We start from the raw sequence: 72,089 nt of genomic DNA, 5'->3' as shown, positions 1-72,089 counted from the left end.
CACACATGGCACATAACTCACTCAATATTGGATTATCAAGACACTCTAGTCAAAGCAGTTAAGCAAAGTTAAAATCATACTATTTAAGATACTTATGCAAGAGTCTAAAACTGAGCCAAAGCGTCACAACTAAAGTACTCACTATTCTCAAGTTATAATAGAGTTAAGAGAAATTGCCTCCCATTCAAACCATAGTACAAGGTTTCCTACTATTCTACAAAATAAAAACTAACTACACCCGGTTCAAACTAAACCCTTGGAAAAGAACCGTGGCACAAAAAAAACCAAGGGGGAATTATTACACTACCTACAAAAAAAAATCTTTTTGTCTTTTTCTTTCGACTTTAATCCCTCAAGAAACCTGTCGAATGATATCCATCATCGGAAAAAATCGGAAATTTTACAATTTTTTAAATTTTTTTATTTTATCTATCTCTAACTATTAAAAATCAAAAACAAACTAAAACTAATACACATACAACATACAAATATCCCCCACCCCACACTTTAAGTTGTGACATGTTCCATGACACACAATTAAAAAGCATAAGGTAAAGAAAACTTCCCTGAATGTCTAGTCGGGGTTTGAGTCAAAGTCGGGCTCCATTCTTCGTACCCGAACTAGTGCACACATTCACGCGGACAACTTCTTCTCAGCTTTCTTGGGGTATACCCCCACACTTGTCTTTCTCAATCATGGGGACCTTCTCTTTCGAGCTTTTCACTCCACTCTACACTTGCGACTGGCTTCTCCTTTCTCGCCCCCATCTCCACATTCATCTCGAAAGTCACTGTCTCCTCACCCACTCTAAGCATGAGTTTTCTATCATGTATATCTAAGATTCCTCTACCCGTTTCTAAGAATGGTCTTCCTAAAATAAGGGGGGCCTCTTTGTTCTCTTCCATCTTCACCACTATGAAATCTACAAGAAATACAAACTTATCTACCCGAACTAAGACATCTTCCACTATCCCCTCGGGTATGATAGTTATTTGGTTTGCCAGCTGCAAAGATATTGGTGCAGACCTTATCTCTCCAATCTCATTCTCCATCTTCCTGTAAATAGACAAAGGCATTAAATTAATTGAGGCACCCGAATCACATAAAGACTTATCAAAATTAATAGTGCCTAAAGAGCAAGGTATAGTAAAACTCCTTGGATCTACACACTTTTGTGGGAGTTTGTTTTGCAAGATTGCACTGCAATACTTTGTGAGCTTGACTACTGATATTTCTTCTATCTTTATCTTCTTTGTAAGGATTTTCTTCAAGAACTTGGCATAAGCTGGCATTTGAGAAAGCACCTCTGTGAATGGCAAATTCATATTAACTTGTTTCAGCATATCCAGAAATCTCTCAAATTACTTGTCCAGCTTCTCTCTATAAAGCTTTTGGGGAAAAGGTAAAGCAGGCATGTACTTGCTCTCTTTAGATTCATCCCTTTTTGAATTCTCTTCCTTCTTCTTTTTCTTAGTTCCTTTCTTGCCTTTCTTCTTCTTATCAAGTTCATTTTTCAGTTGCTCCCCACTTTCTTTTTGAGGTACCATATATTTTTGGATAGGGGTGGGCTCTTTCACTACTTGTCCACTTCTCAGAGTTACAACATTTACCGTCTCCTTGGGGTTTCTTTCAGTATTAGCTGTCAAAGTACCTGGGATCCTTTCAGACAATATGGTGGCAATTTGTCCCACTTGTTTCTCCAAGTTTCGCAGATCTGTGCCAACTTCTTTGATAGCTTCCCCATGAGCATCTACCCTATCATATGTCTTGACAATAACGGAATTCATCAAATCTTCTAGCCCAGGCTGGAATGTTGAGGTTGAAACTGCTGCCTTTGATGAATTTGGAAGCCTGGAGCTCCTTGTCCCTGGAATCTTGAGTTGTTTTGTTGCCATGCATTTGCAGTACCCCCAGGTGAACTCCATGAAAAACCAAGGTGATTCTGACCCATTGCATTGAAGTTATAATTTCCCACAATATTTACTTCCTCAGTTGAGGCCTGACACTCATTAGTAGGGTGTCATCTTCCACATATATCACAAGCTGCGTGATTATCACTTTGTATAGAATCTAAGGTCATCTTCCTTATCTCTTTCGCCATGGCATCAAACTGTACCTGCACAGATGTGTTAGCATCAACCTGGTGAACACCATTCGGCTGTCTTCTTTCAGTACTTTCAGAGGGCCACTGATTTGCATCTTCAGATAATTCATCGAGAATAGTGACTATATCCTCTGGTGTCTTTTTTATCAAAGGACCTCCAGCTGCATTACTCAATGTTCTATGTGAGGCCGGTGTCAAACCATCCCAAAAATCCTGGAGTTGTATCTAGAGTTCAATTCTGCTATGTTGACACTTTCGAATTAATTCCTTGAACCTCTACCACGCTTCAAACACAGTTTCAGTATCATTTTGGCAGAAGTTATGGATCTCTCTCCTAAACTTGCTTGTCTTAGCTGAGGAGAAATATTTATCATGAAATTTTCTGGTCATCTCCTCCCATGTTCTAATTGATCCCTGGGCAAGCTTCAAAGCCACTGCTTTGCATCGTCTTTGAGAGTGTAGGGTAATGCCCTTAAGTAAACTATATCTTGTGACAGACCATTGTATTGAAAGGTCTTCATAATCTCCTCGAAGTCCATCAGATAATTGTTTGGATCTTCGCTCATCTTTCCTCCGAAGACAAAATTGTTTTGAAGAGTTTAAAGCAACCCCTGCTTTAAATCAAAATTGTTAGCTGCAACTGGAGGTGGTCTCACACTCGATAAGCCTTGGTTGTAGACCGGTCTAGCATAATCGCCAAGTGGTCTCCCAGCACTGGGAGTTTTATTTCCGAATTGGTCTGCACCCAAAGTTGATTCTAAATAATTCTCTGAGCCCTCTCCTCTTCATAGACAATTTGTGCATTTTGAAGAGTTGTCTCCTCAGCATCTCGTGCAGCTAAATCTCTTTGCTGAGCTGCCTCTCTTGCAGCCAAATCAACATTATCCTCATCTCCCGTCATAACTTCCTTAGTTGAGGATTGCCCAACTTTCTCTATATTCTCAGGGAGATTTCTTTCCTTCCTCAACTGTCGCAGTTGTTTCTCGATTTCTGGTTGGTATGGGAGCACTTCCTTCCAGAGGATCGAGTCATGCACTAATCTAACCTGTAGCTTGCGCACAATCAAGTAACACACAACGTAAAAAGAGAAAAATAAAATAAAAAGAAAAAATTCCTGAATTAGCACCACAAACTATTTCAAACACTATTAATAAACAATCCCCGGCAACGGCACTAAAATTGATGAGCTTAAAACACACACTTAAATATGATCGCTAGTCGAATATAGTATATTATAATATCGTATCCACAGGGATTGGAGTTAAATAATATTATCATAGTTTGTAGCTAGATTGCTATCCAAGATAATCAATAGTTTAGAATTATGTGATTAAAAACTAAAATTAACTAAGAATCTAAAGTTACTTGACAAATGACAATCGAAACAAAAGTCGGCAAAGAAGATATCAATGGGAGAAAATAGGGATTGATTGGAGAGGTGCAAGATAAATGCATGTGATGTAACTCTAGTTAATTCACTTCTAATGTTCAAGTGAGTCTCTCAAATTCACTCAATTATTAGTTCAAACGTTTGGTAGAAACTCCTCTATCGATTAAGTCTCAACCTCACAATGTGAACCAATTTAAGCTCGGTGAAGATATGCAAGAATTCGTAATGGATTGATCTTTAGGAGAACCTCTTCCGATTATCCTCCTAAGCAGGTCTAAACAATAATTCAACTAGCCTATTTCGATTACTAAGAAGAATTAATGAATTCAACCAACTAGATAATGCAACGATATCACAAGTATGTCTCTCTCGATTAGATGAACACGTGAATATAGATGCAAAAATTAAAACAGCCAAAACGATTCAATGCATAAAACTAGAGTTAATATCCATAAACAAATATCAATACACTAAAACCATCAATCCCTAAAGAGAACTACTCCATAGATATGGAGTAATTCATCACAAATATAAAGAAAAATATAAAACGATCCAAACTCTTGTCTTGAGTGAGGATTGAAAGATGAATCCCATGTACTTTCGCTTCTCTACCTCCTTCTTAGCCTCCAGGTCTTAGATCTATCAAAGTCCTAAAAATAAAGTTTTTCCATGTATATATACCAAGTAGGGTCGGGCCCAAATGAAAACACTTTTTCCTACGCGAAATAGGACAACTACTCTGTAAAACTTTCACAGGCACGCCGCATGGGGCGACGCACTATGCGGGGCATTAGTGGGGAAATCCAAAGAGCTAGTTCTGACAGGCAGCGGGGATTTTATATAGGCGCGGCACGGCGCGGGTGTTTTGTTTTCTCAAAGTCCAGATATTTCTTGACTTTTTGATATCCAGATGTGATTTTCGACCCCCGAACACGATCCCGGCTTTATCCCTTGGGCTTTTACTCAGACTTCAAAGAGCTAAATCACTTGAATTAACTCTATAACATTTACATAGCTCGAAATTCTCCTACAAGACATAGAATACACAATTAGTGCAAAACAATAGCGCTTAAAGCTTAAACTCAATAAAAGTGCAGTAAATTAGAATGCAATAAGAGACTAAAATATGAGATTATAGCCTACTATCAAGCAACTTATCAGCGGCTCATAAACAAGATGTTTGAAAAATAGATAAGGAAAACCATGGAAGTTTATATAAATGATATGTTTATTAAGTCTTTGAACGCATGTGATCATCTTAAACACTTGCAAGAAACTTTTGACATCCTAAGGAAGCATAACATGAAGCTTAACCCCGAGAAGTGCGCGTTCGGGGTCAGCTCCGGCAAGTTCCTAGGATTTCTTGTGTTGCAAAGGGAGATTGATGTTAACCCTGATAAAATAAAAGTCATCGAAAACATCCCGTACTAGCTATCAAGCATAAAAGAGGCTCAAAGGATCATAGGGAGATTGGCCACTTTGAGCAGGTTCATTTCCCGGTCTTCTGAGAAATGCCACCATTTCTTTGCGCTGCTCAAAAAGAAGAACAACTTCGAATAGACCCTGGAGTGCCAGCATGAATTGAGGGATTTGAAAAGGTACTTATCAAGTCCTCCGCTACTATCGAAATCGGAGGAAGGCAAAAAATTATTGGTCTACCTAGCAGTTTCAGAGGTAGCGGTAAGCGTCGTTTTAGTCCGTGAGGACGCAGGTACGCAATCTCCCATTTATTATATTAGTAAAATTTTAACTGGAGAAGAAACTCGCTACCCGCATTTGGAAAAGCTGGCCTTGGCCCTTGGAAGCTAAGGCCTTATTTCCAATGTCACCCAATAGTTGTGGTGACTATCTTTCCCCTGCGGAATATCCTTCATAAACCCGAATTTTCGGGTAGGCTGGCCAAATGGGCCGTCGAAATGAGTGAATTTGACATAGAATATAAACCTAGGACTGAGATTAAGTCACAAGTTTTGACCGACTTTGTGGCCGATTTTAGTCCAGGATTGCTACCTCTGGCAACCAAAGAAGCAGTGATGGTGTCAGAATCAACATCAGAGTTTGGACCCTATTTACCGACGGAGCTTCTAACATAAAAGGGTCCGGGCTTGGCATAGTATTAACCACGCCTTCGGGAGAAACCCTAAAGCAGGCCAAAAGAACAGTTCCTTTGACTAACAATGAAGTGGAGTATGAAGCTTTGATTACAGGACTCGAATTGGACCAGGGACTAGATTTCGAGGTCATAGAAATCAAATGCGACTCCTAGATGGTGGTAAATAAGGTCTATGGGATCTTCGAAGCCAAAGAGGAACGCATGCAACAATACGTAATGAAGGTTCAGGCTCTGCTTGCTCAGGAGTGGTCAACTACGCATATCCCGAGAGAAGAAAACTCAGAAGCAGATGCATTAGCTAACATTGGCACATCAATAGAAATGAAAGGATCGAACTCTGGCACGGTCGTACAACTTATGAACTTGGTTTTAGATACAGATAGTTACTACGAAGTAAACGCGACTAATTTGGTTTGGGACTGGAGGAATGAGATCATTGATTATCTCGAGCATGGAAAGTTGCCTGAAGATCCTAAAGCATCCCGAGCGATGCGTGTTAAAGCAGCACGACATAGCTTCAAAGGAGGCCAATTGTACAGGAAATCTTTCCAAGGCCCGCTGGCTTGATGTTTGGGAACCTCTGAAGCCAATTATGTTATGCGAGAAGTCCACGAAGGGATCTGTTGAAATCATTCGGGCATAGATTTCTTGGTACTAAAGTTGGTAAGGGCAGGATACTACTGGCCCCGAATGGAACAAGAACCGAAGTTTTTGTATAAAAATGCGATAAGTGTCAACGCTACGCAGCGTTGGTACATAAACTAGCAGAACCATTGCACTCAATTTTGTCTCCATGGTCTTTCGTGAAGTGGAGAATGGATATCATTGGACCACTTCCGCCGGCCCTGGTAAGGTAAGGTTTCTTTTGATTTTAACTGACTATTTTTCTAAGTGGGTTGAAGCAGGTCCTTATCAGAAGATCGGCGAATGTGAAGTGGTGGATTTCTTATAGTAGAACATAATTTGTAGATTTGGGATACCAAAAGAGATAGCCTGCAACAACGGGCCACATTTTATAGGCGCAAAGGTCACAAAGTTCATTGAATACTTGAAGATCTAAAGGATCACATATTCTCCCTATCATCCGAACGCAAATGGTCAATCGGAATCAATGAACAAAGTGATTATACAAAATCTTAAAACGAGATTGGAAGCAGCTAAAGGAAAATGGCCCGAGGAGCTGCATGGGCATACCGAATAACGGCCAAATCGAGCATAGGAGAGGATCTTTTCTCCCTTGTGTACGGAGCAGAAGCCTTGATCCCGGTGGAAGTAGGGGAGCCTACCTTGAGATACTTCCAAGAAAATGAAAAAGCAAACAACGAAGCAATGTTGGTCAATTTGGAGCTGCTCTATGAGCGCAGGGACTTGGTGCATATAAGGATGGCAACTCAAAAGCATAGAATAGAAAGATATTATAATCGAAGAGCCAACCTCCATTATTCAAAGTGAGAGACTTGGTTCTTAGGAAAGTAACTCAAAACACCCGGGAACTCAATGCAGCGAAGCTAGGTCCAACATGGGATGACCCCTACCGGGTTTTAGCTATCACCAAGAAAGGTTCATACGAGTTGGAGAATCAAAATGGAGAAAAGTTGCCAAGAAACTGGAACGTGGCACATCTCAAGATATATTATTGCTGATGAACATCACCTGTAGTGAAAGTATGTGCAGCACCCTTTTTCCCTTCGTCCAGTTTTTATCCCAATTGATATTTTCTGGCAAGGTTTTTAATGAGGCAACAACGGAAAGCATACTATGAAGAAGGTTTCAACAACAACAATAAGACCTTTTAATAACAAGGCACACAAGCGAAGAACCACTCCGGAGCGGTTAGATAATCTTTTGCTCGGTAGCAAAGTTCCCATCGGGAAGTTAAGTTTGCTATCGAACAAAGACTACCCGACCGTTCACAAGTGCAAGCCACTAGGGGATTGTTAGATAATCTTTGGCTCGATAGCATAAATTCCCAAGGGGAAGTGAAGTGTGTTACCGAACTGAAGATTAACTAGCAATTCATTAGTGGAATCCTCGAAAGTGTTAGACTTCTAGTGTTCCAATTCGTATTCTTCGCATTCAAACACTGGGGGAAAGAATAGTTATATCATCAGGACCGGGGACTGCGCGTCCAGCCCCGGAGAAATAAGTTGTACAAGTTAGCCACAAGAAATGCCAATTTCCTTTTAGCATAACGAATGCTTATGTACATTTTGAAAATGGAAGGAATAAAGTAAAGTCTTTTTATTTCTATCTTGTTTCTTGTCTGAACGATGAATTGATTTTGTCATTTGAAAGTTAAATAAGTACTTCAAATGCTAGTGCCGTAATGAACAGGAGACGTCCTCTTCCAGAGCACCGTAAACATAAGATGGCCCTCTCTTATGAAAACTCTCACGATAAATGGTTGATTTCGGAAGAACTTGTGCCCGAAATCCAAATGCTTTCGGGAGAAAATGCACCCAAAGCCTTGCATAATCAGACGCAAATAGTAAAACTTGCACAAAACACTTAAACGAGAAAGGACGCAAAGATTAAACTTGCATAAATGTGCAAACAAAAGAACACAGAAAGACTCATGAAATACTTGAGCAAAAAGTGTTTTTATTTACAATGAATATGCCAAAAATGGCACAAGTACAAAAGTTGGAAAAAGAAATGAAAAGCTAAGATGCTGCATCTCCGAAACCCGGATAAAGAGAAGCATCCGCGCCCCCAGGAGAAGTAGGTAGATCCGTCGCTGGTTCGATATCTTGACCTTCATCATTTTGGCCTTCAACATCTTTGCCTTCCGGTTCCTCTTCAGTTCCCAAGAATTCAGAACCGGAACCATAAGAACAAGAAGCATCATGACTGGCCGGAAAACCCCTTTTAGCATTTGACTCCAACTCACGAGAATTAGTGATTTCGGCATCAAAGTCGATGATACCCGCTTTAGCCTCTTCTAAGGTTTTTCTCCTCATGTTGTACGTAACATATATTGTTTCAACAACGAGGGAAGCCGCTCGACGCTTGAGTTCTTCTTTAAGTTGGTCAACCTCGGTAGAAAGATTTTCACGTGCGGATCTAATGGAAGCATCCGCGCCCCCAGGAGAAGTAGGTAGATCCACCGCTGGCTCGATATCTTGACCTTAATCATTTTGGCCTTCAACATCTTCGCCTTCCGGTTCCTCTTCCGTTCCCGAGAATTTGGAACTGGAACCATAAGAACCAGAAGCATCAGGACTAGCCGGAAGACCCCTTTTAGCAGTTGACTCCAACTCACGAGCTTTAGTGATTTAACAACGAGGGAAGCCGCTCGACGCTTGAGTTCTTCTTTAAGTTGGTCAACCTCGGCAGAAAGACTTTTTCGTGCGGATTTATCGGACCGGAGGCTAACATCGAGATCACGGATATTAGAGATGAAAATTCTATTATGCTCAATGGTCCTCTTATACTTCTCCTCCAATTGGGCATATTTCACCCCGGGAGCAGCAAGCTCTTCAGTTTTGGAGTTCAAGGCTGCCTCCAAATTATTTAATCTTTCAGCGGAGGTAGCCTCGCGATCGGATGTAGCAAGAGCGGCACTATGAACTTCAACCCATTTGGCCCTAGCCTTTTCAAATTGAACCCTCAGCGGGGCGATCGCTTGGCTAAGGTTCTCTACTTCTTGCTCACTTTGCTGCAAATGAGCCTCAAACACAACAACCTCAGCAGCTTACCATGATTTTTGGCCTTCCACCCGTATTTCAGGGACAGTTCTTTCCACGTGCGGGTCTCGGGCGTAGTAATGTCCAAAATTTTCTGGACCCATTGGTCCAAGCCCACAACCCTAGGTGAAACCCACTGATGAAATAGGTAAAGGAAGAAAAGTCAATAATGATGTGGAATGATCTTTAACAGAAGAAGAAACAAACGATAGACTTACGTGCAGAGGCGGACCCATGTGTATGGATGAGGGGTCACCGGACCCCGTAAATTTCTACTGAAATGCTGTATATATATACGTATATATCTTTAAAATGGTTAATTTAAGCAGTTGGCACCCTGAACACTAAAAGTATTTAGAGGGCATTGGTTGAGCATAATAATGTTCCCCTGTCGCGTAAAAATTCTGGGTTCGCCTCTGCTTACGTGTGCGGTTCCATAATTTTGGGAAAGCCGGAGTCGTGGCCGGGATGATGTCATTGGTGGCGACTGAAATGAACCGTTCCATCCAACCACGATCATTGTCATCATCCATGCTGGATAACAGTGCATGGTGGCCACGCTTGCTGAAATTTATCATTCTCCCGCGGAAGATTTTAGGGGAGTAGAGGTTCATCACTTGAACTAAGGATAGCTCATCTCCCGTCTCCTGGAACAGGCGCCGGAGGCAAGCGATTGTCCTCTACATGGAAGGGTTTACCTGTGCCAAGCACACCTGATAGCGTAGGCAGAACTCAACAATGATGTAGTCAAGCTCGCCGCTCAATGACAACACTCCCAAAGTGAAGGAATACGTGTAAAAATATGTAAAACCCTTCTTGGGCAAAGTTATCCGCTTCGCTAGGTCGGGAGCGATAATGTCCAAATCTTGACAGTGGCAATCTTCTTTCACAACAGGGATACCGGAAGGACGAAAAGAAGAAGGGTATACGCTAACAGCCCACGTACGAGGGTGAGCAGAAGGGTACTTCTCTTCAAAATCTTTGGTAGTAATCAGATTCTTTGGGATGATGGTACTCACCGTAGTGGGAGCACCATCATCAATTTTGCCTTTGTTCTTTGAAGAACTAGGGTTTCTTGAAGAAGAGACCACTTTTTATCAGAAGGAGGGTTTTTCTCTCAAAGAAGGAAGCTAAAGAAAAGTTAAGGTCGAAGTATGAGTTGAGTAAAGAAAGTCTTAGAAAATTTAGAGTATTATGAAGTGTAAATGAAGGAGGTTGATGCGTATAAGTAAAAGTATAGGCGGCTAAACTCGTGGCCATAATTACCTCGATAACCGGTAAAAGTTATGCTAAATCGTGGGATGACACGTGTCCGGGGCATTAAATGCGGAGAGACGTGCGTCTAATCAACCGTCAGAAACTTTTCAGAGGGGTCACTAAATTTTCCGCCAAAAATAATGTTTCTACCAACTACCCGGTGACATAAAGGTATGCCACCGGAAAGCTGAAGGACTATCAGTATAGGGTAAAATATATTTATTAAATGATCGCATGAGGAAGTGACACGTAGAGTCAAAGACAGAAGATAGTTGAAACCGAAGGCAACGACCCCGTCTGTTACCGGAGAGAATGACACTCATAAAGATAAAATAAATGTCTGCCACCTAGTAGCATTTAATGAAGAATACTCTACAACATTAAGTATACTACCCGTTACAAGAAATATGGCATTCACTGCCCGCCGTTACACATTCTTTAATGGCCCTCATAATTGATATTAAAGAGGGACTTGATCCTAGGACCTCGTTCCCTAGGTGCAGCTATAAATAGTGAGTTCTATTATCATTGTAAAGGACAGGAATTTACTGGCAAACATACGCTACACTCTATTCAAAACTTAATATAATTTTATCTTCTTATTTTTTTGATATCATTGTTGTTGTGCCCGAAAATTCTGATCCCGGAACTACTATTTCTACTATTTCGTTTCCATCTCAAGGCTAAGTATTATATTTTTATTTAATTAATCTATTATTTCAGGATCAAATTAATTCACTTGTTTAAAAACCACGTATAAATTCAACTGTATCGTTTTACGGGTAAACAAAACCCCCCTTCTAATTTTAGAGTTATATATACCTCCTTGTCGAATCATCATTACGCAAATTTTATTTGCCATTAATTCATTTTCTAATGTAAAATAAAAATAAAAATTTATGTCATAACTTTATCTTGGATTCGTTTTCGTCTCATTCTTTCTTCTTTCTTTTCCTTTTTTCTGTTTAAGTCAACTTATATAAAAAAAAAAATATTTTCAACTCAACCTTTTACTATGCTTTGAAATAATGGAGAGACGTTAACACTTGGAAAGCATCAAAATTATGAAGGTAGTCCAACTTTTGCCATAACAAAATATGTACACCAAGAAGAAAACATTTCTCTTAGATGCTAAGTAAAAGTGGTTTATTCCAAAATTGAAAAGCACAAACACCTAGTTTTGCCAATAATAATCAATCTTGGATTTAAAAGGATCAATGGGCTTTCTTTTGAGTACTGCGACTTACTTTACAAACAACTTTTACATGACAAACCAACAACAATTGTAGTTAAACGGTAAGTTCATTCATAACCATAAGTTTTAGGCTATGAAAGAACACTTTATCCACCCCTACTATGGAACTTCTCAGTATATATTTGAATTAGTTTTGTTTAAAGAAATGCGTTGAGAAAGAGCAGATGTATAAAACCTTTCGATAAAATAGTGCTTTTTCGACTCTCTCAAAATGAAATCTATTCTAAACATATATATGCCATGGTTCCTTATTTGAACAGGGTAAATGTCTAAATTTAATATTTATACATACTTTTCTCACCTATTGCCGATACTAATTACTGTAAAATTCTAAACACCAAGTAAGAAAGAAAAAGAAACTTTTACTCCCTCCGTTCATTTTTACTTGGCACGTTTTGACTTTTCACGTCCCTTAAGAAATAATAAATGAAGTGCATAATTTATCATGATACCCATATTAATTGATGTATATTTTATTGGATTTGAGAAAATGATTTGAAATGAGTAATAAATATTATGGGTATAACCGGAAAAAAAATTATTTTTCTCTTGATATGTGTAAAGTGACAAGTAAAAATAAAAATCTATTTTTAATATACATGTAAAGTAAAAGTAAACGGAGGGATTAAATGATAAGTATTCAATGGGGTAATTATAGAGGGCCAAAAGCAAAGCAACACTAGTCTATATGTGGAATGCATGTAGCGATTCTTTTAGAAAGAGAGGTGTTTCTGTTAGCAACTTTTATGCAAATTTGAGATAAATTTATATAGTCAGTATTTAATTTCCAAAACACAGACAACTTTCTTGAACATATCACTTGCAACTATTTCGTACTTCGTAAGTCTGAACAATTTGGAATGATAGTAAAGCAAAGTTAGCTCGACATTATTTTCTCTGGCTTTTTTCATATTTCATGCAATCTTAAATATTATGGTTTTGATAAATTGAATTTGTTCTAAAATACGTATTCTTTTAAAAACAAAGTGACATTTCTTACACTCTTATTACTATTTTAATCAGTAGAGTTTTAATTAGTCAAAACGCTTAAGAGATAGAAAAATGGTAGCATAAACAAATATTTTATGTACTTACGATTACTCCCTCCGGTCCACTTTAATATATTTTTTGACTTTTATTTTTGCAGTTCACAATATTTAATTTTTCAGATATTAAAAAGGAATTAACTTCTTTTTTTTAAAGTTGTCTTTGGAGTAAAGAATCTCGGTATATCTGTTATACTTCTAATGAGCAAATTAAAGAGATAGTAAATATTAATATGGTCAATTTTAATGTTAATTAATGTTAAAAAGGTAAATTGTTTAATTAAGTGAAAACAGTCAAAATAATTTATCAAAGTAGACCGAAAGAAGTATTATATAAGTTTTATAAGAATGTATGTAATCCTTAAAAGACAAATAATATAAATCAAATGTAATAACTCCTAACATACCATTATTGTATCCACCTCAGTCCTTTATCTTTTCTCCCAATTGATTATTGCTAAAACATTACTACATGGAACAAATGCGGACACCTACTAATAATAAAAACATCTATTTGACAATCTCAAGAAATAAGGGCCACAACACAGAGGAACACATTAGGATAATAACATTTTCTACGAACTGTTGAGTGAAAATTTTAAAAAATTTGAGGAATTTCTAAGAAATAGAAAAAATGGGAAAATGTATAAGTACCCCTCTCATTTATAGTATGATTTTCAATTATACACTTTATTTTTACGGGGGTCCTATTACCCCCTGAATGTTTCTAAATGAAATTAGTATACTTTAGTGGTCTGATCCTTTCCCGAACCCCGCGCATAACGTGGGCTTAGTGTACCGGGCTGCCCTTTTCTTTTAGTATACCTTAGTGTTGATGTGGCAGAAGAGAGTGTATGTAACTCTCTTTGGGAGAGCAAGAAATAGAGAATTACAATATTTTTATAAAATACTATTTTTCTATTTTCTTTTCTCTTGTTTTCTTTTTCTTTTCCTTTTCCTTCCTCCAATTTTGTTATTTATAGACTTGACCGGCATTCTCCATATTCTCCGACGAAATCGAGTTCATATTTTATTCTTCAAGTTTTATTGTTTGGCGTAGAATTTAGGATAAGGGTTTTATTTAATCAAGTTTACAAGAAATGACTGATAAAGAAGAAGGGTTTTGATTGTTGGTTGCAAAAAATATTCTCGCCGTTCGGTCTTTCACTGCTTCAGGTGGTGAAGTGGGGAAGGGGAGTCCTATATTTTTAATTAATCAAATTTACATCAAAAAAGAAAACGAGGAAGAAGAATTTGGTTGTTGATTGTGAGAAATTTTTCTAGGAGCTCGCCGTTGTTCGATCTATCACCGGAAAAAATTTTCGTGCCGGAAAAAATGGAGTCCTTAAAATTCCAAGTTTCCAACCACCATTTTTCAGCTTATATTCTTTTTCTCTTTCTTTTTTTTTTCTTTTTCTCTTCTTCCCACACATAACTAACACTTTAAAGAAAAAATTATACATATACAAAGCAAACCACACTCAGATCTGGACAAAAAAATCTGTCACCGGAAAAAAATTCGCGCCGGAAAAAATAGAGTCCTTGAAATTCTTACGACCAACATTTTATGAAATTGTGAAATCAAAGAAGAAGAAAAAATGAATAACATTACCTAAAAAAAATTAAATTTTTTTCATAATTCTATTCCATTCTAAGTATGTATTCTTATAGAATCTAAAAATAATATTTCAAAACTTATCTACTTCCCTAACTAAGTGGAGTGTTAAATTATTAAACAAGGATCAAAATCTATCTCAATTGTTATGCCGCCGATGACCAAAATAAAAAGAAGAGAATGAAAAAAAGTTAAAAAAAAAAATGAAAACAATAATAGAATGATAAGAAATGAGAAAAAGAAAAAGAAGAAAGATTAAAAGAAATACTAAATATACATGTGACAGTGCGAGTAGTTCATAGCTTGCCGAGAGTTTGATTGTCTAGCTTTAGAGTGGTATTTATGTCGTATGAAAATAGTTCAAGGTTAATAGGACCTCTGCAAATATAAGGTGTGTACTTGAAAATCTGTCTATATGTTAGGGAGGTACTTATGCATTTTCCCAAAAAACAATTAACATTGCAAGGTTTAAATATAAATCATCCATCATATCATGAAATCTGAAATAAATTATTGTTCAACGTAATACCAACTGGCAACTTAATTTACTTTTATGAAAAAGGTTTGATGAATTTTTAAAAAAAAGTTAACTGCAACCGCTATTATATTTTTGGGAACGTTTTATGAATTTAAAATTTCAAAGGTTTGTGAATTTTCCTATTTCTCTTCTTCCGGAAGAGACCGAGATAAACGACATATATCGAACTTGCTTGATCAGCTTCGAAAATTGCATGTGCGCCCTATTTGGTCGCCCCTTTTAACTTATACCCGTTTTATTTTTTTATTTATATTTATACTCATTTTTTTGTTAAAAGTATTTTAAAAAGACGATTTTGCCCTTCAGGAGTATTGACAAAACTGTAGACTGCAGGACAACACTTCAGCATGTTTTTGGCATGAAATTTTAGCAAATGAACTAAATAACTTAAGCATGTTTAGTCTGAAGTTTTAGCAAATGAACTAAATAACTTAAGCATGATAAGTCCGAAGTTTTAGCAAATGAACTAAATAACTTAAGCATGTTTAGTCTGAAATTTTAGCAAATGAACTAAATAACTTCAGCATGCATTAGCAAAAATTCATTAGAAAATTACACATTGCAAGACAAAAACTTAAGCATGTTTAATCTGAAATTTTCGCAAATGAACTAAATAACTTCAGCATGTTTAGTCTGAAATTTTAGCAAATGAACTAAATAACTTAAGTATGTTTAGTATGAAATTTTAGCAAATGAACTAAAGGATCGTTTGGTAGGGTGTATAAGAATAGTGCAGAGTACAGTGTATTAGTAATGCAGGGATTAGTAATGCAGGGGTTAGTAATGCAAGCATTAGTTATGCAGATATTATCTCTTATAAACTGTTTGGTGTAGTGTATTAAAAAATATAATGCATTGCATAATTTTTAAGAAAAATAGTTGTTTACAAAAATGCCCTCCATATTCTCTAGCTTTAAGGGACTTTAAGGACAATTTTGTCTTTAACCATACTAATGCATGCATTAATAGCCTTGTTATTACTAATGTCATAGCTTTCTATGCATTACTTATACATAGGCTAATACTAAGTATGATGTATAACTAATGCAAGTATTAGTTATACATAGGTTGAAACAATATACCAAACAAGGTATTAGTAATGCACAAAGTTAATACTTGCATTATTTTTTCTAATACCTCCTACCAAACGACCCCTAAATAACTTAAGCATGTTTAGTCTGAAATTTTAGTAAATGAACTAAATAACTTCAGCATGCATTAGCAAAAACTCATTAGAAAATTACATATTGCAAGACAAAAACTTAAACATGTTTAGTCTGAAATTTTCGCAAATGAACTAAATAACTTCAGCATGTTTAAACTGAAATTTTAGCAAATGAGCTAAATAACTTTAGTATGTTTAGTCTGAAATTTTAGCAAAATGAACTAAATAACTTCAGCATGTTTAGACTGAAGTTTTGGATAAAACTCATGACAAAACTGTTGACTGCAGGATAAATAACTTCAGCATGCATTAGCATGAAATTTTAGCTTCAATGTAAAACAACTTCAGCTGCTACTGTAATTGGCTGAAGTTTTACACCATCTCGCATGCTAATGAATAACCTATGGTACTGTAAAACAATGTCATCTCCAAACGTTAGCATGCTGCTACGTTTATCAGGGCTTGTTTTACAGTATGCTAATGCGAATGAGGTCATCTCCAAAGTAGCATGCTAATGCTAATACTATCAGGGGTGTAATTGTCATATTCTTACGGATTTTTTGTCAACTGGCTACCAAATCAATAATTTTTAAAAATAGAGTACAGGTTAAAAGGTGGCACAAATATAGGGTACAGCTGCAAATCCCCCTGATCAGCTTCATTTCCAGCCCAAGCCCATATAGCAAATTAGCAATTACCTTCTTGTTGGTTATTTATTTGGAGATTTGGCATTGCATAACAACTTAGTCCACTAATTGGCAAAAAATGGCCTATCTTTTAGCATTTGGCACACGTAGCCTATATTTAACATTTAATGATCTTCTCTCTCTTCTAAAGATCCAACCATCACCCTAAAAATAGGCTTTCATTTCCCTTTTGTTAGAATTCGAAAATCTTTCAAGATTTTCTCCCAAATCTCTACAATCTTTTTTCTAGGTTTTTAAATTATTTCTCACAACCATTAAAAATATTAAAAATTATAAATATAGTTTGTATATCATAGTGTATATCAAAATGTATATCACAACTTCATTTTATTTTTTGTGTCTATCAAAATGTATATCACAACTTTATTTTCCTTCTTTGTATATTTAACATATAAAATTATAAATGTAGTTGTCTATAATTTATTACTATCTTTATATCCAGGTGTATAACACAAAACTAATTATATTATTTGTATATCACAGTGTATAATATATAATAAAAAGTGTATAGCAAAATATATATCACAAATTTATTATCCTTCTTTGTATATAATAAAATGTATATCAAAATTTGTTTTCCTTCCTGTATATCTCCAGTGTATAATTGTTACAAAACACACACACACACACACACACATATATATATATATATATATATATATATATATATATGTGTGTGTATATATGTTAGGACCTCGAGGAATTGTATGCACATATTAATTTGTCGCTCTATATTAGAGCTTCGCTCATCTGTACTTGATGGGTAATACTTAGTAAACCAATCGTAGAGCCAATCCACCATTTTAATCTCATTTGGAATCCAATCCTGTAAACCACAGCGAACCGGGAAGGGGGGCAACGAACGAAAGGAGGGGGAAATCAGGAAAGCAATGAACAAGGGAAGGGATGGAAGGGGGAGAGGCAGCGAACAAGAAGGGGAGGGGGACCAGTGAACAACTGGGGGGGGGGGCAGCAAACGGTGAGGAGGTGAGGAGAATAAATAATAAAATAGGGTTTTTAGAATTTGGCTATTTAATGCCAATTATTTGGGGCTGTCTTTACCAAAACCTAATATAAGACTAAAAAATTGCCAATCCTTCTTATGTGTTGTCATCACGTGTCATTGTTTCTTATTTATTACTTACCAACACGTTTAACTTTTCATCTTCAAGTTCTGCCCATGAGGCAAGCGGGTGTCAAAAGTAAAGACCACCAAAAAATATTATATTTCTATAATTTTTTGAGAAATTTGCACAGATATATAGGAGTATCTTTTCAGGCTTTATTACACTTATTTGGGCGTATTAATGAAATAGCATCAACTAGCCCCAAAAGAAGTATTGCTATGTAGCCAAATCCCCAAACCAGCACCTTCCTCCATCTCCTTCCTTAATCTTCAACCATAAATTCTATCTTCTTTTCCTCTATTCCTCTTGATTAAACCTCCACTATTAATACCTTCTGATTTGGTAAACAATTGAAAAAGGTTTGGTAGAACCATCACTAAAGACTCATTTGGAACTTGAATTCGAAATCTTAATTTGCAAATAGTAGTTTTGAGTGAGTGTGATTGAAATTTATTGAAAACACTTGGACGACAATTTATACCAATTTTGAGGATGATCAGATGTGATTTGAACAGGTTTGGAGTCAAAATTCAGAACTAAAAAATGTCATAATATACTATATATCACATAATATCATGTGTATATTATATGGATATACACGGATGATACACATAATTGCATATGGTTTTACATTTGCTATGTATGATTGAGGTGATAATAAATTACTTGTGTGGCTTATGAATTGATATTGCTATAAAATCAAAGATAGATTTGAATTGCATCACGTGCTAATATTTTTTTAAATGACCATGATACCTGGGCAATTTGAGCGTATGATGCTTAGCTTAAAGTATATATATTTATATGTATATCGCCTCATGTTTTACTCTTGTTTCGTGGATTTAGGATGTAAAGTGTGTTGATTTATATTAATTCGAGGTGTTTTTATGTGTAGGAATTATCCGGAAGCAATTGGAACAAAAGATGCGAGATTAGAGCCAAAACTAACGAAAAAAGGGAAAGGGGCATTTCCAGTGCCACAGGCAACGCCCCACACTACCTGTGGCGCCCCAGGCAGAATGAGAAATTTACCAGCGCTAGGGACGGCGCCTAGCACTGGGCTGAACGCTGGTGACGGGATTTCTGTCCAACTTTGCCCGGAACAAGGTTATTTCGGCCCTAAACCTACCCAACACGTATAAAAGCAAGATTAAGCTTATTTTTAGAAGGGCGGCGCCACTTTGAAGGGGAAATACACACGAGAAACATTCGGGAGCGAAGAGATCTCAGTTTTCTTCATCTTTTCTTAGTATTTTCAATTATCCAACACTTATGAAATTGTTTGCTATCATCATGAGTGGCAAAACCCATAGTTCTGGGGTTATGATTTAGCCATGAATATTGTTGTTTAACGTTGACTTAACCTTTATTACAATTCACTAATATATGGTTGTTTCTTCAATTCTGTGATTAATTGCTTAATTGTCTGGCCAACAGTTAGGTTCTATTTACTATTTATGCTATGATTGGGTAAGTCATGTTTAGATTAGAGAAGAATTGAAGAGAGCATGATCTTAACTCTTAGGGGAGGGGGGATTTGTGGTTAGGATAGGAATATACCTAGTCACCGTGCTTAATTAAATATCGTAATCTTAATGCGTTCTTAATAGATTGATTCCATAGGAATATAGGCGTTAATCTATTTTGAATAGGCGAGTAGTACTTCGGGAGAAGGCTATGAGAGCAATTATCGATTAATTAGCAACCGTGAATGAATTGTATGAAAGGGAGAGTTAACTAGAACACAATAGGATTGGTGAATCGATCACAACCCTAGAATATTTGTCTCTATTGAATACATAACAATTATTTTACTGCTTGATAATTTAGTATTACTCAGAATTATAGTTTAGTATAATCACATTCCTGAACTCAAATTTGGCTTGACTGAATAACAATCTTGGTGAATTTAGTGGGTAGTTGATACAAGTCTCTGTGCGTTTGGGAGCAACAAGTTTTTGGCGCCGTTGCCGGGGACTTGAATATTGACTACTTTCTAGTTTTGGCTTTCATTATTTATTTCATCGAGTCTAATGTCACTTAATTATTGCTCTGATCTTAGGAACTTTAATTAAATGCGCAGGGTCAGAAGCCAGGACAGACTTAAAGGCTTTGACCCCGAACCTGAGAGACCATTTCATAGGAGGTTGAGGGAAGCAAAGGATACAAATAATCTTCAGGCACTTGTTCAATTTCCTATGAACATGGCAGAGGAACAACATATGGCTGTTCAGGAGGTGGCAATGCCCAACAATACTAATGTCACTTCCAGCATTGTGAAGCCCGGGATCACTATGCACTTTGAGCTAAAAAAGAGCATGATCCTGCTACTTCATGCAAATGGGCAGTTTATGGGTCTTCCACACGAGGATCCACAACAACATATCCTGAATTTCTTGGAGATTAGTGATACTTATATCACTAACGGAGTCACTCCAGACTATGTGAGGCTCACACTTTTCCCATTCTCTCTGTTGGGTGATGCAAAGCTATGGCTGAAGGCAGAACTGGATAATTCTATTACATCATGGAATGATGTGGCAAGGAAATTTTTAGCAAGGTTCCTCCCTTCAAGAAAAACTGCAAAGATTAGAAGTGAGATAGTCGCCTTCAAACAGAAAATGGGGGAGTCTTTATACTCAGCTTGGGAGAGGTTCAAGGGGCTACTCAAAGACTGTCCTCATCACAATCAGACCAACGAAGTGTTAGCTCACACTTTCATAGAGGGGCTACATCATGAGACAAAAATTGTGGTAGATGCTGCAGCTGGAGGTCAAGTGTTGGAAAAAAGCTTTGACGAGATATATGCATTATTGAACAAATTCTCCAAAAGCTATCCGGATTGGCAAAGAGAAATGGGCAGACACACGGTGCAAAAATCTGCAGGGGTTCTCGAGTTAGATGTCGTCTCGGCATTATCAGCGCAGATTTCTACACTAACCAACCAAGTCAATCATATGACCTTGGTTATTAACAAGCAACAAGCTCAACCAATGCAACGGGTTCAATTGTTTTGTGAAGTATGTGGAGAGGGTCATACGAGCGACTTATGCCTAGTTAATCCAGAGTCTGTCTGTTTTGTGGGTAATGCAAATAGGGGCCAGACAAACCAATATGGGAACACTTACAATCCCAACTGGAGGAACCACCCAAACCTCTCTTGGGGTGGAAATCAAGGTGTTCAAAATCAATACCGACCACAAGCACCTCAACAACAATATAAACCACCTCAGGCTGAATAACAGGCAAACTCAACAAGTCACATTGAGGAAATGATGAAGAAATTGATGGCTGACCAGCAAGACCATACAACAGAAATGATAAAGAAAGTGATGGTTGACCAGCAGGCCCAAGCCGCAGCAATGAGAAATTTGGAGCGCCAAATGGGACAACTTGCCAGTGCCCAGAATACTCGACCAGTTGGAGCTCTTCCAAGTAACACTGGAGTTAATCCTAAGGCATCCATTAATGCCGTGTCATTAAGGCATCCATTGAAGTCCAGTCGAAAAAGAGAAAACATATGACTTTTAATGTGAGGTCAGCCACTATAGAATCAAAATCAAAAAAATCAAAGGAGTCAGAGAAGCTAGCTGAAGAGGCAGTGACTGAGCCGCCCCCACCATTAGTTGCAAGGCCACCACCTCTGTTCCCTCAAAGATTGCATAAAGTGAAGGATAATGTCGCGTACAAAAAGTTTCTTGATATTTTGAAGCAGGTACAAATAAATATTCCATTGGTAGACATTTTGCAAGAAGTGCCCAAATATGCAAAATACATCAAGGACATAGTGGCCAATAAAAGGAGGCTGACTGAATTCGAGATTGTGGCACTCACTGAGGAATGTAGCCCGAGAATCCAAAGCAAGCTGCCTCAGAAATTGAAGGATCCAGGTAGTTTCACTATCCAAATCTCGATTGGTAAGCATGCAGTCGGGCGAGCTTTGTGTGATCTTGGAGCGAGCATCAATCTGATGCCGCTATTTGTGTTCATACAGTTGGGTTTGGGTGAGCCGCGCCCAACAACGATAATCTTACAGTTGGCCGATCGCTCCCTTGCTCATCCGGAAGGAGTGATTGAAGATGTGTTAGTTCAAGTGGGTTCTTTCATATTCCCTGTTGATTTCATTATCTTGGACTACGAGCCTAATTAGGAAGTCCCATTTATTTTCGAGCGTCCATTCTTAGCCACGGGCCGAGCTATTATTGATGTATGCGAAGGAAAGATGACGATGAGAGTAGGTGATCAAGTGGAGGTATTTAATGTGTACAAAGCACTCAGATTGCCAGCCCACTATGAAAATCTATCCATGATTTATGTAGTGGAAAGCAATGGTACGTCATTGGTGCCTTATATGAGCCCCATAGATCCTCTTGAACGAGCTTTGATTGGGAATGAAAAAGACACTGAAGATAAGATGATGGGCGAAATTGAGCAAGTACTTGACACGTCATGCAACTATGTCCATGGAATTAGGAAGTTTGAGGAGTTGGGCATGCATGTTACTCTAACCTTTCCTAAGCCATCTATTAAGGAAGCTCCAGAGCTAGAATTAAAGCCCCTTCCAGCACATTTGTGCTATGCTTATTTAGGGAACTAGGAAACATTGCCAGTAATTATCTCGTCCAGCCTGACTAATGTACAAGAATAAACATTGCTCAGAGTATTTCGCGAGCATAAAAAGGCTATAGGGTGGACAATTGCTGACATCAAATGAATCAGTCCATCATTTTGCATGCATAAAATTTTTCTGGAAGATGGACACTGCCCCAGTGTTTAGCAGCAAAGGAGATTGAATCCTATCATGAAAGAAGTCATGAAGAAGGAAGTAATTAAGTGGCTCGATGCAGGTATCATATTTCCTATCTCTGACAGCAACTGGGTAAGCCCAGTGCAATGTGTGCCTAAAAAGGGAGGGATGACTGTGATTGAGAATGAGAAAAATGAGCTAATTCTTTCTCGCACTGTGACGGGGTAGAGAGTTTGCATTGATTACAGAAGGCTCAACAAAGCAAGCCCGCAAGGACCATTTCCCACTTCCATTCATTGACCAAATGTTGGACAGATTAGCGGGGCATGAATATTATTGCTTCCTTGATCGTTATTCGGGGTACAACCAGATCTCCATATGCCCCGAGGATTAGGAGAAGACCACTTTTACTTGTCCTTATGGCACATTCTCCTTCAAGCGAATGTCGTTTGGTCTTTGTAATGCACCAGCTACTTTCCAAAGATGCATGATGGCTATTTTCACTGATATGGTGAAAAACTTTGTGGAAGTTTTTATGGATAATTTTTCAGTCTTTGGGTCTTCTTATGATGATTGTTTGAAGAATTTGAGCAAGGTTTTGGCCCGTTGTGAAGAAATAAATCTGGTATTGAATTGGGAAAAGTGTCATTTTATGGTGCAGGAATGCATCGTGTTGGGTCACAGAGTGTCTAGGAGTGGCATTGAAGTTAATAAAGCGAAGGTGGAAGCGATTGAAAAATTACCTCCACCCATTTCTGTGAAAGGTGTCTGGAGTTTCTTGGGACACGCGGGATTCTATCGGCGCTTTATTAAAGATTTTTCTAAAATTGCTACTCCTTTGTGCAGGTTGCTTGAAAAAGATGTAACTTTAAATTTTGATGATGCCTGCCTGAAAGCATTTGAAGAGATCAAAAAGAAGTTGGTGGTTGCCCCCATTATTGCGGCACCTGATTGGTCCTTACCATTTGAGCTTATGCGTGATGCAAATGACCATGCTATTGGGGCAGTGCTAGGCCAGAGGAAGGACAAAATGTTTTATTCCAACTGCTATGCGAGTAAGACTCTTGATGATGCGCAGCTAAATTACACCACCACTGAAAAGGAGTTGTTAGTTGTGGTGTAGGCCTTTGAGGAATTTCGGGCATATTTGGTGGGAACAAAAGTCATAGTCCATACCGATCATGCAGCAATCAGGTATATCTATTTACAAAAAATGAATCTAAGGCTAAATTGATGCACTGGGTTTTGTTGTTGCAGGAATTTGATGTGAAAATAGGAGATCGAAAGTGCACAGAGAACCAAGTAGCTGACCATCTATCAAGGCTGGAAAATCACGATCACGTGGAGGAGGGTGGCCAAATTAAAGAAGTATTTCCTGATGAGCAACTTTTTGCTATCACCCAAGACCCTCTCCCATGGTACGCAGACTATGTGAATTATTTGGTGAGCGGGGTACTTCCTCCTGAAATTGAATCTGAGGCTAGAAAGAGATTTCTACATTATGTGAACTTCTACTATTGGGATGAGCCATATTTGTACAAGCAGTGTGTTGATCAAATGATGAGGAGATGCATACCAGAAAAAGGAGGTCGAACTAATATTGTACGATTGTCACGCATCACCCTATGGGGGCCATCATGGAAGCGATAGAACAACTGCAAAGGTATTACAATCCGAGTTATTTTGACCAACATTATTCAAGGATGTATATTCTTTTATTAAAAAGTGTGACCAGTGTCAGAGAACAGGAACAAGCACAAAGAGGCATGGGATGCCTTTGAATAACATCCTGGAGGTCGAGATTTTTGATGTACGGGGAATAGATTTTATGGGACCATTCCCATTGTCCAGAGGAAACAAATACATTTTGCTACCAGTTGACTACGTGTCAAAATGGGTAGAGGCGATCGCATTGCCAACAACTGATGCCATGGTGGTAGCTGCGTTTGTAAAAAAGAACATATTTTCAAGGTTTGGGACTACACGTGCTTTGATAAGTGATGAAGGGACACACTTTTACAATCAGTTGTTGAATAATCTTCTAGCTAAATATGGAGTCTACCATAGAGTTGCGACGACATATCATCCTCAAACAAGTGGACAAGCAGAGGTGTCGAGCAGAGAAATAAAGCAAATCTTAGAGAAGACGGTGAGTGTGAATATGAAGGATTGGGCTGCAAAGTTAGATGATGCCCTGTGGGCATATAGAACTGCATACAAAACGCCAATTGGGGCGTCGCCTTATAAGCTTGTTTATGGGAAGGCATATCACTTGCATGTTGAACTTGAACACAAAGCGTATTGGGCCATTAAAAAGTTGAATATGGACTTCGAAGCCGCGGGCGAGAAAAGACTCCTGTAGTTGAATGAATTAGATGAGTTCAGGCTGCACTCTTATGAAAATGCTAAGCTTTACAAAGAAAAGACAAAGAGATGGCATGACAAGCATATCAAGCCGCGTCAATTCGAGCCAGGCCAACAGATGTTATTGTTCAATTCTAGGCTAAGGTTATTTCCTGGGAAGTTAAAATCGAGATGGTCAGGCCCATTTGAGGTGGTGAGAGTCACTCCTTATGGTGCAATTGAGCTGCGCGGGGTAAATGGTGAGAGAAAATTTTTAGTGAATGAACACAGAGTAAAGTACTATTGGGGAGAATAATTGATCGTGAGAAGATCAAAGTTGTACTCGCTGATGAGTAAGCGAGGCCCTGCGTCGTGCCGCGACGTTAAATCAGACGCTTGTTGGGAGGAAACCCAATTTTTATTACTTTCATAGTTTAGCTTCTTAACTTTTTAGTTAGAGTAGTACTTCGGGAGAAGGTTATGAGAGCAATTATCGATTAATTAGCAACCATGAATGAATTGTATGAAAGTGACAGTTAACTAGAACACAATAGGATTGGTGAATCGATCACAACCCTGGAATATTTGTCTCTATTGAATACATAACAATCATTTTACTGCTTGATAATTTAGTATTACTCAGAATTATAGTTTAGTATAATCACATTCTTGAACTCGAATTTGGCTTGACTGAATAACAATCTTGGTGAATTTAATGGGTAGTGGATACAAGTCTCTGTGGGTTCGACACTCGACTTATCTTTTTATTACTTGTACGACCACGTATATTTGCGTGTGCGTTTGGGAGCAACGGCGTACCACAACTAATTCCATGAGGTACCTACTACTAACATATGTATCGGCTCTGTCCAACGATTATTTTTTTTTCCTATTTGGACGTACCAAATTTAGAGCATCAATTAAAAAAGAGATAGAACCATAAAACTAAAAAAAAATACTAGTTTGTAAGACCCACAAAATTAAGTGGGATAATTTTGAAAAGTCTAATTGATATGATACAAAATAATCAAAAAAAATAAAATAATACAGCGTCGTTTCAACGCAGAACACATATAGGAAATGAAATATCTTTCCACAGACAAGTTAAATATAACGGTTCAAAATTAATCATCGAGGAAAAAAGAATGTGTAAAATAAGAAAAAGCATATATATATATATATATATATATATATATATATATATATATATATATATATAAGCAGCCGAGGCGGTGACTGTAATTTGCCCTCTTTTGTTTATTTGTTCATAAAAAATGTGGGACGAGGAGCGTCAGTTTGAGTCAAAGGCCGACGCCGGAGCTTCGAAGACTTATCCATCCGTAAGAACGGTTACATTGTCATCTCTTGCAAGGTTTTTCTCTCTTAAGCGGATAATTTTACTTGTTTTTACTGATTTAGATTTCTACTTTTTGTTTCAACTTTGTATCTAAATTTCGACTATGATCTATTTCGTGCAAAAAAGAAAAGATTTTTTGCAGAAAATAAATATTAACCTCAATCAGAAAGTGTGTCCTTGTATAAAAAATTCCTTGATTGCTTCCAGTGTTTGGTAACAGGTGGTGGAAGTGTCTACTTCCAAGACTGGCAAGCACGGACATGCCAAAGTGACATCTTCACTGCAAAGAAGCTCGAGGATATTGTTCCCTCTTCACACAATTGTGATGTATGTGCAGTTCGCTATATTCTTTTCGTTATATAATTATTTAATTGTCCTAACTGTGCTTGTTGCAGTTCCCCCATGTTAATCATACAGATTACCAACTCATAGACATCTCTGAGGATGGATTTGTATGTAACCATTTATAATTTGCAGATTAAGGATGAATTTGCTGAGGGCAAAGACCTAGTTGTGTCTGTCATGGGTGAGGGAGGAGCAGATTTGTGCACTCAAGGATATTGGTCCAAAGTAAATTCGTTGAGAGCGGTTGCTCATCAAGATTGTGGATCAACTTGTTCAAGATATTTATTATCTTGATGATATCAATATCTGTTTATGTTAAAGGTTTAGTCTCATCTCCGCACTGGCCTTGAATGCTTCTTATAGCGTAGTTGAGACATGGCGTCTTGAATTAGCGCATCAAAGTTCAAACTGGACTTGAATTCTTCTTATAGTGAAGTCGAGTTTTGGCATCGTATTATTGACATTTGGTACGCAAGCAACAAATTGTGATGGGATGTCGAGAGATATGCTTTCTATAAGATTTAATCTGCCAACAGACCAAAATATGAAATTTTCTAATCCAATACTGCTATGATCTGTAATAAGGAAAATCTGAGAAAATGATTAGGAAAGGTGACTAGGAATAGGGAGGAAGAATAGGGAGACCACAATAAAAGGAGAAGTTTCCCATCATTTCTTTTCGTTGCTTTAGTGAACGAATGCAAAGTTCAACGAGGTACGGGTGGCATTATAAACTGAAAATTTGCTGTTTGTAAATGCCTTCACCCAGAAACAAAAAGGTCTTAAAATGATTTGAACTCACGCGTTCAGGGGTCCGTCCAAATGGTACACTTCTTACTGAATTAATCATCATCCTCGCTGCACGGACCAGGTTTCACTGCAGTAATCGATGATTTAACTCATATACCTGATGGCTGTTCCAAGCCAGTCATCAGGTATGCTGCCTTTCAAGATTCCACTCAGGGCTTTCACTGAGTGGTCCGTTCCTGCCTGCACCAACCTAAATCTCAGCACACAAGCAAACAACTAAGCCTCAATCCCAAACAAGTTGGGATCAGCAATATGAATCCTCACTTCTTTCACAGCACACAAGAAAAGAAATAATATATATCAAACTAGTTGGCATAGGCTGTATTTTTTCACCCTCGGTGGCTTTCCAGGAAAACATATTACCTTTGTTATGTAGACATCGATTCCAAGCTTTGCAATCATAGCGGCTTCTGTTATCTTTGTCACCATCCCACCAGTTGTATCATGGGCAGCTACAGTGAATTCAACTGTTGATGAAAGATTGAGGAATGATGAATACCAAGTAAACAAACTCTCTCTGAAGATAGTTGAATGCAAGTCAAACTGTTTAGTGCCTTTATAATGAAATAAGCAGCTAAATCCAGCATGGCACTGTCTTCTTCAGTTGCAACTTACGGTATAAGAACAGATGTACTTATTCTGATTGATATATGCACACAAGGCAATTAGATTCGCAGCCCCCAACAGTATAATCTTCTCCATTTGGGTCTGGCTTTCTTATACGTAATTGTGGGCTTGTTTTATGACTATCAATATTGAGGAATTTGCAGATATGAGAATGAAGCTATATTGGTGTTCAAATGCATATTCAGTTCCCAGAGTAAGCAAAATTGATGTGACAATATGATTGTTCTACACTGACCTGGCTTGCTTGTGTCCTCTAATCTAGGTTTCACTACCGACCAGCTTCCATCTTCACGTACAGCTGTCACAAGTGAACATTTCTCGTCTCAATATGATGCAGCTTCCTGTAGTTGCTCTACGGAAAGTAATATATTCAAAACAATGAACCCAACTCTAGGGCTAAAACGGAGCATTTACCAATTTCCCGGATAAGCACAGCGCCAGGTTCTACTGGTGGACGATCATATACGCCAAGTACATCTGTCTTCACTCAAGATGTATAGGATACACTCGTGTAAAAATGAAGAATCTAGAAAGTCTTATGGAGTAACTATTCTAATTTGCAAATCTCCAGCATGAACAGTATCAGAATGCACTCTCTACATAACAATGCGTCGGATACAAGAAAAACAACAAACTCTGGCTTTAGTTCAGCTGCTAAATGACGTATTATCACGTCTCCGCTCAGAATGGTGCACTCCTGAACAAGTGAAAGGATTAAGTAAATGATCACCAAGTTAATGTTCAATTATACTTGAAAAACAGACCTGTAATGTATCCAGGACAGCATCTCCATGCAAAACCTGGAATTCAAATGAACTTGTGTTATAACATTCCAATAGTTATGTTCACAAATTAGAAAATTGAAGCAATTACAATGACAAAGTGACCAAATTAGGAAGTGATACTTTAATTCACTAATCTGATATCCTATGAAAGAATAAAGAAGAAAATCTTTATGAAGGGCAATATAATCGAAGTTCCTTGCAATGAAGAAAAGACTCAAAAGTGGTCACTCAAGGCAGAGCGAAAGCTAAGCTAAGGTACATTTGCAGAAAACCATCTTTTTCTTTTTGCTAACATAAATTGGTTATTTCACACAGATTAACATTGTATATAATGAACATGACACTAGTTCAAGTAAAATAATATTTTGAAAAGCTTTCGAACTACATAAATAAACTTTAACTGCCAGCCCCTTTCATATATAATTTAGTGATGAACTATCATTAACATTAGATAATCCATAGTTAATTGTACTCGGACCTACTCTGAACACAAAATTATCTGATTGTGAAGTATGGTCGTTGGATATAAAGATAGCTTAAAATTACACAAAGACAGTTTATACCATGTGTTAATACATTTATTGGCTTTTAACTCTTCAAATAACCGATACGGCTAAGTATCAGCACTGAGCAGGTTTCATGCGTATATGTGATTGTAAGAGAGACAATCATCTGTGGTATTTTTCCCACAAGAAACATGAATTTCTATGAGTGAGGAACAAGTTCTCCATATCTCTTAAAATTTCTTGGTAATGTTTAAATGTCATGAATCAAATGTTGTGCTAAAAGAAAAAAAAACACATTATATGCCTTCAGATCTTTAACTCTCAGCAGAAATCTGCTCCTACATCATAATTAAATATGATCCTTTCTGCCTATAATAGTGGTATAGCAGATAGTTAACACTTAAGAATCAAGTCAAACTCAAATACATGGAAGATATTTTACTCCAGCACTTGAAAAGGAGCTAGAAGAAGAAGTAATAGCAGGCACATACCCAAGAATGAAACATAACGTCTTGCATGATGGGAGTGCCCTCATCCAAAAGATTTTAGCACCAATCCCACTTTTGTTAGTTTTCTTTTTGTGCGGGTTTTGTCATAGTTTGTTAGAGATACTATGTCATGCATCAGTTTAAAGTTTCCAAAAAGTTACATTATGACCTAGGCTGCTTCACACATTATCATAAGGTTTTGGCTTCATTACTCCGGTTCTTTTACAAGGTAACAGAGCTAATCTTAAGTAAAAATGTTCTCTATGTAAATCTGTTCAATCAACAGTTTTTCTCTCTACTTCTAGTCCAATTGTACATTGTCTCTCTATCCAATTAGTCGCTTTGCACTTGGCTCAGTCTACCAACTCAACTAGCCACTAGCTCTATTGTAGGTTCTTTTCTCTACTCGTTGAACCCAGTTTCTATGCTTCAATCCTCCAGATACCTTCTTCAACTTGTTGATCTTAATCTCTTTGCTCTAAACTCACTCTTCAACCTACAAGCCACATTCACGTTGTTGAGATTACTTATGCGAAATAATGTTACAGATACACAACATGCCGCGCCTTGTTAAGAGTTGCAGAAGAGCTTTATCATTGTCCGGCTACTCCACCCATTATATTAAGGATTTGGATTGGATGTGCAGATTATTTATAATTGTCACATGGCAAGCCTTTAGTTTAGATATGTGGGCTTATGAGTCACAAAATGTTAAGCACAGAACAATCCACTGAATAGGAAGGTCAGATTCCCTTTTAGGTAAGAGGGCCACATGAATTTTGTTAACTTCAGTTTTGAATCCTCGTGTGTAATTCACTAATTCCTTCGCCCAGTACTCGTTTTTTCACTTTTTACTTAGTATTACTATTTCATGCATGTTTCTCAGCTCGTCTATCGCATGGGATGTATCTGCTTTTCTCTCTTCAACCCAAAGATTCTAAGGATCCCATGGATCACCAGAGTTCCTTTCCTTATGCATATAATCTGTTGCTTTACAAGCGTGGGGTCTTTAGCTGGTGCTGGCGCCTGCTGCAATGCCTCCGGAACCTCACTGTTGTTCAACAGCAGTGCCCTCCTCCAAGAAGAATGGATTCAAAATTCTTGATCAACATGTCAAAAAGAGCAAGACAGCGCGATACATCATTACCAACAACATTCATGCACAGAATCATCCTAAAAGTAAAAAGCTAGAAGGAGCTTTGGTAGTAGAACATTTTCCTTTTCTCCATGTTCTTCTACAGGTTTTTTTGAGCTTTTGGTGTATATGTCAAAACCCATATGATCATGAGATTTTGCACTATCTATAACATTCTTCTAGACATTCATGTGGAACATCAAAGTTTATGAATATACATCAAAAAGAGCTGACAGTTAAGCACCTCCTAGACATGAAAAGCCTAAACATCATGAGAAAGCTACCTACACAATGCACATTCTGAATGATATGCTTGGCTAAGAAAATGATATGAAAGATATCAGGGGAAAGGTAAGAATATGGTCAGGAAGTCTCTGTTTCACATAAAAAACAAAACTGAAAAATAATCACAGAGCCTAAGGAGATAGTTATATGTGTGAAAAATAATGAGTGGTCAGGCTAAGACCCAACGAGTTTAAACTCACAGGTATAAAACCAGCATCAATTGCTTTAATGACCATTGAAATGTCAGCCTCTGTCATCTGCAAAAGCACAAGTTGTCAAATTTCAAAATATTTCATGGAAAGGAACAATTTGTTTTTTCCCGAAAGAGCTTAAAAATATAGCAATATATCCATTAAATAAAATGATCTTCAGTTCGCCTTCTAACATTTCTTTGACATGTTGACCAACCACATGAGAATGGAGACATTCCGATGGAAGGAATACCCTCTGCAACAACAAAAACCATTTGTTAGGAATGTACTGGTAAGAGACAGACATAAAATCGTAATGTAGCGCATGACTAAGTAATCTGTGAAGAATGAATTCAAGTAAGCTCTTCAAGTTAAAAATATGCATTTATGGTGAATCATTAACAAGCCTTGTACATGAAGAGCGTTGATTGTTTGACGGTTAACTGGATGGACAGTTATCTAGTACTATGAAGATCAACAGCGTGACTAGATTAATTAGGATGTTAGCTTTAAAAAGAGCGATGTGCCCTTGTAACATCTTCCATAGAGCGTCATAGCCCCTCCAATCTGATATGATAATTACTTATGGCCTTCACAGTGTCTTTTCAAATCCTATTTCTTATCGTGCAGTAAAGAAGTTGGGCTAAGAGAGAGATTTCAGCACTTAAACATCAAAATTTATTTCAAATCCCAACCCTGCCCAAAGTGAGACCAACTGGAGGTAAATGGAGTGCAGATGTGAAAATGTTACATGTCACGCTACCAGTAACATTTAATCTCATCTATTTCAAGACAGGCTTAGAGACTAGCAGTATAGAAAAGAAATTGTTATGAGTACCTCTTGCTAGGGCTCTCACGATTTCAAGATTGAGGGATGTGACCTGGAATAAAGAAAAATGAGTATTCTATAGCATATTACCAGGGCATCAAAGCAAAAGCATAAAAAGGAGATCATTACATACAGACAAAGGAGTCTAACAAGTAATTAAGTCATAATCACTTAATTTGCAGGAAACACCAAACCCGTCGTTCCTTGAACACCTAAATAGAAAACTCTCAGGTAGTGCATAAGGTTAAGCAGATAAGAACTCAAGCATGGAAGTTAAGCCCGCATAAGATCCTGGAAATATGCCCAAAAGAAGAGGAGAACTAAGATGCATGCATGAAGTATATTTTGTAATGTTTGTGACCCAAATGAAAAAACCATGGAATGTAGAAATGCAAAAGAAAACTGAGGGAAGCAAATATTTCACTGGTCTCAGCAACGGCACCGCTAGTCCTAAGTTAAAAGCAGAATGTAGAAAAGGAAAAAAGACAATATCAGCTACATAATAGAGTTGAAAAATGTGTGCCACGCGGAACAAAGATATTGCTTGAAAATGAAAAGGTGAGGGCTGGATCTTACTGAAATTCTTGTAGCAACAAAACCAGCCTTGACAAGAGGTCGGCTTAGTCCACCCTTATGAACACCTGACTTGCTAGCTTGAAAGTGTCCAAAGGAACCTGAAGGCAATGATGACAACGTAAAAGGGTCACGAGTTTACATGAAACTAAGAACTAAATTGTCCTTCTAGAGAAGTAAATCTGGTAGATTATGTTTTATTCATTTCATAATTCACATCGTTTTGTTGGCTAATGAACCTTAGAAATCTTGCTAATGACTAAGCACACTCGACAACATCAACCTGCTCCATGAACAACAATAAAACTTTCTGAATCCGCAACTGGTTGATCACTGAACTCATCGACGAAACTTGGAGGTTCAGACTGTCCCGGCCTTTTGCTCCAATCCATTCCAAGAATTTTTGCAGAATCAGAATTCGGAATCAATGCTTGACGAAGCTGGGATGAAACTTCCGTAAGATTCTCCTCATCTATAGTCTCCAATTTATTTTTACATGTGATCGCTGCACCTCCTGAACTAAACAGTAAACAAGTAATGAATCCTCAGAAAGCAGACATGCTAATAAGTAGAAAAGGATTCTAATCCCCTTGTTTAAACCAACCTGATGTCACTTCAAATGCAATTTATACATTGTAAAGAGTAACCTAAAATAGTTAAATACAAACTCCGAAGAGAGAATCAACTGGTCCATTCTAATTGTTAAGTGACCAACATATTTCTATTTTTATTTTTTCTACAGGTAAAATCAATCATTATGTCTCAATCTTAAACTATGGGCTCATATACTAGGAATCCTCCGTATCAGTGAAAGAATATACATTCTTGTTTGGCTATTTTTATGTTGTCTGTCAACCTATTATAACTCTCCTTTATCCAGGCTTGTAATGCTATGTTTTGCACATATGTGGAGTTAGTTTTTCCCCTCTTGTTTATAGGTAAAAATCGTCAAAAAAGAAAATAACAGTGTTTCCTGTAAGATGAAAGCACATCCAAGCTGAGGCATCATCATATCCGAGAGTTAATAAGTAAAGGAACTCTTTCCCCGAAGAAGATACAAGGATCTTAGAAAAATAAAAAAATGGTACTTTCTTCGGAACTACAAAGTGTAAAAGTACTTGCTATAGTGAAATCAGTTGCTCCTCTCGGGTCATGATTTTTTAATTATGTACTATTTAGAAGGATTTTTCACGTTAAAATCCTTGTGTATTTGTTTCTCATTTTATTATCGTTAATTACCGTATTTTGGTTCTCAGCATTTATTGCAGTTAGAACAGTGAATATACTTTCCAACAATTGGTATCAGAGCACATGTTATGCTCATAAACAGAAATATTTTTCATGGTCGGTTGTAACTCTAAGAGAAAATGTCAGTAAAGTACGAGGTAACAAGATTCAACAGTAATGACGGTTTTCTATATGACAAAGAAGGATGAAAGATCTACTTATCCAACAAGCAAGGCACTAGATAGCAATAGGACGAAGCCCGAACCCATGAAACATGAGGATTAGGCGGACATGAATGAAAAGGCAGCCAGTGCAATCCAACTGCACTTGTCTGATGAAGTACTCAATAATGTCGGTGATTAAGATAGTGACTGTGGTATTTAGAAAAGACTAAAAAGCATGTACATGTCCAAATCCTTGGCAAACAAGTTATTTTTAAGAAAAGAACTATATGATTGAAGGTACAAATTTCTGATCACATTTAAATATGTTAAATGGATTAATCATGCAGCTAGCCAACCTCGGAGAACAAATTAGTGAATTAGATAAGGTAATCTTGCTACTGAACTCGTTGCCATCTTCCTATGAATAATCATCCTGCATTATGAATAATCATCCTGCATCGTAGAGATGCCATTGAGTTAAAGGAGGTCATATCAGTCATCCTACTCAATGAGAAGATAAGGAAGAAGCTTGAGAATCAGGGGCAGGGCTCTTATCATGGAAACAGAGGCATGAGGCATTATAAAGCTTCGAGTAGCATGATAAATTCAAAGGTCGTGGAAAGTCCCGGGACCGTCAAAAGGTAGAAATTGTTACAATTGCGGCCAAACCGATCACTTCAAAAGAAATTGTCCAAATCCAAAGAAAGATCAAAAACAGTGGCCATAAGAATGATGACAACACAATTGTCATAGTGCATAATGATGATTTGATGGCTCTCTTCATTCGCGAGAGGAAGGATGCATATACTTGGCAAGCCAGGAGTCAAAATAGGTGATTGACATAGCAGCATCCTAACATGCCACTCCGGAATAGTTTTATAGGTACATCGTAGAGAACTTTAGGACGGTCAAGATGGGAAATACCAATCACTCAAAGATTGTGAGGATTAGTGACATTTGTATCAAGACAAATGTCGGAGACACATTAGTTCTAAAGTTGTGCAAAACATACCAAATTGCGAATGAATTTGATTCCAGGGATCGCTATAAATTGAGGCGGGTACGCGAATCATTTCGCCAATAGGAAGTGGAGGCTCATCAAAGGATCATTGGTGATTGCTAAAGGAGTTGCTCGCTACATATTCTACAAGGCAACCACTCAGTATGAGATGCGATTGTAGATGACATACCAGCAGATTTGTGGCACCAAAGATTGTGCCATATGAGTGAGAAGGGACTGCAGATTTGTGGCATCAGATGCACATTAGTTCTCTACCATGCAAGATGGTTGTTTCCAAATTATCACAGGAAGATGGCAATGAGTTTAGGAAAGGGATAGCCTTATCTACTTCACTACATCTTTCTCCAAGATTGACTAGCTACGTGATTAATCCATTAAACATTTAAATATGACAAGAAATTCGCACCTTCAGTCATATGAATGAAATACAGTTGCTTTCTTAAAAACAACTTGTTTATCAAGGATTTGGACATGTACAAACTTTTTAGTTTTTTTTAAATGTCACGGGTACTACCTTCATCACCTATATTATTGAGTACTTCATCAGACAAGTGTAATCAGATTGCACTAGCCGTCTTTCCATCCATGTCTGCCTAATCCTCAGGTTTCACGTGTTCGAGTTTCGTCTCATTGCCATCTAGTGCCTTGCTTATTGGATGGGTAGATCTTTCATCCTTCATTGTCATATAGAGAAACCATCATCTCTATTGAATTTTGTTACCTCGTACTTTATTCCTGATATTTTTTTTTCACAGAGTACGTTACAGCCGACCATGAACAATAATTTTATGTATGAGCAAAACATATGCTCTGATACCAATTGTTGGGAAAAATAACCAACAAAAAATATTCACGGTATATAACTGCAATAAACACAGAGAACCAAAATACAGTAATCAACGATAATAATATAAAAACAAGGACACCTATATTTTAACATGGAAAATCTTTTTTAGAGAAAATCACGACCCGAGAGGAGTAACTGATTTCACTATAGCGAGAACTTTTTCACCTCACTATAATAATGCTCACACTCTTTTTCCTCTCAAAGTATTTTATTTCTCACACTTCGTAAATTCTTCTCTTGCTCTCTGTGTTTTGTGTCATACAACTGAGAGAGCTCTGGCCTATATATAGTAGTAGAATTGCCTGGTGTACCCTTTATGCCAAAAGTCAAGTTTGACATTGGTGAACACTAGGGTTGTCTAAGGGTGGGGGATTTCCCGGAACCGGTCCGTACCGGTACCGCTCCGTCCCGGTCCGGTTGGGGGGTAGGGGTAAGGGATTGGGGCTAAGGGGAAGGAGAAGGAGAAGGGGAGGGGTAGGCCTGAAAAAAGTACCCTTAGAACTGGTCTGATTGGTACCCTAAAGGTACCGTACCGGCAGTGGTCCGGTACAAGACCGGTACCCTTAACTTTTTTTTTAATTTTTAAATTTAACTATTTTTTTACCGTAAGACAGCGGTTATTGGCAACGGCCAAAAACGGCTATTTTTGCCACCCTACCCCCTAACACCCTCCCTAACCCTTAATTTATATTTTTAACCTCGAAGTTTGTCAAATTACACTTTGGCCCTATTTTTAAACGATAAATATCTCATTTTATTCTTTTTTTTCACATAAAACTCTCCTCTCTCTCTCTCTCTCTCTCTCTCTCTCTCTCTCTCTCTCTCTCTCTCTCTCTAATTGCAATTAATATTTTAGCACTCAATTATTTTACTATAATTTTTCAAGCATCAACATCAATTATACGACGACGTATTTTTTTGTTGGCGCTACACCACTAGTCGGAGCAATTTTCTTCCATCGACATCAATCATATATTAGCGCTTGGTACACTCGTTCCGACTTTTATTAAGTTTCGCATTTATTTTTGTTATCCCTGTATTGCTATTTGTTGTTATTTTAATTATTTATTATTAAAAATGGCTCCTAAAATGGTAAAGAAAATATTTACTAGATTGACTACGGTTAATGCTAGGGAGGGGGTCCCTGTTGTGAAACAAAGTCCGGGTATATCTGTTACAGACAAGAAACGTATAATTCTGCCTTTCAAGGTTTTCCTAGAACAACAGTTAGAAATGATGTTTGCAATGATGAAGGAAATGATGACTTGCTGAAATATTGGATTAAAGCGGAGAGAAGAAACATTAGCTTTCCAGATATAAATCAAGAAGACTATGATGCATAATGAAATACTACCTACCGGAGATGGTGGGGATGCAGAAGAACAAGTACTATCAATTTCAAGCGAAGAACCACTAAAAGTTATTGAAAAATTATATAAATCCTTCAAAAGAAAAATATAATTTTATTTTTATAAGTATTGAAATACAAATAAATACTTATAATATTTACATTGCATTAAATAAAATAAAAGTCACTTCATAGCCTTGAATATTTTTATCCCGTAAAGTTTGTGTGTATTTAAATATAGCAATATTTTAAATTTGAATTTAAAACACCCCTAAGTACCCTTACCGATACCGCCCCCTTACTCAGTTCCCTTAAGTACCCAGAACCCTCCCCTCAGACAGCCCTAAACACATACAAATATTGACTGGCCGCCTATTAAGTTCAAAGAAGAACAACAAACTTTCTTTCCTCTTTTTCATGGTTTCACATTCTGGTAGATGGGGCTGGACCTCACAAAATAAGAGCCTCTTCCTGGTAGGATGAGTTATTTTTTCCCTTCTTATTTATAGGTAAAAAATATCACAAAATTTGTCCTAGATGAAAACTTCCACAACTTTTTAGACCCAATACTTCTTGGACCCATTTCAATACCTCAGCCAGTCCAATAAGTAAATGATAAAAGTAATAAACAAATTGCTCAAGATCCCAGATCACTCTCCCTTGTATTGGTCGGAAAAAGCAAATAGGGTATTCCAAATTTCAGATTTTTCAATCAAATCCACACATATCAGATTAAATGTAGAGAAACAATGAAAATGGAACTGAAAGAAACTAAAAGATAAAAAAAATAATAATAATAATGAATACCAAGATTGAGCGTTAAGGAAAAAGAGTAACTCACCGAGCTTGACGATGCAGCGAACGCGTTTGGTTGGAGGGACAGGGGCGGAAGCTTTATTCTGCTCCATTTTGGTTGACGCTTTCTGCTACTCGTCTAAGTCGCTGCTGCTACTGCAACAGTAGAAACTCTGTCTTTGTTCAAGCTGACTCCGAGCCCGAGGTAGCTCAAAATTGAAGCACAAAATCAGCACTTCTTCTTTTTATTATTCTTTTTCTTTCTTTCTTTCTTCTAAATGCACCTGGGTTTTTTTTAATGTTTGTCTGAGCTTAGACGATATTTTGACCGAGGGATTAATGTAATAGTAATTCATTAAAAAGAGAATAATTTAACAGTAATTTGATTTACGTTAACAATATGTGAAAATGGTTTTATAATTAATTTGCCCAATCATTTAGGACTTTTTAAATATAGAAGCAATATGAATTAGAATTGAAAGGGTACTATTTCTTTGTTTCTTCGTTCGAAGTGTTTTGGGACCGTTTGTCCATACAGAAAAATCTTTTTTTAGTTTTTTCTTTCAAAAATGTGTTTATCCATACAATTTTACAAGTTTTTAGAAATTTTTCTAAAATAAGTTTTTCAAAAAGCAAAAAGTGATTTTGACCACTTTTTCAAAATTTTCAAAAAAAAAAAAAATTACTCAGTCACAAAACTGCAATATTTTTTTAAGTGAAATGCATGTCCAAACATAATTTCAAATTCCAAATATAATTTTTCAACTTAACTCCAAATACTACTTTTTTCAAAAATTATACAATTTTTATGTCCAAACGCTTACTTGGTGTTGCAAATTCAACTTACTTTAGGGCACGTTTGGCCATGAAAAAATTCGCTAGCGTTTGGACATATATTTGGTTGAAACTTGAAAAAATGAGTTTTTGAAGATGAGATGAAAAATAATTTTTGAAAATTAAAATTGTGTTTCGACATGCATTTTACTTGAAAAGAATTTGAAGTTTTGTGAGTGGGAAACTTCAAAAACTACTCTAGAGCTGTTTTTGGGATTTGAAAATTTTATTTTTAAAATCGGCCCCAAAATGATTAAAAACTATAATCAAACATATATTTGAAAACAGAATATGAAAAAAAAAAAAAGCTCCCAAATTATTTGGCCAAACAAGAGAGAATCACTTTTTTCCGGAAAAAATTTTCACTTTTTTTTTCGAAATCAATATTTTGCCATGAAATTTCAAATTCAATTTGAAGTTGAATTCCGGAATTTGAAAAACTCTAAAAAACTATTTTTCACAATTTTCACTGAAAATCACTCACAAAAATATAAAAATAACTCTGATTTGTATTCATGTCCAAACACAACTCTAATTCCAAATATCATTTTCAACTTAATTTTTTTTTTTTTACTTATTTGTGAAATTTCACAATTTTTATGTCCAAACGCCCACAAAATACCACCCATCGACAAATAATAATGGGTTTGGAATAAAAGGTCTATTATGATTTCAGGCATATTGCTCAACTTTTTAACGTATGTAATTTTAGGAATTTCGTAAAGACATTGTAAATATTTTACACTTAAAATTGATAATTAAAAAATGTTTAGAATATCTTGATAAAATCTACCTCTTTAAGTAGTATAGTGTCGAAAAAATATAGAACAAAATGCATAATGAAATATATATTTCTATTGCAGAAAGGAATAAAATATTATGAACATTAGCTCAAGTATAAGTTTTGAGATTCGTTTTCTCCCATTTACCTTCCATCCCCCCTGCTCAATGTTAAGCGTGGAACCAACTTTCTTTCGGTAGTGATTTACTCCTTGCGCAAGTGCACGCAGAAATGACACGAGCTAGCCACTTCAAAGGATTGTTGTTTAAATACAAGCCAATATATTTTGAATTTCAGTTTTTCAGTTTAAATTTTTGGGACAAAAGTGTCCCGAATTATCCTAAAATTAGAATTTTTAGTTTAAAATTTTAGGACAAAATAATCACCGTCTAATTTCTAAATAAGATCCCTGAAAGTGACTATATGCACTTGCCCAAGTACATTCATGTTTGTTCCTACTCAAAACTCAGTTATGAGACCATAACATAGAGAAGAAAATGGATTCCTTAAATCGTAAAACATTACGGTTGATTAAAAAAAAAAGGAGCATAATTAAGATAAATTCAACTTATATGCTTTAACGGAGTATTTATTTTTACATTATATCACGTATCTTCTGAGTTTCTTCGGAAGATGTATCTAAATGCATTTTAATTAAAATATTTAAACCATACATTCACAATTATTGGATTGTAAAAAAATATTACATGCATAGGGCGTTTATACCAAATTATATCAACTTACCATAGTTAAGTATTTTTTGTGAGAATATATACCCATGGTTAAGTGAGAGAATTCCTTATACAAAAACATACTTATTATATAGAGTTAATACCCTAAAATCCTCCTAAACTATACAACCTTTGTCAGTTACTGGTACACCCCGAAAAAATTTTGAAGTACTTAAGTGTAAAGCCCGGTAAAGTTTGCAAAGAAAATAATATTTTATGGTACCGGAATAGGTTTACGTGTTAGAGGATTGTAGAAATTCTTCGCGACTCGCAAGCTCGCCGCGGCTCGGACTTTTTGGATTGAACAATGCACCGGAAAGTAAAGAAAATTTTTTGGCGAAAAAGTGCATTTCTGCGGTCCATTATGCGACCGCAGAACCACTCTGCGGACCGCATAATGGCCGCAGAGTGAGGCAGTTAACTGGGTTAGTTGGAAGCAACTATGTTGTCGACTATGCGACCGCATACGCAGACAGTTCTTTTGGCCATTTTGTAACCAATTATGCGACCGATATGCGGTCCGCATATCGGTTATGCGATCGCATACCTTGTTTTGGAGCTCCATTTTTGGGTTTTTAAAACCCGACCCTATTTCGTTAAATATACTCTTTGGGTCATTTTTGAGCTATTATATGACATTTTAGAGTGAGAGATGGTGCCCTAGAGTGAGAAGGTGTTCTCCAATATTTGTCCTTCAATTCTTACCCAAGTTTTGGAAGATTAAGAAGGGAAACTCACTAGGTCTTCATCCTAAAGGTAAGATTCTACACATTAACTCTCAATTTCGAATTTTGTGTAGAAATGGATAATAAGCAAGATAATTTCTGGGCAAGAGGATTGGTTATCTTACATGCATGTGTTATCAAAGGGTGTAGGAAGATTGTTGACCTAAAAATGGTAAAGATTTGGTTGTGGGATGATGGAATTCTCCATAAAAGGACCTTGAAACCTTAATGCACACCTAGTGTTTGATAAAATACTCAAATGAGCTAGAACCATAATCATCTTCCAAATTTTGATTCGATTTGTTATATTTCTACAATAGATTGAAGTTGCTAAGAATTCCGGAACATTTAGAGTATAAGGAAGCTCAAGTGAGGTATGTTGGCTAAACTCTTCTCTTAGAATTGAATCCCACGATATTCATGTAAATTATATAAGTCCCGAGTGATTCATTATGAAATTGGCTATTCCGAGTAAGATTGGGTTGACAGATATATGTTCAACAAGCATCCCAAATGCTCTATTCATGTTATGTTACCAATTGAGGATGTGTTAAAAAATGGGTTGTGCATTAATAATGTTTCGACTTTAAGTCAAGTTCAAATGAAGGCTACTATGCCAAATTTTGTGAAATATCTGTATGTGCATTAGACTCTAAATTGCTCACATGTGTACTACACACTTTGATTTAAATTGTGTTTGTTATTGATGATGAGGATGATATTTGAAATTGATAATGTGAGCATGAAATACTAAATATGGCCAATGTGCCAAGAATGATCTTATAATTATAGCCATTAGTGCCAATAAAATGAAAAGATGTGAAAGTATTATGAAATGCGATGATTGATATAAAAAGGTTGATGTCTCAAATAAGACAGCCTAGACGGTCGGGTCGTGATCGGATACCATGTCGCACACATGGTAGTGATTGTGCTGGAAATTATAATTGAAATTATGATTGTGGTCGATGTCCCTAATGGATAGCCTAGCCGATCGGGTCGTGATCGGACTCCGTGTTAAAAATGGTGGTATTTGATATTGAGAGAAATTGTGGTTGATGTCTCTACTGAGATAGCCTAGCCGATCGGGTCGTGATCGGACTCCGTGCTAAGAGTACGGTAGTACTGATTTTGTGAATAATGATATTGTGAATAGCGGTATTGGTATGCTAAATAATGGTATTGGTATTGTAAACAATGGTATATCGATACTAAAAATCTCCCAATGTGAGATATAAAAATTAATTTGAACACTATCTTGATCCTAAATTGAGGTTTGATGTTGATCAAGGCTTTCATTGACATTATGATAATCTTGTTTGTATTATTTGTCATTCTATTGAGAGGATGTTTAGTTATACATACTAGTGCTATTCGACGGTACTAACGTCCCTTTTGCCGGGGGCGCTGCATCTTTCAATGGATGCAGGTGGTTCCACAGCAGGAGATATTGATCAGTGATAGCAGTGCATTTTCTTCCCAGCTGACTTGGTGAGCCCCACTTCATTCTGGGGTCATGTATCTTTTGTACTTTGTATATTAGGTTTGAGGTATAGCCGGGGCCTTGTTGCCGGCATTATCATTGTACTCTTCTTTATCTATAGAGGCTCCGTAGACATAATGTGGGTTGTGTATTGGTGCTGGGGAAAGACAAACTATGTTATGTTGTAGATGTGTTACTTGTCCATTTGAGACTTTAAAAATAATAAAACCATTGGAAATGAATTGGTATTGTAGACATGAACACATTTTTATCTAATTAATGATAATATGTATTATCTCTATTCATGGATGAGTTTGGGTAGAATGAAATCTAACATGCTTACTCGGTCGGATTCACTCGGTTGAGCGCCGGTCGCGCTCCTCGATTTTGGAGCGTGACAATTGCCTACCTAAACTATCACCTATCCCCGAAAACCCTCTGAACTATATCCCCCTTCATAATAAAAAAAACCCTCGGCGCATTCTTACTAGTGTGTGTAATACCCTCTCTAACTAATTTTTAAAATCTGCCACATGGCAATCTACATGAATATTTTTTTATCTTAATCTATAAAATAGAATTAATTAATATTTTAATACTCTTTATTATATCATTGTAAAAAATTACATGGTTAAAAAAAAGGGCCAGGGTTAAAATTAGTGGATCAATTGTAAAAAAACTCATTTTCTCTTTGCTTTCATCGGAGACTTACTCTCATCAGAGAATGGCTTCACTAATCTCTGAGTAACGATTTTCTCCATTAATCTTGGTTCTAACCTCAATTGCATTGTCTATTCTTGCTTCCGTTCGAAAATAGGGATAAAAACTAGGGTTTCTGCTCCTAAATCGATGTAGAAGATTAGGGTTTTGATAGACCTAAATTTTGAAGATTGTTGAAAGGAGATACCTAAATTGTTAAAGAAGATAGCTATACACATGTCCTATTTCTTTAATCCCTAATTTCTTGAAGGATATTAAACCTCATGCTCTACAAATACTTTAAAGGGTGTTCCTTTTTTCAAATGAATTTAGTTAAGAAATGAATGATGGATAAAACGAGAAAGATAAGAAATAAAATCAGAAATAATAAGAGACAAAGTTTCAGATGGATTCAAATAAAGAAATGGAGAAGAAAGGGAAAAAAATGGAGAAAAAGGGTTTTAAAATAATGAGGAAGGAATGTGAAATATAAGAAAAAAGAAGAAAAAATAAAAACAAATGTAAATTTTTAAAAAGAAGGGCTAATTAGCTGATAGACACGCCATTTTAACGGCTTTTTTTAGCCTTCATGCGCTCTTGGATGATTTATTACATACATAATGCCACATAAGCGATGATGGGATTTTACTATGAGGGAGATATAGTTTAGGATTTCTTCGGGAACATGCGATATTTTAGGTATGCAGATAGTTTAGGCGTTTTTAGGGTATTAACTCTATTATATATCTATTGGTTTGATGTAAACATCTCGTGTGGGTAAAGTTTAACCGAATGAATTTTAGGTTCAACCAGGATCAACCGCCTGGTCTGGTGATCAGAGGCGGATCCAAGATTTAAAGTGTACAACAACAACCTAGTAAAATCCCACAAGTAAGGGGTCTGGGGAGGGTAGTGTGTACGCAAACCTTACCCCTTCCCGATGGAGTAAAGAGGTTGTTTACGATAGACCATCGGCTCAAGAAAACAAAAAAGACGAAAAAGACAATATATCAGTCAATCAGGAGAAATCATAGAAATAATAACAACATTATAAGAATCAGAAAATAGTTGAAACGTAATAACAATAACAATAACCAGTAAAGAAAAACGGGAGGATAGTGTGAACACAACATTAACCACTAGCAATCTAAGACAAACTCTATCAGTCTACCCTTACACCTGGAATTAGGATTTAAAGTATATGAGTTCTAAATTTTAAGATAAGACCATGACCTAAAACTAGTTTTTAAGCCGGAGTAGTTGATCCAGTAGGTCTAAATATAGATAGAAGAATCTCGAATGAACAAGCATCCACAAGTATCGATTCATTCAAGCAAGAGAGTGCAACAATCCTTTCTTTGACACTGGTCCCGTAAACGAGTTTCTTAGTTAGTTAGTTTTTTTTTTTTGAAAAAAAAGAAGAAAGAGTAATAGAATAACTGCTTTAAAGGGGAATTGAACGTAGGCGTTTTCCTTGTAAAACAAGGCTTTGCCACCGAACCCAAAGACCTTTTGTTCTACGATTCGGCGTACCGTATTTATATACATAAAGCTAATATTTCAATACAAATATAGGATCCGACAAAAAGTCATTGAGTTCGACCGGACCCGCACCCTCTACTGTAACTCCGCCCCTGCTGGTGATAACTCAATCACCAGCGTAGATAGACTCCCATATCAGCATGCTAGTCTTTGAAATAATACTTCGTAGTCTCCCACATTGAATGGAATTCTTAAATCAAATTGCTCGTACCCACAAAATTTAAGGCAAAAAATAAAATGAAAAAGATAATTATCCAATCCTGGGCACAAAACACCTTAGGGATGACAATGGGGTAGGGCGGCAAACACTTAATATGACAGGGTAGGTTAACATCTAAACGGGGCAGGCCGGTGCAGGACAAAATTTGATTTTTGAAAATTCTTAATAAGGGCAGGGCAAGTATAGGTCGTTCATTTCTCTTGTGATGTTTCTCTTTTTATCCTTGAAACTGGTAGCAGCACTTTCAGATTTTCCTGTTGGTACTATGAAAGGAAAAAGCTGATAATTTAAGAGTCAATTGAAATAGTTCTTGTAAATTATAATAGCTTCTTTCTAATTTTCTAAAATTAGAGTTAGCTCTCCTAATATTACATACCAATACTTAAATGAAAATCGAATCACTATTTATACAATACAACAACAATGACGTTGAATAAAGATAATATTAAATCTGAATATTGTTTGAAAAGGAGACAAAAATTAAAAGAAAGAACATGGGCCGGCTTCCAGTTATCTTCCATCTAATGTTAATCCAAAACTTAATAGTCTAATCTATTTTCAGTATTTGAGGGTTACTTTTACTGGTTTTACATTTTAAACCAAATAAATTGTACACCCTGTTAAACACAAACATTTCAAATGAATATGAAATTATTGCATTCAACTAATAAAGTCATTAAGCATTAATCAATAAGGGAGACTTAATAATTAGTCGTAAACGGGTCTCACATGTAACTTTAAAAATCATATAGATCTAACGAGTTAATAGTTCAGAGACGCGTTTGTGAACATAAATATAATACTTTATTTTGCTGAATTACAAATGAATCGAGAAAATATTTTATTTAGACAATAAAAATTTTAAAAAAAACGGGCAAGGTCTAAATAGGGCAGGGAGTTAAACGGGGCATGGCATAATTTTGGCATGGAAAGACTTAACCCGCCCGGCCTATTGCCATTCCTAAACACCTAATTATAGGCTACTTATCTGCCTTACACCATAAAATGCAATTAAAACCATACTGTCTAAAAGGCTAATAATACTCTTGCAATTCTTCTCAAGCAGATAGAATCGCCTCTGTTAAAACCTTACTGGCTGCTTGCCTCAAGCACAAAGATAATACATACTCTTCTCCTTTGTAATTTGAAGGTAAATGCACCAAACAATTGTTACTAGTACTTGATACATTACAAAAATCATCAGAAACAAGTACTACACTTTCTTAGGAATAACAGAACATCTTTCTTAGATTATACAATAGCAATCTGGTGGTTAACAGCATAATAGAAGAAGGAAGTAGAATCCGATTCTTGGTGATTTCAGATGCAATTCAATTCTGGAGAACAAGATGTGTACCATCTCTGTGACTGAAAAATATTAGTAGTAGTCAAACTATCAAAAACCAATGACGACTTGAAAGCTCTCAGTTGGGATTTTTCTTCCAACAAGGAAACTCACCTCAACATGATGACAAAAGATTTATTCGCAAATGATGAAGATTGCTTTATGATGCAAAATCCACCGGCAGAGGAAGTTGGAAATTTTAAAAGAAAATTACATGACTCTCAAGCACTCTACAATCCAATCATGGGAAATTGTAAAAATGAAACAGATTCTCCATCCAAAAATTGGGAGCAAGCAATAGGAACATTGTGAACAAGCTCCCATAGTTTCATAATTTGCAATTATGATGCTAATCAAATATTCATGAAATAAAAGGTAATGCAAACAATGCCGAAAACGTCTGAGCTAACAATGCAGCAGAAAGGGCAATTAATAGACTGTTTCAGCTTGTTAATTCAAACAAGACCATGTTCTTGTTCCATGAGAGCTCACAATTCCTTACCCCTTAAGAGTATTTTCACCCCACTACCTTCTGTAGACAATCCTCAATCTGAAGTATGCCGTATCTCCGAGAAGCAACTAGCTTATTAGAAGTGCCAATACCAATTCCCAAGTTTAAGTTTGCCTATTAACTAATTAGTAAGTGATAAATGATATGCAATCTGTGAATACTACCACACTGTGAAGGGGAAAAACAGCTGGCTAGCTAGGTGAAAATACAGATATCTTAGGACTTTTTTAGGTCATAACAGTAATACACTTAAAGAGATCTTAACATCCCACAGAGGATTTTTTACAAGGACAGAACTTCCAATATTCAACATAACAAGTATAACTGTTGGATCACTTTTTAAGCCATGATTTTTTTTTTTCCATTGGATAATTAATATTAATACTAACCCAAGACAGGATTCTTACTAATCACTTTTTAAGTCATGCCATCAAGTCATATCATATTTAGACTGAAAAGAAAAAAATCACTTAAAACAAAAAAAGAATTTCGATGCATAAGCAAGTTAAAAATACCCATAAAAATATAGCTAGCACAACCAGATTACACTCAAAATATCCTTGGCAGATGATCTGAGAAGTGGCAATGCTTTCTAAATCTTGTCACCACTATTCCCTGCAAAACCTTGTGCTACAGTGGCTTCCTGGTATGCAGAAAATTGAACATATCCTGAAATCCCTCTTTCAGAGGAATATGGCTAGCCAAGCATCATGAGAAAATCCACTTTTTCTTCCTGAATAGCCCATACTTTTCTTTAATCACATTATTCCAGAGAGCTCCATTCTCATGAGTAACCTCTAAAGCATTTGAATAAGAAACTTAGCATAGTCTTAGTTCTCTCACCTAGTTTATCCTCCTTGTCTGCAATCACTTTTTCGATGCAGTCTTTTGCTACGCTCTTTGAAATAACTCTGACTAGGTAATAATAGAAGAACAATCAAACTTTTTTTATTTTTCTCGATCAGTTAGAAAGAGCAATCCGATTTTCTCATACTCCTCCTCAACCACTGCGACTTTTGAAGCTCATTAATTTATCAAGAAAAATACAAAATAAAGAGATTTGAAGCCTTGAAGCTCATTATAAAACACATTGTTGTAGATGCACTCCATATCTCTCCATTTGCTCAATTGTAATTTTCGAGGAGATATATAAAACATCCATTTGCTTGCATTTTCTGAATAGTTAGCTCGCGTAAGAGCAAGCCATTTAAGTGCATGCACTTACCCGATATGTAAATAAGCAAAAGAAGAATTTAAAGTCAATGTAATGCACTTTAAATTTGCCTCCGTTCTAATTGTACTACTAAAGCAAGATAAATTCATCGTGGATCTTCTAGAGTTGAAAAAAATATTATGCTTTTTCAAGGTAAGATACCAATTTTAGGTGCACTATTATGGAAATCTTTTCAGGGAACATCCAATAAAAAGAGTACTATCATGGAGCAATAACTGAAGCTAGGACACCTGGATATACGATTCAAACTAACTTAACTTTTCATTAAGGAAATGATAGTTTTTACAGTACATACACAAAACGGAGAAGCTAGAAGAAAGCTAACTACCATGAGACTGGATGTTAGCTTCAACAACTTATTACATATAGAAGATGCATAATTATATTGATTATGCATCTTTACTTGATCTCCTAGCTACCATGAGACTGGATGCACGCCTGCATAAGATTAAGACGCAATTTCTACAAACTAAAAAGTAAATGCTGCATTTCGGAAAACCTACTGACCTTAGGCTATTTCAGCCTTGAACAACACAAACAACATGAGGAACCTTTTCATTGTCAAAAGGCAAGTACACATACTCACTAGCGAACTCCTTCGCGATATCCAACGCTAGCTCCCCGTGCAACGCCTTGCAATACATATACAACACCACGCTCGCAGCAAGACTCTGAAGCATTAGCAGAGTTGCAAAACCCGAGCTCACCACCATCTGCAGTATCAACCCGAAGCTCGTCCACCCTCCGCTTGCAGCCCCTACAGTCACCAAAAAACTAGAACACCCACCCACTAATAATCCAATCAGAACCCCGAAAAACAACAACACTGATAGCGTGACCCGTCTCATTCCCTTCACCAAATACGCGCTTCTCCTTAACGGTTCGTAACCCCATTTCGATTCCACCACTACAATCACATAAGCTAATGACCAGTTAACCTGCAACCATACAAAAACCAATAGAAGCGCTATTCCTAAGAAAATAGCCAAACCCGTCAAGTAATTCGAGTCATAATTCACTTCAAACCCCAGAAATTGCATGCACCGGACCACGATCGCCCCGAATAGGGCGAATAATAGAACGATGAGAGCGTGGATTACACGCGAAACGATAAGGGTTGCAACTAAGGGCAAGAAGGAGTAAAGAACGGACTTGATAGAGGAAACAAGCTTGACGGGTCTACCGTAAAATCCATGGAACGTGCTGTAGGTGATCGTAGCAACAGCAAAGAGTGCCAGCAGAACAGCGAAGAGGATGTAAGCAAGGAGAACAACGAGGAGGAGCTGGGTGTCGGGTCGGGTTAGTTCCCGGGTCGGACCAAACGGATTAGGGAGGGTTAAGAAGGAGGAGGAGAGGTGAGCTTGCGGGTGGAAGATGATGGAATTGGACTGAGAGAGGGCGGTTTGGAGGGTAGGGTAGATGATGAGGGAGAAAGAGAGAGGTAAGAGGAAGGAAACGGAAAGGGCCAAGAAATGGCGGGAGTGAGCATTGATTATGCGCTTTGATTGGGAGACTACTCCCCACAGGTTAAGGGTATGTGAATAAGCGGACATTGAATAACAATGGTGATGATAACGGAGAGATGAATCCAGATGGAGGACAAGAGATTGTTTTGGGATGGTTTATAAATTGGGAGAGATGCAATTTGGGTTTTTTTTTCCGCTTTCTCTTTAGCTTTGCAGATAATTATTAGGGAGAGAAGAGGGAGACACGTGGAAATCTTAATACATAGATTTGATTGGAATTTTAAAAAAAATTAAAAAAAGATTATTTTTAAAATTGTGTTGAAAAATAATTTTTGAAATGAAATTGTATTTAGACAAAAAAAAATTCATCCATCAAATTTGAAAAATAAATAATATTTTCAATTTTTTTTAGCAAAAAGTAAAAATATTTATATAAAAAAGGGAGCTTAGTTTCAAGATTTCCTGAAATTGGCTGGAAAAGTAGTTTGGTCTAACCCCATGATTCAACCAAGAAGATTTCAAACTACATTTTTGGACATTCTGTCGACTTTCACCAACATTCTGATTTTTCTTTGTGGAAATTTCAGTAGACACCCCTGTACTTTGACGCAAATGCATACATATCATAACCTTTGGCAAAATTTGGGGGTTCAAAATCGAACCGAAAATCGAACCGCAAAAGTGGCTTAATGACTTATTGATATCGGGTTATCGGTTTAACGGATGATGAGCAGATTGAAATTTTATTATTAACGGCTTATCGGTTTGGGAGCGGATTATTCAATTTTTTCATCGGATAAACTGTTAACCCGTTAAGAATATATATTTATTTATTTATTTTATCCATATGTATATTAAATATCCCTTCCATAGTTTCACTTATCCACCGTTGAAGAATTTCCATTTTTTTCTATTGCTCAAACCTATAACATGCCAACAATCTCCTTCTTTGCATGTTATAAATATATAGGTAAATGTGATTCTAATGCCACCGGATGGACTAGATTGTTGGCCAAAAGAAGATAGTAACAAGCAATCGCTTGTGTTTTACGACCATTCAAGGTAACAGTGTGGGAATACATGCAAAGTAAATTGACTTTTTGCTGGTATTTACTAGTAATAGTGTAACTTGAAGGACCGAAATAGGCATCTGTAATACATATTTAACTAGGTCGATAAACTGCATGATAACCGTCCAATAATAGCTAAACCGATACCAATCCGCCCGATATCTTATTGGGTGGCTAGCGGATTAATACATTTAAAAGTCGATAACCGATAAGCCGAACCGTTAAGATTAAATAACCGTCCGATACGCCTGATCCGCCTTATAAGTAGCCCTAGGCAAAATACATGAGTTTCCCTTTAAACTTGTCCGGATATTTCGGTTGAACATTAAAATTTTATGGGCGTTCATGTACCACTTTATTCTTATTCAGCGTAAAATTAATATTCCCTTATGTACAAATAACTTATGTGTTGAAAATACCAAAAAAGTTATTACTAGTGATTAGTACTCCATCTTGTTAAGTAATTTATGATCAATTGCTGTAAGAGTTTTAAAAGATAAGTGCATGCTTTTTTTAATTTAAAAACATTCTTTTTTTAATCAAAGGTGTGCATAGAAAGTTTCAACAAATATGCCTATTCTTTTTCTTACATTATATAAAATTAAATATATGGGAATTTGCTACTTGTAGTTTTAATTTATTGTGTAGTTATATTAATTAATGTACATAGAGACATGGCTCGTGTTTTACAAATCTAAACACATTACACCCTTGTAAACTAAAATATGATTCAAACTAATATCAATGTAGAAATTTTCATAAGGTAAGGGTATGCATATTTGAATCTAAAATACATGAAGTCAATCTACAACTGAAATACGTATATTACATTAATGTTTATTATAATACACCTTTTTTTTATATATCATTATGATCTAAGGATTGGTGTGCCCAAAGAATCCAAAACTCGTACCAAATAAAAAAGTCAATTCGAACTGATTTGATAAGTGATGTGTTCTTTGTACATTTGGTTTCCAAAATTATGGAAAATCAATATTATTTGGTTTAATTTGAAATTAAAATAAAAGGTTCAGTCCAACGGACAATGTACAGTACTAGTTTGTAATTTTTCCAATTTTAATATGTATGTGCATATATATCTTTCCTAAGATTTATATGTACTCTGAATTTTACAGAATATCAAAATGAAATTGATTCTTGACTCAATCTTTTCGATAAATATTGGCTCGAATCTCTTGATTTTTATTCCATTTTTATAAGAAAGACTCATTTTATTATGGTATAAACATGTACCGATGCTTTATTATACTGCTTTATATCATTAGTATTCTTTTCCCCTCTTTCTCTCATCCATCCATTTAGCCACACAAGATTTGATTGAAGAACAAATATTTCGAAGTTAAAGTAGAAAAAATAATCGAGCCTTTTTGAAGTTATCAAGTTATTGTTAGTGTCTTGTCCATAGCCTTGAAATGTAGAACATCTGTTGTTTTTCCTTTTTCTCTTTTAGCCCCTCAAGTAAAAATAACACAAATAGTATGGGTAAATTTCACAAATGGTCATATAACTATGATATTTTTTCATCAAAATTATATAACTTTGTTTTCTCACACCAAAATCATATAACTATGATTTTTTTTCATCAAAGTCATATAACTTTGTTTTCTCACATAAAAATCATAAAACTTTCACTAACTCACACAAAAATCATAGTGGTCGAAAAATAAAATTTCGGATAGTATTTTCTTATTTTAATTTTTTTTATTTTTTATTTTCAGTCTAATAAATAATTATCTAATTAAAATAGGAGAAATATGAGTATATTTTTAGCCCTTCTCAAAAATAATAGCATATATATATATATATATATATATATATATAATATGGATTTTTATTTTTCGTTTTCTCGTTTGATTTGAGTTTTTGTGTTTATGAGTGGTTTACTTTATTCACAGAATGATAAGTATAAAGCTGCTAATCAAAGAGCCAAACAAGCACTTGAAAAGGTATGCTATGCCTTTTGGCTAGCAAATGCAATTACTTTCGGCCAGCCGATTAATTTTATATTTTCCCCTTAAAATAGGAATGACCCAACCCAGCCTGACCCAATACTCATATACGTAAGTTAAAATAATACTAAAAGTGAATTCTTCCCCCATAAGAAACTTAGTTCGGAATGCATGAGATTCTGACAAAAAAAATAAGGAAATGAAAGATATAATTAGAGAGTACTTGAAATAAAAATGCTAACAATTTGAATAAAAATCTTGCAAAGAAAAATAAAAGAAAGAAGTATCATGTTTTAAAGGTTTTACTATTCACTTTTAGTATTATTTTAATTTTTATATATGAGTATAGGGTCGGGTGGGCCAGGTCGGTTGGCTCATCCCTATGTTAATTGGATTATTATTTATTTGACTCAAAATAAGAAAATAAAGAATCACAAAATAAGAAAATACTACTAAAATATTATTTTCCAATCACTATAATTTTTGTGTGAGTTAGTAAAAGTTTTATGATTTTTGTGTGAGACAACATAGTTATATGACTTTTTTAGTTAAAATCAAAACAAATTAATTATGGTCGAGTTTTTTTTTTCCAACACCAAACTAAATCAAACCAAACCATAGTCGGGTTTTTTTTTCTCAATTTGAATCGAATTATCGGTGCAGTTTATTAGTTTTATTTGTACACCTCTAGTTATAAGACATTGAAAGCAAGTTTCCCAGCGCATTTAGATATTTCTCAGCAAAATATCACTACCCCCAATACAACCAATATCCAAAGTTAGATTTTTATGAGACAAATGAAGACAGAAAAGACCCACTACTATAGTAAAGCTAGCTAACTTTCACAAACTCATTAGTTATTCAATTTTACACAAATAAAAATTATGGCAGATGAGGATGTTTCAGAAAGCTTCAGTGAGTGGCAGCAAATCCAATCTCCATCTTCTACTACTGGCAGCAAAGATCAGTTAAACAAAAATAATGATGTAGTTGTAACCAGAGAAGACTTACCAATTAACAATGATCCTCAACTGTTTCAAGAACCCCATTACTCAGCAGTTTCTGCTGCAGAAACTACTCTGCCATTGCCCGATAGAGATGATAATAATGAGAAAGGTGAAGGACATAGGTGGTTGAAGAAGCATTTGAGAGAATTAACTTCTTGGATTGTTCAGGTTGTTTGCAAGGCCAAAAATTATGCTGCTTGTAAAGTTGGAATTGGAACTTTCACTTCCACTAGAACTAGACTATTAGCAGTACTTTCGGTTTCCTTGTTTTATTGGATGATACAGAGGTGGCGGAGGCAAAGACAGATTGATACTTCTAAGAAACTTGTGCTTCTTATCAAAGAAAAAGACCAGGTATATATATAGTCAATGTATAGAAGTTAAATTCCACACACAATTCTTGATCTGTGTTCTTACCCTTCCCGAGTTATAAGATTACCCCTGGATTGGTTAAATTATCTGTCCTAGAAGTTAATTTATACTTGTGATATATATACTTGCTATACTTTTGAGTCATCAGCTAATTGTAGGCGTAGCTACTAACTTCATTCTTGCAGAAAATCGACCAGCTCTCTCTCCAAATTAGCCAGATGAATGACTCCCTACTAGCGCGACGAAAGGTTCCAGTTCTTCAAGTTGGCTAATTGATTCACTGGCCATTAATTGTTTCTTGGCAACTTCTGAGGGTATATATGGAGCTTTTTCGTCCGTCAATGTTGAATTTTAAATCTACAAATCAAAAGTACTCAGAGGCGTTGCTTTCAGGAGTAATCGAACCCGATCTTTTCCAGCGAACCCACAACACTTACCGTTGAACCAAGACCCCTTTTGTTACTGGGTTCGGCAGTATATATTTATATAGATTTAGTAAATATTTCAATACAAATACAGGGTTCCGGAAAAAGTTACTGAGTTCATCCGAACCCGCACCCACTACTGTAGCTCCGCCCCTGAAAATACTCCTATAGTGTGTTTAAAGAAACCAGGATACGTGTACGAAAAGACAGATATTTATCAGTATTTGATATGGTATATGTGCTCTATAGAGTGTTTTTCAGAGTAAGGCTTGCTTTCTTTTTAGTTTCTCTTTACTGGTGTTTTAAAGAAGTAATACCTGATTAAGATAAGAGAAGTTAAAATACCACTAACTTTAATTCAAAAAGAAGAATAAGAAGGCTCAACAAGTTGGATATTATGTAGTGCAGAATGCCTAATGTCAAACTTAGCTATAATCTACAAAGGTTTTTTGGCTTACTTTTTTTTTTGGTTTCCCGATGATCCGATATTTATATTAAGGCTCCAATTAATTCGGAGCCGCGATGGATAAAGTCCATTAACGAGGAAAGCATTTCCTATCGCGAATTTTTTTTTCATTTCCAAGACTTAAAAACCCCAAGCTTCTTATAGTTAGAGAGATAATCCTATCCCTCCACTACAATTTTCAATGATGAGTTTAGGATTTTGAATAACCTCTATGCCTAGGTCCATGCAACTTTAGCACTTGATTATTTGCATATCTTAAGGCCCTCTTAATGCTTCAAAAATACTTTGATGGATATAAAAATTTATTTAATTTCATAGGTAAAAAAATAAGATTTTAAAACAAACAATATAAATAATTATATCCTATTCTCATATTCTTTTTAACAAATCTTGCAGGAAGAAGAATATATGAAAAAGAGAAAAGAAAATAAAGCTAGAAGTCGAATGAAAAGAAATAATGTCATTTTGCCTAATATCCTATTGGTAAAAGTATGTTGAAAGATTTTCATCCATAGAGTAGAGAAGATGTCTAACTTATCGAATGACACGTGGGAAATGAAAGAAAGAAGTTATCTTGGCCAAAGTAATCTCATCGATGCCAAAGTAATCTCAATTTGACCAAAGTAGGAAGTAACCAAGTGCCATATTTTCCTATAAATAGCAAGTTCACTTTGTAAAATAAACATCCAATCTTTTGCAAGATACTTGTCCGTTCTTCTACAAAAGAGTAAGCGAGTTAGGATCCTGAAACTGAAAGTTCTTTTCGATTGCATAAGAAAGGACAAACATCAACTTCCCAAAGCATATCATATGAAGAAATGGAGAACCAAGAATTAGAAGACAACAACCCAAAAGAAATTCCACCACCAGTCTATATAGATGAGTAGTTTGATAAAGTGGCGTCAAGACCGGCAAACATAAACCTTAGACCAAACCTGATCGCTTCAACTGTGAATCTAGTGTTAGAAAACCCTCACTAGAAGCCAACAACTTTAAAATATCAGGAGCGACCTTGTCACGACCCGAAATTTCAACCATGGGCCGTGACGGCGCCTAACATCTACTTGTTAGGAAAGCCAATGTTAGTTAACTAATTAACCAATTTAAGTATAGTTTGAACGAAATACAACCGTTTGAAACAAAAATAAACAGTAAAGGCAAAATAGAAGGGGACTTCAGGGATTGCGAACTTCGAAAAACTCTACCTCAAGTCTCCTATAGTAGTTGGATCCGAGTAGTCTCCTCTACGCGCCACTAGGACCAATACCGGGATCTCCACAAGAAGTGCAGAAGTGTAGTATGAGTATAACCGACCCCATGTACTCTATAAGTATCGATCCTAACCTCAATGAAGTAGTGACAAGACTATGACAAGACACTCACTATAAACCTGTACGAATAACAATAAAGGAAGGCAGAAATATAGATAAAACAGTAAACTCATAAGAACGGACCCGAATGTCAACTAACAGAGGGCTCCAGAATAACATCGCCTAGTAATACTCATATCACAATACCGGAACAGAACATTATAGTTACAACACTACAACACATCATACTCCGTTGCGTCGTGCAACCCGATCCTAACATTTATCATAATATCTGTTGCGGCGTGCAACCCGATCCCAATATCATTTCATAATATCTATTGCGGAGTGCAATCCGATCTCAATATCAATTCATTTCAATACTGTTGCGGCGCGCAACCCATTCCCAATATCAACTCATTAACATAAACAACTCAGCATAACCAATAACGAAATCTCAACATAACAAGAAATAAAGCGCATAGAACATTAAGAAACTACCAGTACCAAACAGAACATAACCAGTGCCTCGTATCCACAAACCTCGGCAAATTACCAATACAAGAATAGCTGAAGGATTCCCACAATCGGACAAAACATAATAAATTTCACAATAAAGTAAAGACGATTAAGGCAAGTAAATATATGAACCAAGGATGATATACAATTAATACAGGTAGGAACATATAGTAGGTAAGCATGTATTTATTAAAAAATGAATAAACTGAAATATGTAACAACAAATTGACAAATAACAAGTAAGGCACAGATAACAAGTAGAGACATGTAGCAAAGCAAAGCATGTGACAATGTATAACATAGAATAAGTCAAGACATAAAGATAAATAGCCACAACCCGCATGCTTGAACCCATGATGACGCATATGCACTCGTCACCTCGCATATACGTCGTCCCCACACTTTGTGCATATAGCAAATAGACCAAACAAGTCCTAATTCTCTCAAGTCAAAGTTAAACACGACACTTACCTCTTTCCGCAACCAAATCAATACTCAACCACGACTTTTCCTTTAGAACATGCCTTTAAACCAACCGAATCTAGCCAAATATCATTCAAACAATTCAAAATAAGCTTTAGAAACTACCCACGAATGAAAAAGGTTCAATCTTTAGCTAAATTGAAAAAGTCAACCCCGAGCCCGCTTGGTCAAAATCCTAGATCCAGACCAAAATCTGATTACCCATTCAATTCCGAGTCCGGTTATGTGATTTGTTTCGGAATCCGACCTCAATCTATCTAAATCTTAATTTTACAAATTTTTTAAATTCTACTAAAACCCCCTAATTTTTACCATGAAATTCCTAGATTTGATATTAAACGTTTATGAAAAGTAATGGGAATTGACTGAACACTAGTTAAGGTTACTTACCAATGATTTTGGGAAGAAAAGCTCTGAAGAAAATCACTTTTAGAGTGTTTAGGGTTGAATAATAGTGTAAAATGAGCTAAGTCCCGATTTTTTTTCTCTTTTACCCAGACGCATGTATCACAATTGCGAACTCTTGTTCATAATTGTGAGGACTACAATTGCGAAACAATGATCTCAAAAGCGACCAGTGCATCAGTAATGCAGAAGTCTCAAATGCGACAAACCCTTTGCATTTGCGAATGACACCCCCCTCGCAAATGTGACGACCCAATAGGTCATTTTGAGAATTAGCCTTTATTTCTTTATTCCGAGACCTCCATTAGCTTCATTTAATACTTTTTGATTTGCGTTCGTGGTTCGTGTCATTTTCGAAAAGTTTTTACGTAAAAAATTGAAGAAAATACGATTTTTGGTTTTAAAAATAACTAGAGTTGACTACGGACAATATTTTGGGTAAATAATCCCGGATCGGTGTTTTGACTATTCCGGTAGGTTCGTATTATAATTTTTAACTTGGGCATATGCTCGGAATTGAATTCGAAGGTCCCTAGGTTGATTTGACTTATTTTGCCTAAAGTTATCGGGTTTGGATTTTGGTTTTGGGACATGGAATATGTCTGTTTTACTATTTGAAACTTATCTACAAAATTTGGTGCAATTCCGAGTTGGTTTGATAGGAATCGGACGCTTGGTTGTATTTCTAGCTACTTTTGGTTTTTTTTTTTGAATTTCATGTGTTTTGATGTCTGATTCGTGGTTCTCGAGATTATTTTGGTATTTTGATCGCATGAGAAAGTTTATATGATATTACATTTGTGTGCATATTTGGTTTGGAACCCGAGGAGCTCAGGTGAGTTTCAGATGAGTTTGGATAGTTTGAGGACTGCTGGTGCAGTGCTTGTTTCTAGTGTCTGTTACAGATCTCACAATTGCGAGGCCAGGCTCGAATTTGCGAACAATAGTTCACACTTGTGAGAAGGGGCCTGGACTGGGTGACCTCGAATTTGAGAGGAAATGGTTTGCTTTTGCGAACTGTCTAAGGCCGCTTTTGCAAACATTTTGGTCGCATTTGCGACCATTGGCTATCTGGGACAACTTTGCAAATACGAAGGATGTATCCGCATTTGCGAAGGGGGTTTGTTCGCAATTGCGAACAAAATGCCGCATTTGCGACTTCTGGGCTTCTGACGTGTTGATCGCATTTGCGATCCGTGCTTCGCAATTGCAGAGTTTGAAATTGCGACACCTACAACTAGGTAAAAGAGAGAAACAATGGGACTTAGCTCATTTTACACCATTTCTCAACCCTAAATACTCTAAAGGCAATTTTTCAAGAATCTCTTCTTCCCAAAATCATTGGTAAGCAACTCTAATCGACTTTCTTTCAATTTCCTATTACTTTTCATGTGTTTTAACATCAAATCTAGGATTTCCATGGTAAGAATTAGGGATTTGGTAAGATTTGAAAATTTTGTAAAATTGAGATTTAGACCTCAAATTAAGGTCGGATTTCGAAACAAATCACATAACCGGGCTGAGGGATGAATGGGTAATCAGATTTTGGTCCAAATCTCGGATTTTGATCATGCGGGCCCGGGGTTGATTTTTTCAAATTCATCAAAGATTGAACCTTCATCATTCGTGGGTAGTTTTTAAAGCTTATTTTGAATTTTTTGATCGATAATTTGATAGATTCGGTTGGTTTGGAGGCTTGTTCGAAAGGCAAGTCTGTGGTTGGTTGATTGATTGGTTGTAGAGTGAGGTAAGTATTGTGTCTAACCTTGACTTGATGAAATTAAGACTTGTTGGTCTATTTGTAATGTGAATTATGTGGGAAAACGGCGTATATGCGAGGTGACGAGTATTGTACTCCATTTCTAATGGCCTGATCACGACCTCAAATTGTGTCTAACCGCAACGAATTTGATGTGTTATAGTTGTTTATAGATGTAGAGTTTATTTTTGATATTATGGTACGAGATTTGTGATTATGTTATTCTGAGGTCCTTTGGTTGTTGACCTTCGAGTTCGTTTATACGAGTTTACTACTTCATTTCTATTCCTATTTTATATTATTATTATTTCATACAGGTTATTTGTGAGTGACTTTCTATAGCCTCGTCACTATCTCGTCGAGGTTAGGCTCGGCACTTATAGAGTACATGGGGTCGGTTGTGCTCATACTATACTTATGTATTTCTTGTGCAGATACTGGTGTTGGTTCTAGCGGCGCATAAAGGAGACTACTTGGATTCAACTACTTTCAGAGACTTGAGATAGAGTTGCTGGCATTTGTAGTCCTTGAAGTCCGTTTCTATCCTATCTTTATTGTTTTCCTTATTTCGAACAATTGTAATTCGTTTAGACTTTATCAGTAGAATTCTAGTATGCTCATGTATTCATGACTCCAAGTTTCTGGGATATGTTTAGACTACGCTACGTTGTATTTATCACATCTATTTCAAACTATTACAATTTTGTATTATTAATGTTTTATTTTAAATTGGTAAAACTGGTTAAGTAATTAGCTAACATTGGCTTGCCTAGAAAGTGGAATGTTAAGCGCCATCACGACCCCGAGGTTAGGATTTTGGGTTGTGACAAGTTGGTATATAGCACTAGGTTGACTAGGTCTCACGAGTCATGAGCAAGCTTAGTAGAGTGTGAATGATCGGTATGGAGACGTCTGTACTTATCTTCTAGAGACTATATGGCTTTAGGAAAATTTCACTTCTTTCTTTCTCTATCGTGTGACTTTATTCTATTATTGAAGTTTGAACTATTCTATTCTTGTTCTCTCGCGAATGATGAGGACACGCCCAATATCTACAGTCGGGCAGGAGCCAGAGCCCCCTATTGCAGCCACTACCAAGGATAGGGGCCGGGGCCGAGGTAGGGGCTGAGGCAGATGTAGAGCTCAGCCTAGAGCACGTGCAGCAACATCCGTTGCAGAGCCTCAAATCGAGCATGAGGAGGAGATACCTATTTAGACTGCACCAGTCAAACCCGCTCAGGTCCCGAAGGGATTCATTGCTACTCTCGTACTTCAGGACGCCCTAGTCCGCTTAGTGGGCCTTATAGAGAGTGTGTCCCATGCCAGAGTATTTCCTATGGCACCAGCTATCTCTTAGGATGGGGGAGGATCTCAGACTCTCGCCACTCACACTCTGGAGCAAATGGCTCCCCTATATCAGACTCCACCGGTTCCAGCAGAAGTTGAGTAGTTCAGCCCGTTGTTGCTACACAGACCGGGGAGAGACCCGCTATGTCATCAGATGGGTTGAGGAGGTTGGACAAGATCACCAAGCTCTTTCCTATTCATTTTGATAGTATAACTTTTGAGGACCCACAAGATTATTTGGACCGTTGCCACAAGGTGTTGCACAACATGGGTATTGTGGGGTCCAATGGAGTCGACTTCATTGTGTTTTAGATGACCAGTTCTGCTAAGAGGTGGTGGTAGGATTTTGAGCGAGGCAGACCAGCAGGATCACCTCCACTCACTTGATCAGTTTTCATAGCTATTTTTGGAGAAGTTCATCTTTTTTTTGTGAGAGAGGAGTACCGTAGGCAGTTCGAGCACCTCCAGCAAGGTAGCATGACTATTATCCAGTACGAGACCAGATTTGTGAACCTATCTCGCCATGCAGATATCTTGATTCCTACTGAGAGAGAGATAGAGAAAGAGAGAGAGAGAGAGGAGATTCATTGATGGTCTTACTTTTGGTATCAAGCTACAGATTGCCAAGGAGATGGGGGATGATATTTCTTTCCAGCGGGTGGTATAGATTGCTAGATGGATCGAGATGATTCGTGGTCAGGGTAGACATGCGGTATTCGAGAAGCGACCTCATCATTTTGGTGGTTTTAGTGGTTCCTCATCTGGAGGCAGAGGTTCGTTTGGTAGAGGCCATCCTCATAGGCCGATTCAGTCAGCGCTTCAGGTAGCACACAGTGCTTCAGTCTTATATGTCTCATCCTGAGTAGCCAACATTCAGTACACCTTCAGCTCCTATCAGTGCATCACCACTACAGAGTTACTATAGTGGTTGTTCGGGTCATCAGGGATCATCTCAGACTCAATAATTAGGCTAGCCACGGGGTTGCTTTGAGTGCGGCAATACATGTTACATAAGGAGGTACTATCCTAGGTTGATGAGCAGTAGACCAAAATAGGGTACTCGTGCCGTAATTTTGACATCGATTTCTCTTTTGCCCGCACATCCAGCTAGGGTCGGGGCTCAGACAACTAGAGGTCATGATCAGGCCATTAGAAATAGAGGCTAGCACGTTAGAGGCCGTCCGAGAGGAGGAGGTCGGAGTTGTAGGGCTCAGCCCTATTTTTATATATTCCCAGCTAGACCTGAGGCAGAGTCATCTGATACCGTCATCACATGTATTGTTCTGGTTTTCCATAGAGATGCCTAAGTTTTATTTGATCTAGGATCTACTTATTCATACATGTCATCCTATTTTGCTTCATATCTGGTTATGCCTCGTGATTCCTTGAGTTCTCCTGTTTATGTGTCCACACCTGTGAGAGATTCTATTGTGGTAGATTGTGTTTATCGCTCATGTGTGGTTTCTATCGAGAGCTATGAGACTAGGGCAGGCCTTTTACTTTTTGATATGGTTGACTTTGATGTTATCTTAGGCATGGATTGACTGTCACCTTATCACGCTATTTTGGACTATCACGCCAAGACTGTATCATTAGCCATGCTGGGGTTGCCTCGATTAGAGTGGAATGGGACTCCTAGCCATTCTACTAGTAGTGTTATTTCTTATGTGAAGGCTCGGTATATGGTCGAGAAGGGGTATTTGGCCTATATCCGTGATCCTAGTGCAGAGGTTCCTTCCATGGATTCAGTACCACTTGTGCGCAAGTTTATAGAGGTGTTTCCTACAGATTTTCAAGAGATGCCACCCGACAGAGATACCGACTTCTGTATTGATATGGTTCCAGGCAATCAACCCATTTCTACCGCACCATACCGTATGGTCCCAGTTGAGTTGAAAGAATTGAAGGAGCAGTTGCATGATTTGTTTGATAAGGGATTCATTAGACTGAGTGTCTCGCCTTGGGGGTGCACCGGTGATGTTTGTGAAGAAGAAGGATGGAACGATGAGGATGTGTATAGATTATCGGCAGTTAAACAAGGTCACTGTCAAGAACAAATATCCTTTGCCGAGGATTGATGACTTATTTGATCAGCTTTAGGGTGCCAAGGTGTATTCCAAGATTGACTTGAGATCTGGCTACCATCAATTGAAGATTAGGGCATCGGATGTCCCTAAGATAGCTTTTCAAACTTGGTATGGTCAGTATGAGTTCTTAGTTATGTCATTTTGCTTGACTAATTCCCCAACAACATTTTTGGATTTGATGAACATGGTGTTCAGGCCCTATCTAGATTCTTTTGTGATCGGCTTCATTGAAGTTATTTTGGTTTACTCCCGCAATTGAGAGAAGCATGAGAAACATCTCCGGATCATACTTTAGACTCTAAGAGATTGTTAGTTATATGCCAAGGTTTCAAAGTGTGAGTTCTGGTTGGACTCAGTTACCTTTTTAGGTGAGATTGTATCTTCTGAGGGCATTAAGGTGGATCCTAAGAAGATTGAAGCAGTTCAAAACTGGCCTAGACCTACTTTCATTACAGAGATTCAGAGCTTCTTGGGTTTGGTGAGTAATTATCGCCGGTTCATAGAGGAATTTTCATCTATATCAGCCACATTGACCAAGTTGACCCGGAAGGGTGCTCTTTTTAGGTGGTCCAACGAGTGTGAGTTGAGCTTTCAGAAGCTTAAGACTGTATTTACTACGGCTCCAGTATTGGTATTGCTACAGGTTCGGGATCCTACACTGTGTATTATGATGTATTACGTATTGGGCTTGGCGCGGTATTGATGCAGGATGGTAGAGTGATTACCTACGCATCTCGGCAGTTGGAGGTTCATGAGAAGAATTACACTGTTCATGATTTAGAGTTGGCAGCCATTGTTCATGCGCTGAAGATTTGGAGGCACTATCTGTATGACGTTCATTGTGAGGTCTATACCAACCATCGGAGTCTCTAGCACCTGTTCAAGCAGAAAGACCTTAATTTATGGAAGCGAAGATGGTTAGAGTTGTTTAAAGACTATGATATCACCATATTATATCATCTCGGTGTAGTGGACGATGCATTGAGTAGGAAGGAGGAGATCATATGTAGTTTGACATATTTACTGGTAGAAAAGAGGCCACTAGACATGGATGTTAAGGCTTTAGCCAACTGATTTGGGAGATTGGATATTTGGGTGCCCAGCCGGGTTCTTGCTTGTGTTGTGGCACATTCTTCGTTGTTGGAGCATATCAAGGCTCGCCAGTTTGATAATCCTCACTTATTGGTGTTGAAGGATACGGTGCAGCGGGGTGGTGCTAAGGAGGTTGTGATTGGTGATGATGGTGTTATGCGGCTTTAGGGCCGGATTTGTGTTCCAAATATTGATGGGTTGAGAGAGTTGATTTTTGAGGAGGCTCTCAGTTCGTGCTATTCCATTCACCCAGGTGTCACAAAAATGTACCGTGACTTGAAACAACACTATTGGTGGAAAAAGATGAAGAAAGACATCGTTGCTTATGTATCTCGGTGTTTGAATTGTCAACATGTGAAGTATGAACATCAGAAATCAGGTGGATTGACTTAGAGATTGGATATATCGGAGTGGAAGTGGAAGCACATCACTACGGATATTGTGGTAGGCTTGCCACTAACCTTGAGGAAGTATGATGAAGTTTGGGTTATTGTGGATCGATTGACTAAGTCCGCACACTTTATTCCGGTGGCATCTTCCTATTCAGAGAGGTTGGCTCAGATTTATATTCTGGAGATTATCTGCCTGCATAGCATAGCCATTTCCATCATTTTTGACCGAGGCATGCAGTTCACATCACATTTATGGGGAGCCGTGCAGTGTGAGTTGGGCACACGGGTTGAGTTAAGCACATCGTTTCATCCTCAGATGGACGGGCAGTCCAATCGCACTATTCAGATCTCAGAGGACATGCTACATGCTTGTGTTATGGATTTTAGAGGTTCATGGGACCAGTTCTTACCTCTAGCAAAGTTTGCCTACAACAATAGTTACCAGTTGAGTATTTAGATGGCATTGTATGAGGCCTTATATGGGAGGCGATGTTGTTCGTCGATTTGTTGGTTTGAGCTTGGAGAGGCTAGGTTGTTGGGCACTGATTTGGTCCGTGATGCTATGGAGAAGGTTAAGGTGATTCATGAGCGACTTCATATAGCTCAGTCCAGGCAGAAGAGTTATGTAGACCAGAAGGTTTGAGATGTAGCTTATATGGTGGATATGAAGGTTCTTCTCTAAGTGCCTCCTATGAAGGGCGTGATGCGGGTTGGAAAGAAGGGAAAGTTGAGCCCAAGGTTTATTGGGCCATTTGAGATCTTAGAGAGAGTTGGGGAGGTTGCTTACAGGTTTGCATTGCCTCCTAGCCTATTAGGGGTACATACAATATTTCACGTTTCCATGCTTCGGAAGTACCATGAGGACAGCTCTTATGTTCTAGACTTCAACACAGTTCAACTTGATGAAAGTTTGGCCTATGAGGAGGAGCTGGTGGCTATTCTAGCCCGGCAGGTTCGAAAGTTGAGATCTAAGAGTTTTACTTCTGTGAAGTGTAATGGAGAGGTAAGCCGATCGAGGCAGCTATGTGGGAGTCTGAATCCGATATGCGGAGTATATACCTATACCCTTTTACCAGTCCAGGTATTTTTCTATGTCCGTTCGAGGATAAACGTTTCTTTTAGAGGTGGAGAATGTGACAACCCAATAGGTCATTTTGAGCACTAGCCTTTATTTCTGTGTTCCGAGACCTCCATTAGATTCATTTGATACTTCTTGATTTTCATGCGTGGTCCATGTCATTTTTCGGAAAGTTTTTATGTAAACATTTGAAGAAAATGTGCCTTTTGGTATAAAAAAACAACTTGAGTTGACTACACTTAACATTTTGGGTAAAACCTCAGATCGGTATTTTTACGATTCCAGTAGGTTCGTATTGTGATTTTGGACTTTGGCGTATGCCCGGAATTGAAGAGGTCCCTAGGTTGATTTGACTTGTTTTGCCGAAAGTTAGCAATTTGAATGTTTGGAAATTCCTAGGTTTGACAGTAGGTTGCCTTATGGTTATCGAGTTCGGATTTTGATTTTGGGAGCTGGAATAGGTCCGTTTTACTAATTGAAACTTGTCTGCAAAATTTGGTGCAATTCTGAGTTGGTTTGATAGGAATCAGACGGTTGGTTGTGTTTCTAGCTACTCTTGAGTTTCCTTTTGAATTTTATGTGTTTTGATGTTTGATTTGTGGTTCCGTATGTTATTTTGGTATTTTAACCGCACGAGTAAGTTTATATGATATTACACTTGTGTGCATGTTTGGTTTGAAGCCCGAGGGGCTCAGGTGAGTTTCAGATGCATTACAGATGAGTTTAGATAGTTTGAGGACTGCTGGTGCAGTGCCTGTTTCTGGTGTCTGTTGCAGATCTCGCAATTGCGAGGCCTGGCTTGTATTTCCAAGCCTCGCTTTTGTGAACAATAGTTTTCATTTGCGATCAGGGCCCTGGGCTGGGTGACCTCGCACTTGCGAGGAAATGTTCGCTTTTGCGAACATTTTGGTCGCATTTGTGACCAATGGCCATCTGGGACATCTTCGCAAATGCGAAAGGTGTATCCGTATTTACGAAGGGGGCTGTTCGCAATTACAAACAAAATGTTGCATTTGCGACTTCTAGGGTTCTGACGCGCTGATTGCATTTGCAATCCGTACAATTGCGAATAAGAGTTCGCAATTGCGACACCTGCAGCTAGGTAAAATAGGGCAAAAACGGGAATTAACTCATTTTACACTATTTCTCAATCCTAAACACTATAGAGGTGATTATCAAGAATTTTTTCTTCCCAAAATTATTGGTAAGCAACTCTAATTCACCTTCTTTCAATTCCCCATTACTTTTCATGTGTTTTTAACATCAAATCTAGGATTTCTATCGTAGGAATTTGGGATTTGGGTAGAATTTGGGGATTTTATAAAATTGAAATTTAGACCTAAAATTGAGATCGAATTTCGAAATAAATCACAAAATCGATCTCGGGGATGAATGGGTAATCAAATTTTGGTCCGGATCTCGGATTTTGACCAAGCGGGCATGGGGTTGACCTTTTCAAATTCATCAAAGATTGAACCTTTATCATTCGTGGGTAGTTTCTAAAGTTTATTTTGAATTGTTTGATCAATAATTGGCTAGATTCGGTTGGTTTGGAGGCTTGTTCGAAAGGCAAGGCCATGGTTGGTTGATTGGTTGGTTGCGAAGTAAGGTAAGTGTTGTGTCTAACCTTGACTTGAGGGAATTAGGACTTGTTGGTCTATTTGTTATGTAAATTATATGGGAAAACTGCGTATATGCGAGGTGACGAGTGTATATGTGCCGTCGTGGGGTTAAAGCATGCAGGATTAGGCTATTTACTTCCATGTGTTCTTTTATTCTATGTTACTTTTATTACATGCTTTAGTTGCTAAATGTTCTTACTTGTTATCCATGCTTTACATGTTACTTGTTGTTTAATTGTTACTTGTTTCAATTTGTACACATCTCACTCAATATATGCTTACCTGCTACATGCTTCTATTGTATTAATTGTATATTTTTGTGTCTTATGTTCTACTTGCTTATACCATTCTTATATTGCTTCAAGTACTTTATTATGTCATTCTATTCATGTGATCCATCTAGCTATTTCGGTATTATTGTTTTGCCAAGGTTTGGGATTGCGAAGTATTGGCTACTCTTCCTTTGTATTGGTAGTTCCTTATTGTTCTGCACTTTTCATTTTCTCTTTTGTGTTGACATTTCGTAAATACTGGTGTTTAGTTGTTCATGCTAGTAAAATGATATTGTGGGGATCGAGTTGCGTGCCGCAATGGTACTAAAATAAATTGATATTGGGGTATCGGGTTGCACGTCGCAAACGGAACAGGAAATGATATGATATTGATATTGGAAATGAGATGTACGCTGTATAAGATATTTTGTTGAAACTTGGGATCGGGTTGCACGCTTGGTTCAAAGTTTGAAGTTTATGAATTGAAAAGATTTATCTTGATCGACGATTCGTGGTATTGATGTTATTATGTGTGATTTGAGGCCTCGAGTAGGTCCGTAATATGTTTTGGGACTTGTTGGTATGTTCGGACGGGGTCTCGAGGGGCTCGGGTGAGTTTCGGGGTGGTTTCAGACCATTTCTAGGCCCCTTTTAGTTGCTAGTTTTTGGCTACATGGGTGTGCATCACGATCGCATACTCTGGGTCGCGTTTGCGAAGAGCAAATTGTTGTTTGGGCATTGTAAATCGCGATCGCAGAAGCCATTCTTGCGATCACATAGAGGAATTTCTATTGTCACAGGACTAACTTTGGAAGCTCATGTCATGCAATCTATAAGGAATTTGGAGATGATTCAAAATTGAAAGTTATAGTCCTTTGCATCTAGTTTGTAGAAAATCAAACCGTTTGTCATTTAGAGTTTTGTGTAAAAGGTTATGGCTATTATATTAGAGGCTATCTGGAAGAGTTGGGCAAGCTTGTTGGAATTTGTTCATCGCGATCGCGGGGACATGGCCGAGATTATGAAGAGTAAAAACTATGCTGGAATTTTTTTGAATCACGATCGCGAGGTTGGAGACCACGATCGCGAAGAAGGACCAATGGCAGTGCATTAAAACACCCAATTTCGGGATTTTGATTTCACTTTCTCCACTTTTTGAGTTCCTGGAGCACAAGTAAGTCAATTTTGGAGGAGATAAACACCCAAATCATGAGGGTAAGTAATTTTTTCTTTTTTCTAATTGTATATATATATTTTTTTCATGGATTATTATTACACCTAACTCAAGGATTTGAAGAGAAGAAATTGGAGTTTTTTGACTTGAACTAAAGAGAATGAATTTTGGGATTTTGAACATGAAATTGCGGTCGGATTTGGATGAAAATTATATATTTAGACTCGAATTCGAATGGGTTGTTAGAATTTATGAGTTTGTCGGATTCCAAGATGCGGGCCCGAGTTGACCTTTTGGTTGACTTTGAGTATTTGATTAAAGATTCGACCTTTATCGCCTGGGTTTGTTTCCTAAGGCCTTATTTGATGTTTTTGAGTTGCTTTTGGCTAGTTTCGAGCCGTTCAGAGGTTGATTTGCACGGTTTGGCATTTCTAGAGTATCGGTTGGTTTGATCAGTATTTGATTTGGCTTGATTGAGGTAAGTATCTTTTCTATACTTGGTTGAGACACTAGTTGCCTGAATTATTTGTGATAGCTACGTGCTATGGGTGTGCATATGTGTGGGGTTTGAGCCCATGTGCGTGTACCAGGGTATTTATATATGCTCGGGATAGTGCTTAGGTTATGATATACCTATAATTGACTGTTACGCTTTAAGCTATATGTTTCTCATATTTGTAATATTGTTGTGAACTATTTGAGCCATGTTTGAGGTTACGAATAGCCTAATTCCATGAATAAACTTGGTAATTTCTATTTTTGTGATAAAATTGCCGATTTGAGCTATGATAGCACACTTTGCGTTTGCCCACACTTTAACATGTCATTATACCAGTCCAGGAGCATGAAATCTGATATTTATCCATCATATACATGTGTTCCTGTTTACTTGATTCTGTGTGATATCATTTGGACTAGATGCATGTGACCACACTGGGCGGATTTTGTTATTATGCCTGTGACCATGCTAGACAAATTATGATATTGTGGCTGTGACCACGCCGGGCGAATTGTGATATTTGCACGTGAGCTGTCCGTGCATCACATGAGTTATCCGTGTAGATTGATATTATTAGCATATAAGTTGTCCGTGCAGCACGTGAGTTGTTCGTGCGGATCCAGATATTGATATTATAGCATGTGAGTTGTCCATGCAGCAAGTGAGTTATCCGTGTGGTTGATATTATTAGCACATGAGTTGTCCGTGCAACACGTGAGTTGTCCGTGCAATGTGTGGATACGGATCCATCCCCCTAACGTCACCCTATCATGTTTCTCTATTGATGGTGTACACGTGGATTGCGGAAACTAATGGGTTTCTAGTTGATGTGAGCTCTGGAAAAGCTGATTATTATTATTTAGATCGGGTTGTGCGCCGCAACGGGTTGATATTTGGTCATTGCATTTCATCTTTACTTGCAATTTCCTTGACTGTTTACCTGATTTACTTTCATATCTTCCTTATACGCTGGATTGTTGACTGAACAGAACACTTTAAAATAAAGAATTGTGAGCATCAAGGTAGTTTTAGTTGAGATTTCCTGATTTGATCATATATCTATTCTATACTTGTTGAAATTATGAATTGTACAGGTTATAACGAGTATCATTTATAATCTTTGCTTCTAATACCTCACCGAAGTTAGTTATGATACTTATTGAGTACATGGGGTCGGTTGTACTCATACTATAATTTTGCACCTTGCATGCAGATCTTGGATGTTGTTGAGTATGGCGGGTGCCGACATTGGAAGCATACCTGATTTCCGAGCATAGCTACCACTTGTTCTTGGTAGTTTAGATTTGAGTTATGTTTATGTATATTTCAATTAGATGTTGTAAATATTATTTCATACCAGCCTTGTAAATCTAAAGTCTTAGTGGCTTATAACATGTACTACCAGTCCCTGGGGAGTTGTATAAATTCAGTTAGTTCACTTTTTGACTCTTATCATTATCATTAAATTGTGTTACTATTATTTAGCTTACCTAGCGGGTTGGGTTAGGTTCTATCACGACTAGTTGGATTTTGGATCGTGACAAGTTGGTATCAAAGCTCTAGGTTCAAAGGTTCTACGAGTCATGAGCAAGTGTCTAGTAGAGTCTTGTGGGTCGGTATGGTGATGTCCATACGCATATTCGAGAGGCTACAAGGAATCTAGGATAAAATTTCCATATTTTCTTCTTTATTGTGTGTCATTGATTCAGCTTGAGGCGTATATCTTTGATTTCATTCCATCCACTCATGTGTTATGTGAGCGCTCGGTATCAGCTGTGCACTGACGGTTTGTGATTCCATGGATGGGGTACGAGATGTATTTTCTGTGTTTTGATGATAGGCCGGTCTGGAGGACTTGAGGCTGGGTTTTGATCGTAGCTTGGGCTTGATGGTTTTAGTTGCGTGAGGATGTGCTTTTGGACTTATATGTCCGATAGTGTCCCTAGGAGTGGGATTTATGGCTCGGTGAGTGGTTGGATGGCTATACGATGAGTATGATGTGATTGCGGGATGTGTTCAGATGGCTTTGATGAGAATGCAAAAAGACTATTGGGTGCTTGATTTCTGTCTCGATGTATTGTACAGTCTCGAGTTATGAGCGCGTTGAGGGATATTTCATGTTGTCCAGTTATGGGATGAACTAGGTTCTTATGTTATGTTGACGAGTTCAGACTTGGGAGATTAAGTAATTGCATAGTAGTTGTGGGCATGAAAAGGCAAAGAGAGATGCTAGTTTGAGGCTAAGAAGGTGGGTCATCTCCTGCAGAATGTTATGAGGTTGTGTGATCCTTATGATGTTTGTGGGGGGAGTTTCTTCTACCATTGGGTTACATATGTTGCAATTTGAGTTTGGATCGCTTGAGGAAGTTGACTTGACTATCACAAGAATGAATGTGTGTTTAGCAGAAGATTTGAGGTGTTTTATGATTAGTGCTACATGAGTTCATAACAGATTTTGTTGAATTGCAGTACGAGGTCATGGAAATAAGGGAGTAAGGGTATTGCGGGTTATCGGATATTGTGATCTATGGATTTGAGTCAAGTGGGGGAGTCTGCTATCAACGAATGGATTGCATGGTTATATCTTATATTAGTTTTGGCCTGAGGCATGCTTTTGGATCGGTTATGACTTGAAGAGCTTGATATTGAGGGTGACTCGAGTAAGAAAATTTTTCGATGCATGATGTATTACACCTCATCGATATATGAAAGTATTGGAATAGTTTAGTTTTGCTGTTCGTGATG

General features: G+C 37.2%; 2 protein-coding genes, 1 long non-coding RNA gene and 1 other non-coding gene across 7 annotated transcripts; 2 read left to right on the top strand and 2 right to left on the bottom strand.

Moving 5' to 3' along the window:
* Positions 1-20,589: 20,589 nt before the first annotated feature.
* On the bottom strand, positions 20,590-20,694 carry LOC142167644 (small nucleolar RNA R71). The gene has a single exon (XR_012697733.1). It is a non-coding gene; the product is annotated as a small nucleolar RNA R71 (small nucleolar RNA).
* Positions 20,695-26,330: 5,636 nt separating this feature from the next.
* Positions 26,331-27,257, top strand: LOC107805487 (uncharacterized). Its single transcript, XR_001652430.2, has 3 exons — positions 26,331-26,466; positions 26,672-26,778; positions 26,929-27,257. It is a non-coding gene; the product is annotated as an uncharacterized LOC107805487 (long non-coding RNA).
* An 86-nt stretch (positions 27,258-27,343) lies between these two features.
* Positions 27,344-38,713, bottom strand: LOC107805486 (isopentenyl phosphate kinase). 3 transcript variants are annotated; one of them, XM_016629542.2, is made up of 12 exons: positions 38,474-38,713; positions 33,309-33,539; positions 33,029-33,126; positions 32,462-32,504; positions 31,818-31,879; positions 31,633-31,689; positions 28,998-29,033; positions 28,853-28,930; positions 28,648-28,714; positions 28,469-28,531; positions 27,970-28,073; positions 27,344-27,796 (listed from the first exon to the last, which is right to left on the bottom strand). In XM_016629542.2, exons 1-12 carry the CDS (start codon positions 38,538-38,540, stop codon positions 27,728-27,730), a joined length of 975 nt encoding a protein of 324 aa, XP_016485028.1. In that variant the 5' UTR covers positions 38,541-38,713; the 3' UTR covers positions 27,344-27,727. The 3 variants fall into 3 exon arrangements, with proteins under 3 accessions (XP_016485028.1, XP_016485027.1, XP_016485030.1); XM_016629541.2 differs by having other exon boundaries at positions 27,344-27,786; XM_016629544.2 differs by having other exon boundaries at positions 27,344-27,786; positions 33,309-33,544; positions 38,474-38,613.
* Positions 38,714-53,773: 15,060 nt separating this feature from the next.
* Positions 53,774-55,108, top strand: LOC107805478 (uncharacterized). 2 transcript variants are annotated; one of them, XM_016629533.2, is made up of 2 exons: positions 53,774-54,399; positions 54,582-55,108. In XM_016629533.2, the coding sequence occupies exons 1-2, from the start codon at positions 53,923-53,925 to the stop codon at positions 54,687-54,689; spliced, it is 585 nt and encodes a 194-aa protein (XP_016485019.1). In that variant the 5' UTR covers positions 53,774-53,922; the 3' UTR covers positions 54,690-55,108. The 2 variants fall into 2 exon arrangements, with proteins under 2 accessions (XP_016485019.1, XP_016485020.1); XM_016629534.2 differs by having other exon boundaries at positions 53,778-54,399; positions 54,603-55,108.
* The last annotated feature ends 16,981 nt before the right edge of the window (positions 55,109-72,089 follow it).

This window comes from Nicotiana tabacum, chromosome 12, assembly GCF_000715075.1.
Source record: "Nicotiana tabacum cultivar K326 chromosome 12, ASM71507v2, whole genome shotgun sequence".
NCBI lineage: Eukaryota > Viridiplantae > Streptophyta > Magnoliopsida > Solanales > Solanaceae > Nicotiana > Nicotiana tabacum.
Note: the sequence above shows the minus strand (reverse complement) of the source record. Positions and strands in the feature narration are given on the sequence as shown.

Bases quoted from the DNA above. Each gene is read 5' to 3' on its own strand.
- LOC107805486 (XM_016629541.2), bottom strand. From the start codon at position 38,540: ATGGAGCAGAATAAAGCTTCCGCCCCTGTCCCTCCAACCAAACGCGTT. The intron at 31,690-31,817 runs GTTAGAAGGCGA...GTGCTTTTGCAG, and splicing joins GGTCAACATGTCAAAGAAAT to ATGACAGAGGCTGACATTTC. The intron at 28,074-28,468 runs GTCAGTGTAGAA...TTTCATCAACAG, and splicing joins AGAGGACACAAGCAAGCCAG to TTGAATTCACTGTAGCTGCC.
- LOC107805478 (XM_016629533.2), top strand. From the start codon at position 53,923: ATGGCAGATGAGGATGTTTCAGAAAGCTTCAGTGAGTGGCAGCAAATC. The intron at 54,400-54,581 runs GTATATATATAG...TTGTAGGCGTAG, and splicing joins TTATCAAAGAAAAAGACCAG to CTACTAACTTCATTCTTGCA.